Raw genomic sequence first — 72,089 nt, forward strand, 5'->3', positions numbered from 1 at the left:
GCTAATAAAGATCTTGAAACAAAGTAGATGTCTAGTGTTTGGAGAATGGCCAAAATAATTATGGTAAATGAATGCAATGGAATATTATTGTGCTTTAAGAAATAATGACTATGATGAATACAGAGAAACATGGAAAGATTTACATGAATTAATATAGAGTGAAACAAGAAGAGCCCAGAAGGCAATATACACAATGACAACAACAATGAAATTTAAAGAACAACCACAACAGAACTGAAAGTGAATGGTGCAGAATTATAAATAACAAACATGGCTCCCAAGAAGATCTACGAGAAGATATTTTTCCTCTACACTTTTGGAAAAATGGGGGGTCCACAGGCATGAAACATTACACATATTTTCAGACTGTTTTGATCTACTGATATATTTTGTTGATCTCTTTTTTCCAATTTTCTTTAAAATATTATTTGTGATGTGAGATGGATCTGGGAAGGAGAAGAAAAGGATATTGGGAGAAATTTAAGTGATGTAAAAATAAAAGACATCAATAAAACTTATTTTTAAAAATATTCACTGCAAAAATAGCTAACATTATTCTTATCTTTAGTACAAACAAAAGTTTCATAGGAGAACACTACAATTAACTCAAAAGCCTCATATCTTCTAGTAAAAAAATCCTTCTCAACATCTTAAAGTAATATAATTTTTTAAAATTCTTTTGTTGTTCAGACTTTGGTTTTTACTTTTGGGTGGTTTTTTTGGAATTTGGTAGAGAAAACGGAATTTTAGAAATGAACAGGTTAATTTTCACTGAAAGGAGAGATTAAAAGTTATTAATAAAAATAATTCACACTTGTATAGAACTGTTAAGAATTTTAAAGCCCCTTTCTCTCAAGAGCTGTGTGAGGTAGATGGTTTGGTATGCTAGAAAGAGTACTAGATTTGAAGTAAGAGAAACTAGGGCCAAATTTAAGTTCTGCCACATTGTGCCTATGATTACATAGTTAATTTTTTAAGCCTTTTTGCCTCTGCTTCCTCATCTGTCAAATTAGGTTGTTGAATTAGATAGCCATTAAAGTCCCTTTTAAGCCTAGATCAATTGTTCTAGTGCAATTATAATACTCCCCATTATACACATAATAGCTACCATTTATAAGATATTTTGTGGTTTACAAAGAAAGCATTGTCATACTAACTTTAGAAAAACCCTGGAAAATAGTAATCATTTTTATTACATCATGAGGAAATTGAGGCAAACAGAGAATAATTGATTTTCCTAGAGTCACAAGTTAGTAAAACTGTCTGAGGTCACATTTGAACTAAGGTCTTCTTGAATCTAGGTCCAGTGTTTTATCTACTGGGCTACTAGGAAGAGTGAGGTACAGAAAAGTGAAGTGACTTGCTTATGGTCATATGAGCTAGTAAATGGACAACTTGTGTCAAAACCAGGCAAGTGACAAGCCTAGGTCTCCTAAGTCACTGCCAAGCATTATCTCCTTAGGTTGTGCTGCTATTCAGAGAGAATGAGACAATGATCCAAATGTTAAATGTTAATAAAATCGAAGACCAAAGGACCACAGAAAGTTTAACAGCAAAGCACCAGGTTCTATATATCAAATTTTTTATAAATTTTCCAAAATGGAATTTCTATTTATCCCATTATCTTTGTGATAGAGAAGGGGGAAATTTAATTCAAATCTACAAAATGCTTTTAGAAATTAAAGAAACAATGAAGGCATCTGGGAAGTAAACTACATGTAACTGGGTTTCATATAAAAGAAGAAGCCAAGCTGTCATCAAGTATTTCTAACCTCCCCCCCAAAATTTTTTAAATAAGATCTTCAGACTAAATAAACACATTATTTCTTCAAATCTTAATATCTCCTGACACTTAATAAGGAAAGAATTAATGAACCATAAACCAATAAAAATATTTAAAGCCTGAAAATTTGGAGAAACATCTACAAGGAAATCTATATAAACATAATGCTATTAATTATTAATATGAATTCCCATTGACCCCATATATCACTACTAGGCCTATACTCAAAAGAGATCAAAGAAAGAAGAGATCCTATTTATGCAAAAAAAAATATTTATAATAGTTCTTTTTGTAGTAAAAAAAAAAAATCCTGAACTCTAAGATGTCCATAATTTAGGAATGAGTGAATGCAGTTTATGAATGTGGTAGAATGCAATCATTGTACTAAAAGAAATGAGAAAATAGATTATTTCAAAGAGATCTAGAAAAACTTACATGAATTGTTGCAAAGTAAAGTGAGCAGATACAGAAAAACAATTTACATTATAACATCAATGTCATAGAAACAACTGTAAAAGTTTCTATAAACTAATGAATGAAATTGGCAAAGCCAGTAGAACAATTTGTGTCAATAATAACACTATAAAAAACTGTTTAAGATTATAAGTATTCTGATCAATGCACTGACAAATGATTTCACAGGGTTGATGATGAAGTGTTCTCCTGTCAGAAAGGTGATGGATTCAGAAAGTAGGAAAAAATATATTTTGAACATGGCCAATAAAGAAATTTGTTTTATTTGACAATGCTTTTTCGTTACAAGGAATTTCTTTTACTTTTCCTCCCTCTCAAAGATGTAGAAGCTAGTAGAAAGAGAAAATAGATTGCTTTTAGTTAAAAAACTAAAATTTAACTTATAAAAGAAAGGCAGTATTCTGTGATGCAGTGGCTAATCTAAACACTTTCCCTAATATCTGTCGTTATTTTATCTATCCAATAGACAGTTGGTGGTACATTAGTGGAGCTAAGGAGAAAGTATAAATTGGGCTGGAAACATAAACTGGGAAATCATCTACATAGAGATCATTGCTATACCACAATTTCTAAATTGTCATCGATCTAAAATATAGATGTGCAAAGTAATGTGCTGATGAATGTATTTTAACATTTGATATTTATAAAATTGTTTTACTGTATTTAGTAAAATGACACGGGGTTTTGCCTCCAATTCTCACATTAATTCACTGGGAGATATGCCTTTCCTACCCTTAATATTTGAAGGTTGGAAATACCAACAAGGCTTCTTTTGATTATTTTGGAAGTATTTCTCTTGACCTTGAATTTTTCTTTAATATCTTTGCAGTTGTTTGGCCTATGCGATGAATTTTCGTCTGCATGTGTCAATTATTTCCATCCATTTATCTTCCCTGAAGCCACTTAGTACAAATGAGATTAATCAATTTAGACACTTTGTGGTTTAATTTGCTTGATCAGTTTTCCCTTTGGTTAGATTCAGATTCTTCTGAGTTCACCATTTCTGTCTCCCAGACTTCTACTCTATGCAAACTCAAAATTTATGTAAATGCTTCGTTCACTTTCATATAATTTTATCATCATATTGTTTCATTATTGCTGCATGGATGCATATTTTACAAATTCTAGATCTAATATTCTAGAGAACACAGGTTTCCAGAACACAGTCTCTGCCCAAGCCTGCCGAGATGAAAAGAGTTTTAGATACAGGTCTGACCTGTATCTCCCTCCCCCTCTTCTTTCCCCTTTCCCTTCTCCCCCCACCCCATGTACATTCATACATACATATGTATATGTATGTACATATTATATGTAGTCAAACATACATGTGTGTGTCAACATCTGTGACCTCATGAGAGATATATCACCTGAGGTTAGCTCTCCAAGTGATGCTTTTTTGGCCATAACACCTCATGAAACCATGTAGTGAGGAACAAAGGGGTTGTACTTTCAGCGGATGAAGATTAAAAATCCATACAGTTGAAATCATAGAAACAGAATATGAAAGTTGGAATAGAATCTATAGATCATCTGATTTATAAGCCCCATTTTACAGATGAAGAAACTGAGGCCCAGAGAACAATAGCTATAATAATAAATGAATGATAGAGAAAAGAGAGACAGACAGAGACAGAGAAGGAAAAGGGGGAAAAGAGAAGAAAAGAGAGAGACAGACAGACGGACAGAGAGAGAGACAGAGAGAAAGAGAGACATAAACAGAGAGAGAAACAGAGTCAGAGAGACAGAGATGAGAGATGAGAGATTGAGAATTTATATAGTGCTTTAAGGCAATGTTATAAATGGGGCTGGGAAACCTTACATAAAGATCCCTGCAGAGTACTACTTATTGATTTAGAAAATCATATTATCTTCATTTATCTAACATTATTTATACTCTACTGTTTTTTTTTTCACTTTTTGGTTACATATTCCCTAATTATATTTAATCTAGTTTAATCACCTTCTTTATCTATAAAATAATGGCTTTGAAATTACTAAATGTAAAGTCCCTTAGATGAAAAAATTTTCCAAAAAGTTTCCAAATAAACTTTAACAGGAAAAATATCAGGTCCTGCATTAGGTTCGTATGGAGAACAGGAGATGACCTGGTTTTACCCATTAGCATCTGATACCTCTCCTTTAAGGTATTCAAAGCATTTTACTTCCTTTTATTCTCATAACTATTCTGGAAGGTAGATACCATTAGTATCCTCATTTTACAGATGAAGAAACTGAGGCAGATAGCAATTGAGAGATTTGTCCTTTGTTATGTACAGTAAGTGTCTCAGATGGGATGTGAACTCAGAACTTCCTGAATCAAGACCCAGAGCTTTATCTACATGAGAAGGGAAGTGACCAGCTAATAAATGGCAAAACTGAGACTCAAACCTCAATAGTTTGACTCCAAAGCTAATTTTCTTTCTCCTCCATCTGTGGATCCTTCAGGTAGTATTGAAGTAGAATCTGGTTGCTTGAGGAGCATCTTTTTAAAGGCACAGATCTTTAACAGACTGTGTCCTTGGGTAGGGTAAGTGTCCTTAAATAGGGTCATGAAAGAGTTACCTTGTTTCCCCTTATGTGAAATGTTTTATTTCATTACTAGCCACTGCTAGCAGGTCCTTTTTTCTTCTTCTCTCATCAGCCCCAGGGGCAGTGCTACAGTTTCTGATTCAGCAGCTGCAGGGGTCTGTTTTTTGGATGTCTGCTTAAATGTCTGCTCTTCTGGAGTTTCATGTTAGATAGCGAGTATTTCAGGGTCATTTAGCAGGTTTTCTTTCACAGTGGCCTACCTCCAACTGGTGACATGTTGGTACTTTAATCAAATTGTCAACTCAGGGTAGATTGTGATAAATCACTGATACATTTCCTGCTCGTGGCTTGTCATATCACTTTCTAATTGGGAGACTTCAAAAGTATAACATATTATATGAGCCTGTTCATCTCTGCTGTCCATTTTATATGTTTTCTTGACACATTCCGCTATAGTAACTGGCTGGCCCATAGGCCCCCTGATACTAGAAGTCCCACTCTTTTTTCCATCATGATGAACCAGTTTATCTAGTTTATTTGACACTTACCTTTTCTGATAAGATGTATTTGAGTCCATGTATATCTCTAGATTCTTAAGTATGATATCATTTCCTTTATCATTATAATCATCATTATAATGCTTTAACAACCCTTTCTATTCAAATAGAGTGTTATAATCCTTACAAAGCACTTTCTTCAAAATAATCTTATGGAGGAAATGATGTGAATGATAGAGACCCCATTTTGTAGATGAAGAAACTAAGGTTGAATGACTTACAGTTATATAGATAGTAAGTAAAAGAATTAACTCCAGATCTTCTGTCCCAAGGCCATATATAAACTTTCCATTATGCCATGCTATATCTTGATAAATATTTGTATCTTAGTTCAATTAATATCTCTGAAACAATCAAAACTAAAAAGAAGTATGCAATCAAGATAACTTTAAATGCTTTGAGACAAAGTTCTTTGGACTAAAATCAAAGACAAAATCAAATACTTTGAGGAACTGAGTTATTTGGGGGATGGGGTATTTTTGTTTTTAATGTTAATATTTCAACTGCCTGCCATTGACTTTCAGGGTGTTCTCCTCTGGTTTGCTTTTTAGAACTCTCTCCCAGAATAATCAAAGTACTTGGTAGTGTGGCTTGTAATATGAGACCTCATTCAGTCCACTCTATGTTAGCAGCCACAGCAAAGATGCACTCTAAGTACACGCTAAATGGGCATCTTGGCCCAGGAAATAGTAACATCAGCAGCAGAGGCAGCATCTTTGACTATGAAGGGCAATGATATAAATGGGTATTCAAACAAGGGAGTAAAGCAAACTTTACTCATCTTCTCCCAGCATGCTATAGGGGAGAGCTGTTTACTTAATGTCCATTTCATCCTAATTCTATGATTTTTCTTCTAGACGACCTATTTGCATTTGTCTCTTTGGGTACTAACTCCTCATGTATTTGGGCATCCCACCCTGTGACTCTGCTTTGGATAATGATTACTCAGTAATGCCTTGCAAATAAATATTTGTGTGAGTTGATTTGGGAGCCATGTCATTCTTTCAGATAATATATTATATTATATTATATTTATATATTATAACCTGGATATCAGCTTCTTTATCTATAAAATAATGGCATTGGAATCACTAGATTTAAAGTTCCTTAAATGAAAAAAATTCCAAAAGGTTTACAAATAAACTTTAATAGGAAAGAATCTCAGATCCGGCATTTAGTTTCACATGGAAAATAAGGTATGATTTGGTTTTGTAGAGTCCATCTACTTTCCTCAATGTATGCTGTCCTGATAAAACTGTACCTGAAAAGCTTTGTTTCATTCTAAGCCTATATTAAGAGGGAAAGACTGTGAAGGTTTAAAGGTGAGGATCACAAGAAGGAAGACAAAAAGGAAGGAAGGAAGGAAGGAAGGAAGGAAGGAAGGAAGGAAGCAAGGAAGGAAGGAAGGAAGAGAGGAAGGAAAAAAGAGAGGAAGGGAGGGAAGGAAGCAGGGAGGAAGGGAGGGAGGGAGGGAAGGAGGGAGGGAGGGAGGAAGGAGGAAAAGTATGAACAAATTAGAATATATCCACAGAAAGGGATCCCAAATGATAGAGACTATGGAAACTACTAAGCTATATCTGAAGGAACTGGGAATGTTTAGCCTGGAAAAGAGAAGATTTTAGAAACACAATCTTGTTGTATTTAAATATTTGAAGGAGTGTCATGTGAAGTGATAATTAGATTAGCAGCTCCACAGGCCAGAGCATGGATCAATAGCTGTATGTCATAAGCAGATTTCAGTTTAATATCAAGAAGAGCTTAATAACTATTAAAAATGATCATAAATGAAATTGGATGCCTTGAAAAAATGTTACTGTCACTGGAAATGTCCAGACAAAGCTGAGCACCCATTTGCTAGGGATTCCATAAAGGGAATCCCTACTTTGAATTGGCTCTTGAGATTCCTTCAAGTTTAAAGTAACCAGAGAACAGAGAGGAATGAGCCCATGAGACTTGGAATTCAAATCCAGCTTCAGACAGTTCCTAAACTTAATCTTTGTTGGCCTCAGTTTCCGCATCTGTAAAATGGGGATAATAATAACATCTACATCCCAAGGTTGTTATAAGGATCAAATAAGATCATATTTGTAAAATGCTTTACAAATCTTAAAGATCTGTGAAAATGTTATCATTTTAATTATTATCTGGTGATGCAATGTCCCTCTAATTTTCCATTTTGCATTGTCTGATCAGAAATATGGCCATTTTGCCTAAATCTCAACAAGGATAATCATCATGTATAAAGAGCTGACATTTCTTTATGTAGAATAATTCAGAGAGTCCTAAATATTTCCTCCACTGGCCCTGCCATATATGTAAAATTACATCATTGGAAACACATGCCTAGAAAATGAGAATACATTCCTATATTATAGGGTAATGATATTTCCGTCTCCTTATTAAAATGCAAATACCCATAGGAGGGATGGTGTATTAAGCTCTACTAACACCTCAACATGAATCAGTTTATCAGCTTTGACCTTGAAAAGAAGAAAGAACTCTGAGAAAATAGAATAGTGGAAAATAAGTTTTAATGCCTGAAAAAGTGAGAGATAGATGTAGGACATGAGATACTTTTTGGAAAGAACAAGCAAGCACACAGTAAGAAATCTCTCATAGTATACAGGAAGACAGAGAATCTGTTTTTTGTTTTTGTTTTTGGCAATTAGGAAGAGGGGGAACAGTATCAGAAAAGGGAGGTGGAAGGCCATGAACACACTTCATAGTTTTGTCTGGAACTAGTTCTTACTCCAAGCTTGGTTTCTCCTTTTGTTCTATCTTCTAAGGACATTGTATTGGTTCTTCATTTCCATCCTAATTCTCTCCTTTAACTCCTAAGCATTAACAGGTTGCTTTGATAAACTAGAATCCATAGTGATACTGTCATATGGTCCATGAGACACAGCTCTCAAGGCAAAAGAAAACCCAAATTTGCCTTGTTCTAGTCTTCTTCATGTTATCTTTCACTCAGACTTCGTTGTTCTCCAGCACTCTTGGAGGAAGAGAACTGGCCCCTTTAATCATATTAAAATATTGTTATGAGATGTATTTAATAACCGGCAAATGTAATGAGTTCTTAGATCTGAAAATGGAAGGTTTAGTGCCATTTAAATGGGTGCTCATTATCCATCCCTACATTTTAATGATAGATGTGTCTATTACTTAAAAAGTAGAGGTTATGCACAGGAATACTGAGAGAATAAATGACGGGGGCAACATAGAAAGGTTACAGACAATGTTCGATCATTGGAGGTTGAGATTCCATGCAAAAATTTCCTGGGAGAAGGCACTCTCTTGAAACAAAGGGTGGAAACCAGGGGAAGTAGGTAGATAACCTCCTTGCCATTAAGAGAAGGAAACTAAGAAGAGTCCATTCACCAGAACAAATAGATCATTGGGACAATGGGTGTATTATTCACCCATTCCATCAAAATGGCAGTCAATCTCCAAGAATCCAATTTCAGAGCAAGAAGGAATCTTAGAGACAGTTTCTTCTGATCTCTTCATTTAATAGATGGAAAACTGAGTTCCAGAAAGGGAGGATTCAGATTTCCTCAAGATCACATAGCTCATATGTTTCAATATTGTACTTAAAATTCAGTTATCCCATCTACCAGTACAGTGGTCTTTCCAGATTAGAGACATATTATTGGCAAGAGTTGAAGAGGTGGTGTGTGGAATTGGTGGTAACCACAGAGAAGAATATTTTTCATTACATATGAAAAGAATGTAAAAATAAATAAGTACAATGTAATGGGAATAGTAACTTGGTTTCCCAATGTAACAAGATATCAATAATATTTTCACTTGATTCTATTTTAGTCAATCTGAAAAGATATGTGAATGATTCCTGCTTTAAGAAAATCAATTGTAAAAAAATAAATAAACCTGATACTTATATAAAGAATCTTTACAAAAGATTTTCCTGAAAAGTTTCTTTAAATAATAATTCTCCCAGGGACAGTTAAGCAGATGCTAATGGATCAGGAACTGTATGACAAAAAAAAAAAAAAAAAATACAGAGAGGGAAGAAAGAGCAAAGAAAATTTTTAAATAAAAATGTTAAGACTGATGTTGATTAAAGATCAACCAATTATGAAGATATGAAGAAAAAGCAATTTCAGCAATGATAATGGGAATCAACTGGAAAATTATTTTCAAATTATAGATTCATTTTGAGACTCTATAGATTATATAAAGTGAGTCCACCTATAAAATGAACCATTATTCCTCCTTAAGAACAGAAGGCTCTTAAAAGAAGTGTCCAATCTGATTTCTTACGCAGGTTTTTACTTTGCTTTGGTTTTTTCCATACATAGGCAAAAGGCAAGGATAGCTTAGAGCTTAAAATTGCATTTAGGATTTTGGGATTATTTATTATTAAATAATAAGATGTATCATCAGAAAAGAGTCCTGGAAGTAACATTCAATTTTTGATTCTCTTCCTCACAAACTGTGTGATCTTGAACAACTTTTTTTGCTTCTCCTAGTTTCAGTTTCTTCATCTGTAAAATGATTGAGTTAGCACAAAGGATGTCATTCAACCAAGTTATCAAGCAAGGGGATTCCAGTTCCAAATCTAATATTCAGACTCTCTTAGAAATCCCCATCAGCAATATTGGTGATGACTTGCCGTCTTTGTGAATGATCTTTCTTTCAACCTAAGACTGCTATAAAACCAAGTCCAGCCTCTAGAAAGGATGGTTTCAGGAAGAGACCCTCTGACAATTAAGAGAAACCCATGGGATGGCCACCCCAAAGTCAAACTACAGTAAAAGCTCATTTTACCCCTCCTGAAGACCTAGAAAAAAATGGGTAATGCATGTGGATTACTGCCAACAGTGACAAGGGATTGCTCATCTCTTCATGTGTTATTATTTCTTCCTCCTGCCACTTCTCCTTAAAATATCTTAGGGGGGAGCACAGAGAAAACATTTGGACCAATAACAAAACAATAGTATTTAGGGCAGGAATAGAACTTAGAAATCACCTGGGCCAGTGATTCTTCTGTTACTTTATTGTTCTCTGGCTTAGAATACCTGAATTAGATGATTTCTAAGTCTCATTTCATATCTATCTGATATCTACCTACCTACCTAACTCTCAGAATAAATAGATATCTGTTTTTATATTTATTATATATATATATATATGTATATATGCATATGTATATACACATATGTAATTGGTTTAGTGTAGATTTATTTAATGAATTTAAAAACATTATTCTGAGAAGGTTTCCATTGGTTTCAGCATCTTTGCCATATCCTACCACTCACTTGCTCCTTTTTTTTTCTTCCCAGGAATATAATGAGAGATGTTTATCTGGGGGCCAGCCCTAGATGAGACAACTAATCAATCACTGAGCTCTAACTATATGTAAGGTCCTGTGAAAGATAACAGGAAGTATTACTCATGAGCCCTGCCCTTTACAAGTTTACAATCCAGTTAGAGAGGATATAAGCATAAATGAAATAATATGACTCAGTTGTTTTCAGAAATACCTGACTCTTGGTGACCCCATTTGGGATTTTCTTAGCAGAGATACTAGAAGATTTGTCATTTCCTTTTTCAGAATTCTCAGTGTCATACAAAAGGTACATACTTTAAATTCTCCAAGAGTTTGGAAGAAGCGCTAGAGGTATAGGGAGGATGGTGAAGAAATCTACACTTAGCCACCAAGCTCAAGGGGGATTTGAATAGGCAAGAGAGCAATTCTACTGAGCTTAAAAGTAAAGATACTTTAAGGCAAGAAAGGACAAAGCAACAATATTTATGGGACAGGACAATCCAGCAGTGTGTGGAAGATGTTGACTAAGTAATAAATTAGGAGTCAGAAAGAAGATCTAGGTTTGAATTCTGCCCAGAAACTTAGCAAATGAGAGATTTGGAAAGTCATTTAACTGCTCAGAGACTCAGTTTCCTTATCTGTAAAATGAGCATAACAGCAACTACCACAAAAGATTATTTTGAAGATCAGATGGAATGCCTTCAAAGAGCTTTGAAAATCTTAAAGCATTATAAAATGTCAGTGATTATTGGATTTATTTATTATTATCGTTATTATTTACAAAAGTAATAATAATCCTATATCTCACTCCCTTCTTTGGTCTTTTCACTGATTGCTGACAGACAGAAAAGAGAATGGGGAGGAAGTCAAACTCACAGCAGGAGTTTCAAGCTTGAGCAGAATCTTCCAGATCAAAGTTCCATGTTTTAATTCTGTATCTCCACCACCTAGCTCAGGATGCTCACAAATAATGAAATGTCCAAAAGCTGAGCATTCAAAGGAGGCACAGGGTGTCCAAGGACTGGGCATTCTAAAAGCTGAATAGCCAGCTTCAGAATCACAGGATCACAGATACCGAGAGAGAAGGAACCTCAAAAGACCTCTAGACCTAATTGTCTCATTTTATAGATGAAAAAAACCTCAAATCCAGGCTGATGAAAAAGCTAATAACAATAACTAACATTTATATAATGTTTTAAAGCTTGCAAAGTACTTTATGAATACTATCTCATTTGTTTTTCCCAACCCTAGGAGACCAGTGCTAGTATTATCCTTCCCATTTTACAGATGGGGAAACTGAGGCAGAGAAAAGATAAAAATGTCTTTCCTTGAATCACCTATCTAATTAAGAGCCTAAGGCCAGATTAAACTCAAATATTTTTAGTTCTGGGTTCAGGGCTGTACCTACTGTACTGCCTAGCTTATAGGTGATGGGGACAAGATATGACTTTCTCCTGTTTTCTCTCCCAAATATCAATCTCATACAGGTGCATGCTGGGAGATCTCCAGCCCTCACAGCACTATGGGATGACTAGACCAGTAGGGTCAGGTAATCACACAGTCACTTAATTGCATGATTGGGCTGGCCGTTTCTCTCAGGGAGTCCATCCGAAAGAAAAGTGATACAGCCCACCCCGGAAATGTCAGATGGCATCAGGGAAGGGATCCATCATGGGGATTACTTTCAGGCTTCCATTTTTATGTGCTAGCAAGAACCACAAGAGCTACCTTTGAGCACAAGGGAGCTGTCCCAGTTCTCTGGGTCGTCCTAATAGATTCAGCCTGGGTGCGGGTTCCATTCACTGAGCACAAGTTAGAAAAATGTTGTACTTCACTTAAGGTTTGGGATCTCATGCATCATTTTAGATGTCCTCATCCCATCATAATATTAGCTTGGTTTTTCCCAAACAGCAACAGCAAAGAAGACGGATGTGTTTCTGTCATCCCTGACTCTAAAGCAAAGACTGGGTCTGCTGAGGATATAAAGAAGGGAGCGACTGGGAATGGGGGTAACTGAGTATATCCTCATTGTATAAGGCTGCCATTCTTCATGCTTTTAGTGAGAACAATTCTTTTCTTATTTTTTTCAAAAGGAAGGGAGAATATCTTAGGAAACATTAAGCAGCATAAAGCCAACAATTGTCATTTTACTAAAAAAACTTGGTTTAGAGTAGCTGGGCATCTTTTTCAAGATAATTTTTTAAAAACTAATTATTTTGGATATATTTTTAATCTGTAATTATTCATAAATTTGACAAAGAAGTTATAGACTTATGATATAGAATAAGACTTTTTTGGACATGGCAAATGCAAAAATTTGTTTTGTTCTTCAATGCAAGGGTTTTTGTTTTTCTTCTTCCCTTTCCCTCCCACCCCAGCTCCTTTATTTTATTGGGAGGGTGAAGGAAGTAGGAAGGAGAATAGTTATATTTTTTGTTATTTGAAAAATTAGAATTTAAACAATTATTAAGAAATTCTCCAATCTGTTGTCAGTCTGTTTACTTTCAAAACATCTCTAATATATACCTTCTTCTCTCCACTGATCCTGCTTATTGCCCTGGTGTTAAGAACTTTTAGTTCTTCTACCTGTCTTAAATCTAACCTCACCCCAGTCCATCCTCCACTCAGCTATCAAATTAAGCATCTTGAAGGACAACTTTGACTATGTCCTCACTAGCAATACCACCTCTTTCAATAAATCCAGTAGTTGCTTTTAACTTTGGGATCAAAAATAAAATTCTGTTTGACATCCCAAGTCTTTCATAATCTGCCCTCCTCTTATATGTTCAGTCTTACACCTCATTTACCCCCCAGTTACTCTGCCATCTAACCATCACATCAGGATGGTTCCACTTGGGCAAAGATATAAAGCATTTTCTCTAGGTAAGCTCTCAGCTAGGTCAGTTAAAAGATTTTATTTGGCATGGAAACCCATGGAAACAGGGAGCCTCAAGAGGAGCCATTCCAGCAAGACATTCAATTTAGTTTAATTCAGTAAACTTTTATTGAGTGCCTACTATTTGTCAGGCACTGTGTTAAGTGCTGGAAAGATAAAAAGAGGCAAAAGATTGTCTCTACTACCCTCAAGGAGTTTATAATATAATGGAAGACAAAACATGTAAATCAGTATAAAAAATTAGCTGTATGAAAGATGAATAGGAAATAATTAAGAAGGAAGGTACTGGACTTAAGAGCGCTTAGGGAAGGCTTCCTGAAGTAGGTAAAATTTTAGTTGGGACATAAAGGATACTCAAGTTGTCAGTAAAGCACGTACTAGGAATGGTGGACAGCCAAAGAAAATACTTGGAGCCAAAAAATAAAGTATTTTGTTTGTGATCAGCAAGAAGGCCATGTTATTGGTTGAAGAGTATCCAAGAAGACTGGAAAAGTAGGAGTAGGTTAGTCTATAGGTGGCCTTGACAGCCAAGCAGAGGATTTTGTATTTGTGACTAGAATCAAGAGTGGGTAGATTGCCTGGCTTATTGTTAAGAAAACCAGATTTGAATCCTGCTTTTGACACTAGGAAGCTATGTTATAATGGGAAAGCCATTTGCCTTTTTCTGAGCCTCAATTTCCTCCTCTGTAAAATAGGAATATCAATATCAGTATTACCTAACTCAAAGGGTTGTTATTTGGGTCAAAGGAGCACATCATAAACTTTTAAATTGTATATAAATACCAAATATTTGAATATATACCTTGAAAATGATTCTTCTAGTATTGTTTCTTTTTCTTTATATTTCTAGATCCTACAATAAGAGCTAGAGTAGGTAGCTAATATTTACTGAATAAATGAATCCCAACTAACTGTCCCATGCTTCTCCTCCTGTTTTTGGTCTTAATCCCAATATATGAACCACATCCCATCTTGCCCATCCCACCTCCTCAGATCCTCCAGCTTACAGAGCTACCTCAGCCTGTCCTTGAGAGGACCCCTAATAATTATAGCCCACTTGTAATTTCCTGACTTTGAGACAGTGTCCTTTGTCTAACCACACCCTATGGTGTAACCCCTTGTGATTACTCAGATCTAAAAGCCGTCTATGTCTACTACCCACCGGCTATCACTATGTTGGTGACCTCTCAGCTGCTTCCCACCTATGAGTCATGGTCCACTTCTTACTGAACAGAAGCAGGAAATCCTTGCTCCTCATCAGAAACAAAGCAAACAATTGACCTGTCACACATATAAATATTCTCATAGTTGGGGGATAGGGCATGGGGAGAAAGAAAGGAAATTTGGATAGTGCCTTCCATGTGCCAGTACTGGGGGAAACATAGGAAAAAGAAAGGAACTTAGAGACAAGATATATACCAAAAAAAGGAGAGGGAAGCAAAGGGAAAGGGAGAGGCGCTCTGTAATAATATCATATCTAGTCCTTCCTATCCCCTTTTAAGGTGTATAAAGTACTTTCCTTAAAGCAACTCTGTAAAGTATCTAGAATCTTATAGTCTTCATGTTGTCTGTGAGAAGCAAGCTCAACTTATGGCATAGACTAGCTATGAGACTATGAGCAAGTCACCAAGTACACCAGGTCATTCTCTTAGAAAAGTGATACCGAGAACCATAGAGAAAAGAAAGAAATATATTGCTAATTTATGTTTTCAAATCACTGCTTTTTAGGAAGGGCTTTAAAGAAAAGGACTTTCCTCTTTAGACAGCTGAATTTTGTAATAACATTTCAAAAGAAATCATCTAATTTTTTTTAAAAGATCAGCAAAGGAAGTCCCAGATCCTAAATGTTACTTTGACATCATAAAAAAAAAAAAAAGAAAAAGAAAAAAAAAACAATGTGGTATTCAATTTTTAAAGTGTTTTACAGCTTTTAGGAAATTAACTTGGCTTCCTTTTTCCTTCTGATACATATATCATCAATGTAGTTGTCAATGGTATTTTTCCCATCTTACAGATAAGGAAGCTGAGGCCTTACACAGAAATTGATTTTAGACTTCAAATAAAGATCCAGAAGTAATTGGTTTAAAATTGGCAAAAAGGCAATAATACTTCTGTAAATTAATAGATAGGGAAATATCGCTTGGCTTTCGCTCAAATACTAAGACTAATAAGGAGTTCTAAAACATCATATGATCCAGGCACCCCTGAAATTACCTTTTGTAGGTAGCAAGGTTATTCTAAAAGCTAGTAAAGAGCAGCCACTACAAAATATGCTGGGAAAATATCTATGATGCTAAATTTTCAGGGGCTTAAACCACTGATTCTCCCTTTTATGACCAGGAATATATGAAAGGGATAAAGCTTATAGACAGAAGCATGAATAAACCAAAGACATCAAAATTCTTTTAGATCTATAGGTACCTAGAAATCCAGCCTATAAGGAGCAACCATAGCAACTTCAGGACTCAACACAGTGCCAGGAACACAATAGATGGTTGATAAATGGCTAATGATTGACTAATCACAAGCAGATATTTAGATGAAAAATGGGTTTCCCAAAAGAACTATAGAAATACTCAGAAGAAATGATGAAATTTTTTAATAAGATGAAAATTCTTAAGAAATAAATGGAAAGAGAATTAGTATTTTAGAAGAAAAGTAGTTGTCTGACAGAAATCAATGACTCCAGGAGGCAGGAATAAAGAACAATCAAAATATTTAAAAATATATAAGAAAGCAGATACTAAAAACAATTAAACTAGAATACATGTAAAAAGAAATAATCTAAGAATCATCTAATAAGACTCTAAAAGTCACAATAAAAAAATCTGGATACTATATTTATAGTATTGGGGGGAGGGAGTAAGGCAATTAGGGTTAAGTGACTTATTCAGAGTCACACAGTTATTAAGTGTTAAATGTTTGAGGCCAGATTTGAATTCAGATTAAAATCTGACTCCAGAGCCAGTGCTGATTATCTATTGCATTATCTAGCTGTCACATGCATACTATATTTCAAGAAATCTATTAGAGTAAGAAGGCAAAGTACAGATAGAATCCACTGATTATTACTGAAAAAAAAAAAACAAAAGAAACTATCATAGCTAAAAAGTTATGTTTCAATAATTCAGAAAGCATGGAACTACAGTCAGGATCACATAAAATTTGGTAACTTCTACTGTAAACAGGAGGAAATCTTGGAATAAAAGAACCTAAAAGGCTTTAAAAGATAGGGATTTCAAACAAACATAACTTACTCTGCAAAGCTGAGTATAGCTCTATAGGAAAGATGATGTTATGGTTTGTCCTTTGTTCTCAAAGAGGATCATGACATCAGGAAGGTGATGCTATAACTTGAAAGTGAATTGAATTTAAGTGAGGAAGGACTGTGCAAAGTCACCAATCTCACTTTCTCCTACAGAGCCACCTGGGTCCAATGGCAAGACATAGATCAAGATGACTGCAGATGGCCCTAGATGCAGTAAGAAATGTTGACCTTTTTAAGCGAAGGTCTTTAACAGGTCTCAGTTTGACTAAGGCAATGCATAATGTGATCAAGACTAGGTAAGAAATGAGGCAGAGAATGGCCTCTTTTATGTAAGTAAAAAAAAATCAATCTGAACATTTAATGGAATAAGGTACTTCTCTGCATTTCTGATGAAAAGGGCAGAGCTGAACAGGCTTTGATTTACAAAGAGAGTCGAGTGAAAACCAGTAAGGTAAACTTAGGAGCAGATTGGAAGGGGATGTATGATGATGCAATGCTGAATTAGATTCTAATGGGAGAAGAAACAAGTGTCCCTTCAGAACCTTAATTTATTCAAATGATATTGAGAAAGATAAAGAGAAGAAAAAAGAGAGTATTCTGAAAAAGAAAAGCAGATAGAGCACAAAGGAGGAAGAGAATAGAATTTTCTTATTCTTGAGATGTGTACAAAAAATATATAAATATAGAAGAAGAAATAGATGAGAGTGAGCATCAGATTATTCTTTTATTTGAAACAAAGGAGAGTTGAACACACAACCATACATAAGCAGTTTTGTGTAAAAATATATGAAACTCAGCTCTTCTCAGTAATACAATGTATCTAAGACAATTTCAAAGGACATGATGAAAAATCCAGAGAAAAATGAAATCTGAATGCCAATTGAAAAATACTTTTTTTTTAGAAAAAAATACTTATTTTTAACCCTTGGGTTTTATTTTGGGGTGGGGATGGGTGCAACATGACTAATATGGAAATGTTTTGCATGGCTGCACATGTATAATCTATATCAAACTGCTTGAATTCTCAATAAGAGAAGGAGGGGAGTGAGGGAGAAAATATGAAATACAAATTTTTTAAATGAATGCTAAAAAATTTTTGTTTACATATCATTGAGAAAAAAATTTTAAAGTAAATGTAATATACAAATATATACATATATACTTATTTCCTTGTTGAATTATATATACATATATGAGGATTTATATATACATATATGTATACACAAATACATGTATATATATATATATACACATGTATGTATATATTTATACTTGTAACTCAACAGGAAAACAAAGGGGATAAAGATAGAGGAGATTAAGAAGAAATTTTATACTGGGGAGGAAATAGTCCCTAGCAAAACCAACTACCTGATATGAAAAAGGGGATTAAAAGGGGAAAAAAAGAAAAAAAGGGAAACAAAGAGAATTCCTATTAAATGGGCAATTGCTGAACAAATTGTGGTATATTATAATGAAATATTATTGTTCTACAATAAATAATACCATTTCAAAGAATCTTGGGAAGTATGAACTAAAGCAGAGTGAAATGAACAGATCCAGGAAAAGAGTTTGTGCATTAATAACAACATTATAAAGAAAACTATCCTTTAAAGACAAGATTTCTGATCAAAGCAAAAGCTAACCCATGTATTAAAAGAGCCTATGATGAAGGATGTTATTCATCTCTTGATATAGAAGAAATGGAATCAAGGTACAGACATGAAATATGGACAAAACCACTGGGGATTTGTTTTGTTTGATTATTCTTATTAAATTACAAGGTTTTCCCCATGCCCTGCCCCTATTTTTAGTTAGGGGAAAGAAGGTGGAGTCTAGAGGAGAAAGAACTAGCAATAGTGGTGAAAAAAAGAAAACCATTAAAACTTTTTATAGATGCATGGAAGAAATTGAAGTGAATTCAGAAGGAAGCACAGATAAACAAGATAATTTGAAAGTTAGATATGGAATAAATCATATACTTTTTAAAAGCAAGCAAAGATTCATCATGTCATATACATATCTTTTGTGATCTGCTCATATGGAAATATTTTTTGATATTTAAATTCAAAATATTAAAATAAAACTTTAAAAATAATTGAATGTGTGAAATTATAATGATTAAGGTTGATCCCATTTCTTTGGATAAGAAGATATGAGATGGAGGACTACAGATAGGGAACACTATATAAGAATTTTCCAAAGTGTTGGTCAGTTTTACTGATTTTTTTTTCCTTTTTCTCTTTCTCTCTTTATACTTTGTTATGAGGGATGGGAAAAAAAAGACTTTTTCTCCAAGAAGAAAACTAAGGAATAATATGTAGAGAACTGGAAGTGACATGAAAACAGAGGATATCAGCATTTTGTTAAAGCCACTTTATCTTTTGATGGAAGCAGGGAGGTAGGGAAACAAATCCTTGCCCCAGTCCTGTCCAAGAGTATATTTCTTTTTTTTTTTGTTTGTTTTGTTTTTTAGTACATTTTTTATTAAAGCCTTTTATTTTCAAAACATATGCACAGATAATTTTTAAACATTGATCCTTGCATAGCTTTGTGTTCCAAATTTTCCCCTTCTTCTCCCCATCCCCTCCCCTAGATGGCAAGTAATCCAATATATATTATACATATAAAAATATATGTTAAATCCAATATATGTAAACATATTTGTGCAATTATCTTGCTGCACAAGAAAGATCAGATCAAAAAGGAAAGAAAATGAATAAGAAAATAAAATGCAAACCAACAACAACAAAAAGAGTGAGAATGTTATGTTATGATCCACACTCAGTACTCACAATCCTCTCTCTGATATATGGCTCTCTTCATCATGAGATCATTGAAACTGGCCCAAGAGCATAGTTTCTCATTAATATCATTAGGGAATGAAATCAATCCCAGAGTTCTATGTTCTAATTATGATAAAAAGAATGTATGTGATATGAAAACAAAGATGAGGGAGAATGCCATGCTGAGGAGATGGCACAAAGGAAAACTAGGGACGAGCTATTCCATCAGGGAACAAGAACCACAGCATTGGTTACAATGATTTAATATTCTACAGGAGGAAAAAGACAACCATTAGGAGTGAAAGAAAGATAGAGAAAGAATCCAGTTACAAAACTTCAAGTTTAATCCATGGTAGGGTCCAGGGAAATTTTCTCCAGTTCTGTCTAGTGACCCTAGAATCATCCCATGGGCCAAAGAAAGCAAATAACAAAAATAAATAAATAAGATGTAACCCCAAACTAGAAAAGCTGGAAAATGGGCCTTTTAGTTTCCTTGTGATAATATCCCACCTACTCATCCTGACCCTTTGAGGACCACAGAACTTGTCCAAACTAGGTGATCTCAGAGGACAGAGAACAGGAAGTTTAAAAGGGGGCACAGGAACAAAAGAAAAAAAAAAGATTAGAAGTACATTTACAGCAAAGATACTAAAGAAAAGTCAACAGAGTGATTTACGAAAGTATATAAAAATCAGACTTACTTAGAAAGAGAAATTCACTAGGAAAACAAAACCATCTTGATTAACAAGTATTTTATAGCAAAGGAAACTGAATCAAAATCTACTGAGAAAAGCAACTTATTAAAGCCAAACTTTCTCCTGTCTTCATAAATAATAATGCATATATTCCAAGAAAATTCAGAATATTTCAAAAAAAAACAATTGAAGAATAAAGTGAAAATATCAGAGAAATGATGGTGGAAATTAAAATCAATTAAGCAAATCAACAAGCCAAACAAGAGATTAATAATAATTTAGAATAAAAAATAGAATTGATTTTCAAAAAAGAGGATTTTGGGGGGGGAAAGAATGACAGAATTATCATGCAAAATTTTAGAGGCAAAAAGAAAAGTAATAGATCAAAGTTAAAAAGCAAAGCTTGGAAGTATAGATAAGAACTTTATAAGAATACAGGAGAGCTCTATTAAACAAGAATACTGAAGACAGCATGCAAAAAGATATCTAAAGATCAGAGGTCTTTCAGAAAAACATGATGAACAAGAAATACCATATTTCAATAACTTATCTAGGAAAATTGCCCAGAAATATTGGAGGCAAACAAGAAAGTACAAAGTGAAAAAACACACACTTCAACAGAAACAAACTCCAAATTTAACTTACCAACAAACATCATAGCCAAAATTCAGAATTACAACATCAAACAACAATTTTTTTCAAGCAGGAAGGGGATAGAAAACTTTCTCATGTTAACAAGAATCCAACACAATAACACAAGATTACTTAACTGGTTAAAAAAGAAATCCAAGGAAGAACTGAAATATGATATTCTGAAAAACATATCCTGCAAAGCTAAATATAAGCATCAAAGAAAATAATTGAATAATTGGTAAAAGTGTGGATTCAAGTCATTCCTTCAGAAGAACTCAAAGATGAGGAATATGTTCAATATGCAAGCTAATCAAAGAATAAAAAAGCAAACACTTTCATATAATAATGAAAATAATGAAAGTAGTGCTAAATAGTTTGGAAAATCAAGTTTATTGTTTGTTATTTCTTAAAAAGAACTCATATATTATCTAACAGATATTGAGAGGGAGAGGATAGGGGAAAGAAGGAAAAAAATTAGACCACAGGGTTTTGTAAGAGTGACTATTGAAATTTATCCATGTATATATTTTGAAAATAAAAAGCTTTAATTAAAAAAAACACAGATACTGAGAAGGCAATGTGAAAAATTCATTGGAGCAATGAAGCAAATTTGTATTTAAAATCAAAAACAATCTGATCATCCTTAATGACAGGTGGCAGGAAAACAGAAAGAAATTTCAGGAAAGGAGGGGGTAGGATGAGAGACCCCAGAATAAGAAAAGTCAGAGAGTAATAAGAGAAGTGGATAAAAGGCTTCCAGTTTCTCCCTGTTTTACAGTGGAAGGAGAGTAAAATTAGAACATTGGGAGATGGATTACAGAAAAAGTAATGGGACTTGAATCTTGCAAGCAAAATAAAAGGATGGAGATGATTCTAAGAGCATCAAAGGAACCATAACATAAAATCTGAAGGGTAAAGCAGGAGACTTTCTTTTTTAAATTTTTTATTAAAGCTTTTTGTTTACAAAGCATATGCATGGGTAATTTTTCAACACTGACCTTTGCAAAACTTTCTGTTGCAAGTTTTTCTCTCCTCCCCATCCCCTCCCCTAGATGGCAGGTAGTCCAATACATGTTAAGTATTTTAAAATATATGTTAAATCCAATGTATACATATTTATACAGTTATCTTGCTGCACAAGAAAAAACAGATCTAGAAAGAAAAAAACCTGAGAAGGAATACAAAATGCAAGCAAACATCAACAGAAAGTGTGAAAATGCTATGCCACACTCAATTCCCACAGTTTTCTCTCTGAATATAGATGATTCTCTTCATCACTAAACAAGTGGAATTGGTTTGAATCATCTCATTGTTGAAGAGAGCTACATCAATCAGAATTGATCATCACATAATCTTGTTGCTATGTACAGTGTTCTCTTGGTTCTTCTCTTACCATCAATTCATGTCTCTCCAGGCCTCTCTAAAATCATCTTCCTGATTCTTTCTTAATCAACAATAATATTCTACAACATTCATATACCATAATTTATTCAGCCATTCTCTAATTGATGGGCATCCATTCAGTTTCCAGTTTCTTTCCACTACAAAAAGGGCTGCCACAAACATTTTTGCACATGTGGGTCCCTTTCCCTCCTTTAAGATCTCTTTGGCTTACAAGGGTATGCACAGCTTGACAACTTTTTGAGCACAGTTCCAAATTGCTCTCCAGAATGGTTGGATCCTTTCACAGTTCCACCAATAATGTATCAGTGCCACAGTTTTCCCTCATCCCCTCCAACATTCATCATTATCTTTTCCTGTCATCTTAGCCAATCTGACATATCTGTTGTGGTATCTCAGAGTCATCTTAACTTGCATTTCTCTCATAAATAGTGATTTGGAGCACCTTTTCATATGACTAGAAAGAGTTTCAGTTTCTTCATCTGAAAATTGTCTGTTCATATCCTTTGACCATTTATCAATTGGAGAATGGCTTGAATTCTTATAAATTTGAATTAATTATATATTTTAGAAATGAGGTCTTTATCAGAACCTTTGAAAGTAAAAATGGTTTCCCAGTTTATTGCTTCCCTTCTAATCGTGTCTGCATTGGTTTTGTTTGTATAAAAACTTTTTAATTTAATATAATCAAAATTATCTATTTTGTGATCAATAATGATCTCTAGTACTTCTTTGGTCATAAACTCCTTCCTCCTCCACAGATCTGAGCAGTAAACTATCCTATGTTCTTCTACTTTGCTTATAATATCACTCTACGTCTAGATGATGAACCCATGTTGACCTTATCTTGGTATACAGTGTTAGGTATGGGTCAATGCCTAGTTTCTGCCATACTAGTTTCCAATTTTCCCAGAAGTTTTTGTCAAATAGTGAGTTCAAGCAGGAGACTTTCAATAAATTTTGCTGAGCATGGTTGTAGCAAGTCAACTTCTCCAAGATGGCCCTGTACATATAGATATTAATTCACATGAGGTAGTGATAAAGGTAGGTACCCTGGAGGGATATATCTAATAGAGGTTTAAAAGAGAGTATTCATAACAATAAAAGAGACAAGTGACAGAGGTTACAAACCCCTTTCACCTGAATCCTGCTATCTCTTCTAAGAATTAACTCCCCCAGGAATATATTTTAGAGTATTTAGAATAGTAAATGAGGAAGACAAAAGGTGAGATGAAAACAACATTTCTTAGAATGGGATAGTACAAATTCATGACATGCTATAAAATTATGACTAAGATGGCAATGGGAAAGCAAAAACAAGGAGAATGAAGCAGTTGGATTTTATTTATTATTTTTTTTTACTACACTCAGATTTAACAGGAAAAAGGAAAGGTAAGACGAGAAAGAGACAAAGAGTCAAATTGATATAGTGAATAAGAGCCAGCCTTGAAACCAAGATGACTTTAGTTGAAGTCTTGACTCAAACACAGACAGGTTATGTGACTGTGAACAAGTCACTAAACTTCTCAATACTTAAGACAACTCTCAAAAACTACATGTTGCAGTGAATATATCCACCCACATTGTGAGAACAAATTTCCTCATCTGAAAGTTACTTATACCAATGAAATCAAATGTCCAGTCCATATACATATTATATATCTATGGGTAGAAATAAAAATAGATATGATATAATGTAAATTGAAATATTTATGTAAAATATTAAAACATCTAATATGCATATTATTATATTATCATGTCTATTATATATTGCATACATAGTTTGTATATTGCATTGTTTCCCAGTTGTTTCAGTCATGTCCAACTCATTGTGGCCACATCTTGAGTTTTCTGGACAAAGATACTGAAGTGATTTGCCATTTCCTTTTCCAGCTTATTTTACAGATAAGGAAACTGAGGCAAACAGCAAGAAACAACTTGCCCAGGATTCCACAGCTAGTAATCTGAGGCCAGATTTAAACTCAGGAATATGAGTCTTCCTGATTCCAGACCAAAGGATAGAACTCCTGACTGAGCCATCTAGTTGCCCCTATATTGGATATATATATATATATATATATATATATATATATATATATATAATTCACACATCCATATTATTGATTTACTCACAAGTGGATGAGATTATTTTGCCTCTAAAACACTTATTTGCTTCTTGCTTCTATCCTCCTATACTTTTTCTAATTAGATCTTTTACTTCTTAGATTAGTTAGCCCATTGAATACACTCTCTCAAATAATTTGATTTTTAAAAAATGAAACAGTTAAATAAAAGAGCTATCCAAATATGTTGCCTTATGTAGCTCTGTCTCTATGAAAACAAGCATTTCATTTTTAAATATTTGAACTGGGAATATAGAATGCAATGGGAAGAACACTGGCTCTGCAATCAAAGAAGTGGAATTGAATCCTATCCCTTATGCTTACTACTTGTATGATCTTGGATAAGTAATTTAAACTCCTAAGGACTCAATTTAGTCTTTTGTAAAATGAGAACTTTAAACTATGAGGCTTTTGAAGACTCTTCTAACTCTTGTTCTGTGATCCTATTATACAGCAATTAACAAAGGAAAATGAAGAAAGATAAAGACCAAAATGGAGACCAAGTGGTGATGTCATAAATGTCACCAAACAGCTCATTAAAAAAAACAAATAATCATATTCAAAATAAAAATAAGAATTAAACAACATTAAAACTTATGGGATACAGCTAAGGGAATCCTCAAAAGAATTTTTTTCTCTGAAAACATTAATATTATCATAGTAATAAAATATAAAAATAGGGTGAATGACCACAATTTATAAAGAAGAATAAAAATATTAAATTGTTTCCTTAAAATAAGTATAAAAGAAGATATATTTAAAATTAGAGCAAACATAAAACAACCTGAAAAAATAAAGATTATAGAGCTGAGTATTAAAACCAGATTTTTAAAAGATAACCAAATCAAAAGAAAAGAATTAAATTACCAAAATAAAAAATTAATATGAATTCACAACAACAACAACAAAAGATAAAATAACCATCACAACTAAATGGCCACAAAACTGAAAAGTGCAAATTGGTAGGTGAGTAATCTATAAAAATATATACTGAAGTAACAAACTAGAAATCCTAAATGACACAATTTGAGAAAAACAAGTCAAGAAAAGCATAAATGAATTATCAAAATGTGAGGTGGGGAGGGGAGGATAGCAGAGAGAGAGAGATGCTTAGGCCAGATGGATTCAAACATGAATTCTATAAAATATTTAAGGAATACTTAAGCTACAAAATATAATTCTCAAAAATATAGATAGAAGATAACTGTCTCTTTGTGAGTAAAAAATTTTTCCTATCCAAACTAGGAAGAAGCAAAGCAAGTAATGAGAATAACAGAATTATAATTAGACAGGATCTATAGACTATAATAGAATCTATAATTAGAATTATGGAATTGCAAAATGTTATAAATTATAATAGAATTATAAATTCACTAATGAATATTAACAAAAAAAGTTTTAAATAAATCCTTTTAAGATTTCAGCCATATATTCAGAAAATAATTCACTTTGACCAAGATAGGTTTATACGAGGGATTTAGAGATTGTTCAAAATTTTTAAAAAATGAATATTCCTAATCATGTCAACAACAAAAACAAAAACAAAATCCTTGTTGATTTCAACAGATGAAGAAAAAGTCCTTGACAAAATATATGCCTACCAACATTGCTTCTTGAGTTGTCTTTAGGGGCCAGGCTGAACAAAAATACTCGTTCTTTCATGTGACAACCCTTTAAATATTTAAAAAAGAACCACCATGTTCTTTCCAAGTCCATTCTTTTCCAGGCTAAAGCTTCCCGGTTCCTTCTATTAATCCTTGTATAGCATGGTTATCAGTCTCTTGACATCCCAGTCACTTTTTCTTGGATGTGCTCCAGTTTTTCTGTACCTCTCCTAAACTCAAGGATTCCACATGGAGCTCAATATTCCAAATGTAGGCATGTCAGAGTACAATAGGAGCATTACATTCAATGTTCTAGATGCTATTCTTTGCACACAGTAGATATAAACGAAATTTTCACTCCACTAAAATCTCCAGATATTTTTTTTTCTCATTTTCTCTACCCCATACTCCTACAATGTTTTTGAAAGCTATATCAGATTTTATATTTTGTCCTATCATTTAATGAACTAATTGAATTACATTATCAAAGTTCGAAAAACTATGGCCTCTTTTTCACTACTGACTTTATATTTTCTTTCACTTGTGTTTTTTTTTTTTTGCTTTAAAAAAAAACTTGCTTTTTTAAATTTTCTCAATTACATGCAAACAAAATTTTAAACTTTTTTTTTTAATTTTGACTTCCAAATTCTCCCTTTCTACCCTGCTTCCTCTTTGAGAAGGCAAGTAATTTGATATAGATTATACATCTTCAATAATGCAAAACATATTGCAAAATTGGATATTTTTATACCAGTTTTCTAAACAATTTCTATGGGTCATCTAAATTGTGATGTCTTTGTTATTTTAGAGTAAATTTCATTGAGAGGACCAGAATGATCTTGAATTCTTCTTATCTACATAGTTATAGTCAAGTTGGACTATTGCTATTGTTTATTATTATTACTGCACTCATTATTGTAGAATCAATGTGATTCTGCCATGTTGTCACAAATAATATTTACTACTGACAACAACAATAATAGCTAACATCTAAATAAAGCTTTGGGATTTGCAAAGCATTGTATACTTGTCATTTACTTCTATTTTTTAAAAGAAAAAGCCTTGGGAATTAAGTGTTAGTATTATCCTCATTTTATATATTAGGAAACTAAAACAGTTTACAGGTTAAATGACTTGATCAAGGTCACACATCCAAATATATCTGAGACCAGATTTAAACTCAGCTCTTCCCTGGCTACAAATCTATCACATCTACCCACTCTGTCAGTAAAAAGGAATCACAGCAGAGCACTCTTAATTCATAACATTTTCCTTTTGTCCTTGGAACCACTGTCTACCAATGTGCTGAGATATAGCCAAATTCCCTCCTTCCTACTCCTTTAAGGCAACTCCTTTTTATCATGACACATGACTTCACAGAGGGAATTTCCCTGCTTCCAAGGGGATCCCTTTACCACTAAAAGGAATTGTAGGAGGAGTCAGAGCCCTAGCACAAAGCAATTCAGCACTCTTAGGGAAGTTTTAATTCCTAGTGGCTAATTGCCACCTGGCATCCATTCACTAACATGACACCAGGTCATTCTAAACCAAAGCCACTGTATTTTTTTTATAAAAATCTATTAAATTAGAACACACTTCCTAAATGTATTCCAGGAACAATAATTATAATAGCAATCATAAATATACCTGAGGCATGTAGGTCAAAAGCTTTCTCTTCATATACTTCATATAGGAAAGAGAGGTCATATACTATAATCGTTCCTGAAAACCCTTTTTAGACTTTTCAGTTATTCATATGTATGTAAATTTATATATTCATATATCTGTGTGTGGTATGTTTTGAGAAAGAGATGGGGAGAGAGAGAGAGAGAGAGAGAGAGAGAGAGAGAGAGAGAGAGAATCAGTTAAGTGCTTGATCCTGCAACAAAGATCATCCAATTAATTAGTGGTGGAGCAAGAATTAGGAACCCAAGTCTCTTGACTCCTAGTCAAAAGCTATCTCTACTACACTTCTGTTCCCCTAAGAATTAAATAAGTCCAAGGAGGAATAACTGATCAAATTGTGGCATATGAATGAAATATGATTGCATCATAAGAAAAATGAAAATTTCAAAGAAACTCAACAAGATTTGTATGAACTGATGCAGAGAGGAGAAAGTAGAACCAGGATAATTTTCAAAATGATTATAATAATGTAAACAAAATCTCAGGTTAATTGCCATGGCAAATTCTGGTTCTAGAGAACAGATAACAATAGAAAGCATTCTTTTTCTTAAGAGCAAAGGCAAAGAAGAGGGGGTGTGGTGCAAGACTATGGTGACAGAATATGTCATACAATGGAATATGTGGTTGATTTATGTGTAGATGGTGTTTAATTATATTTAAATTATAATGGAGGGTTCAGTATATGTGTGACTATGATGTGCATAACAAATTAATAAAGCCTTTTTAAAAGATAAGCTAGTAGGAAACACAATAAAACATCCTTAATTTTATTTAAAATGCAGAGGGAAAGAGTACCCTGCAATCCACTAATCCAGGCTGACTTTATAGTAATGTAAACAAGTAAACGTTTCTACCCTCTTTCACAAATAGTAAAAAAGATTTTAGAATAAAATGCAAACAACATCAGTTGTAAATGAGGTAACTTACAAACATATTTGTAATAGGGAACTTCCTAAAAAGTTTAACCCTGAATCTCTCAGACTCAGCTAACAGCAATCCTTCCTATGAATTTAATCCAACCTATTTTTACTGGAAAAAACTTCTTTATATCTAATCCTAAGGCAGTGCAGTATGTTAGTTGCAGTGGATAAAAAAGACTCATCTTCCCAGATTCAAATCTGAACTCTGACACTTACTAGCTAAGTGATCCTATTTTTGCCTGTTTTTCCTCATCTGTAAAATGAGCTGAAGAAAGAAATAGCGAATCACTCTAGTATCTTGGCCAAGAAAATCTCAGATGGGGTCAGAAAGAGTCAGATACAAATAAACTGACTGAACAAGAAAGCAAGAACAGCAAATATCTTAGTCATTTGCTAGGCCTTTAGAAAAAATTTTTAAATGATCTTGTGCCTACCTTCAAGGAGATTATAATCTGATGGAGAGTGCCAAACAAACATATCTGAAACAATTAGAGAATCGTATAAGTCAGTGATCACAGTAATCAGGTCCTTAAAAAAGAGATACAGACAACAAATGTTTCTCTGGGTCAAGAAGTATTATTCTAATACTGGCTGGAATTATGTTTTAAAAAATTCAGGGAACATGCTAAAAATGAGTAACAAACATTTCAGCTCTCTGGACCTCAGTTTCTTCATCTGTAAAATGATGACACTAGATGATCTTCAGGCTCTAATATTTCTCTTATAGCTATTAGAGAAAATGGTTTAGCATGTATTGGACAACCTGCCATCTAGGGGAGGGTGTGGGGAAAATTTGGAACACAAGGTTTTGCAAGGGTCAATGTTGAAAAAAATTACCCATGCATCTGTTTTGAGAAACAAAAGGATACAATAATAAAAAAGAAAGTGGTTTAGGAGAAGTCATATTTGAAGTAGATCTTTAAGAATTGGAGAAAGGTGGGAATTTAGACAGTAAGGTCATGAAGACCTTTCTTAAAAGCCCATAATGGAGTTACTTCTGTGCCTCCCTCAGAAGATAAAAACTATTTTTTGATTTTTTTCCTTTAAAAAAACCTAAGTTACAACCAGAAAGACCCCTCTTAGTCTGGGATTGGCAAAAAAAATAGTACCCAAAGGAGAAGGTATCTAAAAGTACAATAGTCTATCTCTGGGGTAAAATGGAGTCCACGTTTGGAGTCAGAAAACCTGTGTTCAAATCCTGAATCTGTGTGACCTTAAACAAAACTCCTTAACTCTCCTAAGTCTTAATTGTCTCTTTTGACCTTTACCAAGAGGAAGACAATGTTTTCCTTCCCATAGAATGCTCCTGGAATACTTTCACACAACAGTTACATATGTTATGTGTGTATGTGTATATATAATATATATATATATATATATACAAAATAAATAATAATCTATCTTCAGTTGTAAGAAGGAAGGTACTAATATATAGATACTTAAGTTGTGTCCAGAGGCAAATAAGGGGATTTTTTTGAGACAGAGATGAGTTGGCAGTGGCTCCCAGAGATGGGGGGAGAAGGAATTAACATTTATTAATTAATGCTTCCTAATCCCTCTACTCCCACACAGTCAGTTTCCATCCTTTTAGCTCACCAGGGAAGGCTGATTCAGACAGCAAATGTTAAAAAAAAACAAAACAAACAAAAAAAAAACTTCCTTTTTAAGAAAACATCTCTTTCTTCAGGACAGATGCACTGCTAAAAGGCAAAGTTCTTGGAAGAGTCAAATCATCAAGTATTATAGACGGTAAAAGTGTGATTGTAAAGGTGACTCCTTATTTCTTAGGGTTGGACTTCCTGAAGAATCATCACAATTGCCTTTGCCAAAGGCCTAAAAAGTCAGCTCTGCTTTCACCTTTGCAGCAATTATTAATCTACTACTGCTCAAGTTTCCTTCCTTTCTAAATTGGCAACTTTTTGACCCAGCCATCTCCCAAATCAAATCAGGATCAATTAGAGTCATTTAGGAAAGCTATACATAACATAGAGTGTGCAGTAGCTGAAATATAATTAAGTATAATTGAGTACAAGTATTATGTAATAAAATATTGCTTGCCTGATAACAGAGGCCTTCCCTTAAATTTTTATTTAAAAATTCATCTAACACAAATCAATAGGAATGTTTAAAATATGAAAAACCTATACGTGGCTAGAACAGAAAGGTAATGATTGTTGCAGGAGATGTGGAGGAAGTACAATGTGACATTGTAGAGAGAGAGTTGACCTCAAAACCAAAAGTTCTGGGTTCAACCCTACCATGGGCACATACCAGCTATATGTCCCTAGAAAAATCACATAATCTTTCGATTCTCTAAATGATTCCTCAAGAATTTTCTAACAATGTGGAGAAAGTACCAAAACTGAACTTGTTAAGAGAATTGGTCTTTTCATCTGGTGACTTCCTATGGCAACTGAATCATAGATCTAGTCCCCATTCCTATAACACAATGCTAGTGCATCTCCTTAAACCAACGGATCCCAGGGTCCCTTTTGAGTAACTGCCGCAGTCCTGTGCTAGGCAATATGGGGATTATAAAGGAAATATTACACCTAGTTTCTGGACTCAGGGAGTTTCCTGGGAAGGCACTAGAAGGCAGATGGGTGGTATAGTGGAGCTATTCTAATTCTAGAGTCAAGAAGAACTGCCTTGAGTACTTACTACCTGGGCCAGCTAGGGCAAGTTGCCATAATCTTCTTCTCTAAAATGAGGGTCTTGGACTTGTTGGTTCCTTTGGTGGTGTCCAACTCTTAAGTTATGACTAGGATTCTACAAACTAGGGAGCGTAGTATAAAATAAATCACAACTATCATTGCTACCCTAATTTAGAGTCAAATTGCTATTAGTTGTCCTTTGTGCTCAAAGAGAAGCAGTGACATCATGGATGATGTCTTGATTAAAGGATGAATTGGATTTAAGTGAGGCAGAATAGCACAAAGTCATCAGCTTCAGCCTCTCTTCAGAGTTATCAAAAGCCAGTATCAGGACAAAGTCAAGATGACGACTGATGGCCTGAGATGCAATGGATGATCTGGGGTCTTCAAAGCCTGACCAAGCTCTAAGCTCTCCACAGCACTGCTTCAGCTACTTTCATGGCTGTTGGAATAAATTGTTCTCATCTATCTATTCTACCAGGAAAATTTTTTACATGCTTAGGACATATCAGTTGCCCTCAACTTGATTTACCATTTCTGCCTGGAAGATTTGCCAGGGCATGCACTGCAACTTCTTGTTCCCACAGTGATAAATGAGAGCCAAAGCTGCACAAAAATCCCTGAAAAGACTCAGGAAGAAATAGGGTAAAGTGGCTTACCCAAGCCACTAACAGGCATATGAAATTGGATTTGAATCCAGATCTTCCTGACTCCAAGCCCAATACTCTGTCCACTGAATCGCCTACCTGAGTGTAATGTATCAAATAATATGAAAGGAATTGATAGAAGGAAGAGGAATGTGGGATCGGGAGGAGGAGAAACTTGAGATAGTCCTTGAAGGTAGAATTAAAATAGGTGAAAAGGGGTAAGGAGAGAAACCTAAAAGGTAGACATATTAATTAGCAAATGCACCTAGAAAGAATTGTACATGAGAGGATACTAGAGGAGAGAGTTCTGGGGAAGCGTGTTGCTGAGCAAACCAATTAGCTAGACTAGAGGGTTCATACTGGGAAGATAATGTTGAGAATGTAGCTTGGGATCCTTTAGTGGGAAAGCCTTGAATGTCAGATTAAGGAAAAGAGACCTCCTCCAAAGTTCAGAGGTGTCATGTCTTTCTTCTTTCTTTCTCCTCCTCCTCCTCCTCCTCCTCCTCCTCCTCCTCCTCCTCCTCCTCCTCCTCCTCCTCCTCCTCCTCCTTCTTCTTCTTCTTCTTCTTCTTCTTCTTCTTCTTCTCCTTCTTCTTTCCCTCTCCCTCCCTTTCTTCTTCTCTTTGTTTCTTTTTCTTCTTCTCTTTCTTTCTCTTTTTCTTCTTCCTCTTCCTACTCCCCTCCTAATTCCTCCTCCTCCTCCTCCTCCTGCTCCTCCTTTTTCTTCTTTCTTCTTTTCCTCTTCCTCCTTCTGCTCCTCTTCCTCCTCCTCCTTCTCCTCCTCCTCTTCCTGCTCTAGACTTAGTGTGGATGCCTGATCAGCTTTAGCTCTACTATAGCTCAGACCTCCCCAAACTCAAGCTCATCCTCTTTGGGAGCAAGGGATGAGGTCAGAGCCTTACAAGTGTGAGCCACTGTGCTTGACCGAGCTTTCTGATTTTAATGAGTCTGGCACTTATTTCCTAAACTTGGAGTCAGGAGAACAATTCAAATGTGTCCCTAGACATTCACTAACTGTGTGACCTTGGGCAAGTCACTTAGCCTCTGCCTCAGTTTCCTCATCTGGAAAATGGGAATAATGAGAGTACTCACATCCCATCATTGTTGAAAATATTCATAAAATGCTTTGCAAAACCTAATGCATCAAATAAATGCTAGTTCTCATTATTGTTTATTCATTGGAAAATTAGCATTTTCCATCTGAGATTCAAGCAAACTAAGGCAAAAATTTTATTTTTTCAATGAACAAAAATTTATTTTCTTTCCAGCAGCTACTTCCTAAACACTACTTCCAACTTTGACAAAAAAGAAAAAAGAAAAAGAAAAACATAACTCTTGTAATAAATATGAATAATGAAGCAAAACAAATTCCTTCCACTGGCCATGTTCAAAAACATACATGTGCATCCTGTACTCTGAGCCCATCACTTCTCTGAAGAGAAGTTAGGAAGTGCATAACATGCCTCATCCTCGGTTCTCTGGACCAAGGAACATACATAATTCTCAAGCTGCTTACCCAAGGTCACCCAATAGCATCTCAGTAATCTGGGAAGCAAAATCCCAGGCTTTTGACTTTCCCCCTGCTGGCACTCATTCTGCCAGGCCATACGTATCTTATAAATAATTAATAATGGGAAATGTACAAGTCCATTTCCTTTCATTTATGATTCCCAGATGGCTTAGAGAGTGAATTTTCTTATCCAGGGAATCTCTGAGAAATGTGTTACCCAAAACGCTCAACCGCTACTGTTTAGCTCCATATGAAAACAAAGCAGTGATTTCACTACTTCAGGAAAAAAAAAATGTTCTTACCTAAGGAAGTGATAAGAAGTGAGATATTGTGCTGGAGCAGGATTTTCTTTGATTAAACTCTGTTCCAGGGCCCTGTGCTTTAATAAAAGGCTCAACTTTTGATGATGAGGATGATGATGAAGAAAGAATGACAAAACCAAGATTCCTGATCCATATATCTTCTTACATACTAGCTACCAATTATCATTCATCTCATTTCTATTTGCCTGATTCCCTAGAAAGAAATCACAATATTTTACCTGAGACAAAAGCTTGCATTCATCTTAACTATACTTATTATAAATATGATAGATTTACGTATTTAAGATGAATACATGGAGGCAGAGCCATGATGATGGGATAAAGGCAGCAAATCACCTGAGCTCTCCTTAAAACCTCTTTGAACACCTTTAAATAATACCAAAAAACAATTCCTGGAGCAGCAGAATCCACTAAAGGACAAGGTGAAATAATTTTCCTGACAAAGACAAGTTAGAAGGTCAGCAGGAAAGGTCTTGCCTAAGAATATAGGACTGTCCAGCATACCACACCATCACAGCCCCAGCCCCAGCAAACCAGGAACAAGCATCAAAAGTCACTGAATCAGCAGCTGCTGGAGTTGCTTCTGAAGTTCTCAATCCACAGAAGATAAGCAGTTCAAACAATTGATTGTAAGGAGATTTTAGGGTTTCTTTCCTAGCACTGAGACAGTACTCTGTTATTTTGCCTGTATTCAGATTTAGGTCATAGTCCTGCATGTCAATCTCACAATGAGAAGGAACACTAGTCTACTAGAGCTTTAACTCTCAGTGGAGGAGGGATTCTCATCACAATTCCAGGAATCTCATAGACCAGACCAGACTACAAGACAGGAAAGTAGCAGACACCTCTCCTTAAATCATACTGTCTTGGAAGAACTGAAAACTTAAAGGTTCCTAAAAGTTTCTTTGAAAACAGCTGCACAAAACCCTAAAGTTTGAAATAGTGCATCCTCCATCTTGAAAGCAGAGCCCCACTGTAACAAAGCATTAAATGTCAGGGGAAAGACTAGTAAAATGAGTGAACAAAGAAAAAAATGTGACTATAGTAACTTCCTATGAGAAGGAAGATCAAACACATACTCAGAAAAGTCAAAGGAACTACATCCAAAGCCTCCACCATCATAAAAAAAATGAATTGATCTCAAGTAAGGAAAGGCTCAAAATAGAGCTTGAAAATTTTTTTATTAAAGCTTCTTATTTACAAAACACATGCATGGGTAATTTTTGAACATTGACCCTTGCAAAACTTTCTGCTTCAATTTTTCCCTCCTTCTCCACACCCTCTCCCCTAGATGGTAGGTAGTCCAATACATGTTAAATATGTTAAAATATGTTAAATCCAATATATGTATACAAATTTATACAGTTATCTTGCTGCACAAAAAAAATCAGACCTAGAAAGAAAAAAAAAAACCTGAGAAGGAAAGCAAAATGCAAGCAAACATCAACTGAAAGCATGAAAATGCTATATTGTGGTCCACATTCAGTTCCCACAGTCCTCTCTCTGGGTGTAGATGGCTCTCTTCATCACTGAACAATTGGAACTGGTTTGAATCATCTCATTGTTGAAGAGAGTCACATCCATCAGAATTGATATTGTATAGTCTTATTATTGCCATATATAATGATCTCCTAGTTCTGCTCATGCCATTTAGCATCAGTTTATTTAAGTCTCTCCAGGTCTCTCTGAAATCATCCTACTGGTCATAGAATATTTCATAACATTCATATTTTTTCAGCCATTCTCCCATTGATGAGCATCCATTCAGTTTCCAGTTTCTAGCTACTACAAAAAGGGTTGCCACAAACATTTTTGCACATGTGGGTTCCTTTCCCATGGAATTTGAAAATTAATGAAGAAAGAAAAAGAAAAAAGAATGATATAAGAAAATCATTAAAAAAAAAAAAGTAAATAGCTTGTTAAAGAACACACAAAAATACTGAAAAATAACACTTTAAAATGTATAAAAGTCACTAAAGGAAAAACATAACTCCTTAAAAAGTGAATTGGTTAAAGGAAAAAGAGTTACAAAAGAATACTGAAGAAAATTAATTCCTTAAAAATTAGAATAGAACAGGTGGGAGCTAATGATTTTATGAGAAATCAAGAAATAACAAAACAAAGCCAAAAAATAAAATATCTCACTGGAAAAATAATTGATTAGAAGATAAATCCAGGATTGACAATCTAAAACTTACTGGACTCATAATAAATAAAGAATATATCTAGGATCTTTTTTAGATTATCTCTCCTGGATCTATTTTCCAAGTCAGTTATTTTTATTTAAAGAATATATTTTTTTAATTAACAAGAAAAACTGTCCTGATATTCTAAAATCAGAAGGTAAAATAGAAATTGAAGGAATACACCAATAATCTCCTGAAAGAAATCCCAAAGTGAAAACTCCCAGGAATACTATAGCCAAATTCAAAGTTCCCAGATCAAGGAGAAAAACATTGCAAGCAGTCAAAAAGAAACAATTCAAGTATTGTGGTGCTACAGCTTAGCATCTACTACACTAAAGGATCTGAGAACTTGGAATATGACATTCTGGAGGGCAAGGAAGCTAGGATTTCAACCAAGAATCATCCATCCAGCAAAAGTGAATATAAATCTTCAAGGAGAAAATGGATATTGAATGAAATAGAGGATTTTTATTCATTCTTGTTGAAGAGGCTACAGCTGAATAGAAAATTTGACCTTTAAGGCTCAAGAGAAACATAAAAAGGTAAACTGGAAAAATAAATCATATGAGACATAATAAAACTTAACTGTTTACATTCTTACATGGGAAGATGATCTTATAACACTTTCTCTTTATTAGGGCAGTTAGACAGAGTATATATAGATAGAGGGCCCAGATGTAAGTTGAATATGAAAGGATAATATCTTTTAAAAATAAAATTAAAGAGTGAGAAAGGAATGGACGGGGTGAAAGGGAAAGAGAAAGGTAGAATGTGGTAAATTATCTCACATAAAAGAGGCAAGAAAAATCTTTTACAATGGAGGGAAAGAAGACGGAGTAAGAGAAAAGGAGTGAATAATCTTACTCTCTTCAAAACTGGCATAAAGAGGGAATGATATGCACACTTAATTAATTCTAGAAATCAATGTGGGAAGTGATTTTAAAAAGAGGCAAGAGTGGAGGAAGCAATAGTCAAAAGCAAAATGCTTTTGAGGAGGGTCAGGGTAAAAGGAAAAAAAGAATACAATATGCAAAGGAGGAAAAATGATGGAGGGAAATACATTCTGAAGCAAGTTTCTCTGATAAAGACCTCATATCTCAAACATATAGAGAGTTAAATCAAATTTATTTTTAAAAAGAGCCACTGATAAAAGATCAAAAAGAAATGAATATTTTTAGATGAAGTAATCAAAGCTACCTATAGTCAAATGAAAAAAATGTTCTAATTCACCATTGATTAGAGAAATACAAATTAAAATTATTATGAGATACTCTCTCATATCTATTAGATTGACTAATTGGACAGAAAAGGTAAATGGCAAATGTTGGCGAGGATAGGGAAAAAAATGAAATATCACTGCACTGCTGGTAGAGTCGTGGCCTGATTTAACTATTCTATAGAGCTTTTTGGAATTATGGTCAAAAGACTATAAAACCATGCATACTCTTTGACTTTACAATATCATTACTAGGTCTGTAAATAGCTAAAAAAGAGATATTTTAAAACAAAAAAGAACCTATATGTCCAAGGAAAAATATTTATGGCAGCTCTTTTCTGGTGGCAAAGAATTGGAAATTAATAAGATGTCCATCAATTGAAAAATGTCTGAACAAATTGTGGCATGGGATTATGATGGAATATAAATTATTATGATATAAAAAATGATGAGTAGAATGCTTTTAGAAAAACCTGGAAAGAGTCACAGAAGCTGATGCAAAGTTACATATTGTGTACAAAGTAACAGCAATATTATAAAATGATCAGCTGTGAATGAGTTAGCTATTCTCAGCAAAACAATGATCTTAGAAAATTCTGAAAAACTTATGATGAAAAATGTTATCTATCCCCAAAGAAATAACTAATAGTATTTGAATACATACTGAAGCATATTTTTACCTTATTTTTTGTTTGACTAATGGGACCAATAGGGAAACATGTTTTGCCTGACTACATCTGTATAATAACCTATGTCAAATTGCTTATCTTCTCAATGAGGGGAGTAAAGAAGGTAGAAGGGAGAGAATTTGGAACTCAAAGTTTTAAAAATTAATGTTAAAATTGTTTTTACATGTAATTGGAAGAAAATAAAATACTAAACAAAATGAATTGGTTACCAAGATTCTAGAGAATCTTTTTAAATCGGTCATATGAATGACACCAAATAAATGACACATTTATGTCACATAAATTTTGTCAATTTGTCACAAAAATTTGTCAATACACATAAATATATTGACACATAATAAAACATTGTAATGTTTTCGTTCATCCATTACAGACAATCCATTAATAATTTAATTATTTAAGTAGTAAGACACCAATACCATGAAATAACCTTTAATGAATTCTTGTATTGTATTGTACTAATGAATGAGGAACATGCAAAACCAGCTTTTTAAAGATGAAATTTATTTAACAACCAAAAATGCTAAGTAGATAAAACCTAGAAGAAACTGAACACAACAACTTTGTGTTCAATAAATCCAAGAACACAAATTACTAGGGGAAGAACTTCCTTCCACCTCCCCAACCCCAAGAATTGCTAAGAAAAAAAAATCATTTTTAAAATTTGGCAAGAAATATGTTCAGCAGACAATTTTCAGATGAAGAAATTGAAACTATTTGTAGCCACATGAAAAAGTGCTCCAAATCATTATTGATCAGAAAAATGCAAATGAAGACAACTCTGAGATACCACTTCACATCTGTCAGATTGGCTTAGATGACAGGAAAAGAAAATAACGAATGTTGGAGGGGATGTGAGAAAACTAGGACACTGGTACATTTTTGGTGGAACTGTGAATGGATCCAACCATTCTGGAGAGGAATTTGGAACTAAGCTCAAAAAGTTATCAAGCTGTGCATACCCTTTGATCCAGCAGTGTTACTACTGGGCTTATATCCCAAAGAGATCTTAAATGGGGAAAGGGACCCTCATGTGCAAAAATGTTTGTGGCAGCCCTTTTTGTAGTGGAAAGAAATTGGAAACTGAGTGGATGCCTATCAATTGGAGAATGCCTGAATAAATTATGATATATGGATGCTATGAAATATTATTGTTCTGTAAGAAACAAACAACAGAATGATTTCAGAGAGGTTTGGAGAGACTTACTGATACTAAGTGAAATGAGTGGAACCAGGAGATCATTATACATGGCAACAAGATTACACAATGATTAATTCTGATGGACATGGTTCTTTCTAACAATGAAATGATTGAGGCCAATTTCAATGATCTTGCAATGAAGAGAGCCATCTACACACAAACAGAGGACTTTGGGAACTGAGTGTGGAACACAACATAGCATTCTCACTCTTTAAAAAAAAAGAAATATGTTCAGAATACTAATTTACACCATATACCATAGTTAATTCCAAATGGAAAGGGTCACTTTGCAAAAATATTAGATAGGAACAAAAATAGAAGAGATTTCTTAACTCAAAAAAGGGATTAAAATGAACAATTTTGGTAATTTATAATCAAAATTAATGTATTTATAAAGGATCTTTCAAGGACCTTTTTGCATCAAAAATTGACAAAAGTCTGATATTCAAGACATGTAGAAAACTGATGCAAAAAATAACAGAGCCATTCCCCAATAGATAAAATGTTCAAACAATATAAAATAAATATTTTTCCTTTTTTCCCATAAGTTAGTTCCTTTATTATTAAAATACAAGCTACAGATATTTGAAGAAGTAAAGGTTGATTGGTATTCAATTCCTTCAATCATCTGAGGAGCTCAACTACTGTTTTCATAGTGTCAGATATTCATTGTTCATTTTTTCAATTTGATCTTGCCAAAGAAAAAGTAGCTATGTTTGCTGTGCTGGCTAATTTCTTCATCTTCACGATTTTTCTGATAGATAAACATAATAAGTTCAATATTTGCCAACAATTTTGATCTTTCTTGATCATTTTAGCTATGTCATCAATTGTAGGATTGAAGCTTGGAAAACTAAAATATTTTCTAAATAAAAACTATAAACAACTCTACAGAAATGTTCCAAATCAATAGCAGTAGAATAAATGTAAATTAAAATAACTCTGAAGTTTCTCCTCAGATCTAACAAATTGACAAATATGATATTGTCTAAGATGACATCATAACAAAGATGATGTAGGATACATGAGAGGAAAGTCACATCAATACACAGTTGATGAAGTTATAACTTGTTCTGATGGTTCTGGAAAACAATTTAGAAATACATGGCAAAAATCTTTAAACTGTTCATATTCATTAATCCAGTTATCTCACTGCTGTGCATATAATCCAAAGAAGTCAAAGATAGAGGGGAATGCTTCATATATATCAAAATATTCATAGTAGCATATTTTTGTGTGGCAGGGGGAAAAAAGCTAAAAAAAAAAAAAAAATAGTAGCTATCCGGGGTTTGCTGCATTTCTAAATAAATTGTGGTGTTTTAATGATATGGGATATTATCAAGTCATAGAAAGAATTCAGAGAAACAAGGAAAGATTAATACAAATTTATATAGAGTAAAATCAGAAGAACAATATATGCAAAAACTATAATAATATAAATAAAAAACGATGTTAAAGAGTACCTGAATTTTGATTACTTGCCGTCTAGGGGAGGGAGTGGGGGAAAGAGTGGGAAAAAATTTAGAACACAAGGTTTTGCAAGGGTGGATGCTGAAAATTATCCATGTATATGTTTTGAAAATAAAAAGCTTTAATAAAAATTAATAATCATCAAGTATAAATGAAAATTTATAAAAACTTAAAATGTCTGCTTTCAGGTCTCCATCATTCTACTCATGGAAATTTCCTTAAGCTTGTAGTAGAATACTGAAAGAACTATATGATATATCCTCCTATGTCTGCCATGAATTAGAAGTATATGAATCTCAGGATTCTTACCTATTTTCTTAAAAATATGAATTTGATCATTTGATCTCCAAGGGCTCTTCCAGCTTTGAAATTTCTTAATGTTAGAATTCTTCCATTTTCCAAGGGTAAAGGAAACACAATCTCAAATTAGGGTCAGCCTTTGTACTAAATCTCCCACAAAGAGGACAAAGTCATGCTTTTCCTTTGGAAAGTCACACAACTGGAAGTCCCTGCCCACTATGGGTTAAGCCAGGAAGAGGATGTACATTGTCAACAGAGTAGCACCCATCCTGCATCAGGCCCAGGGGGAATGATCCAAACCTCCTGAGAAGTAGCCCTTTGTTCAATCTCTTCCTGGCACAATCTAAAAGTCAAAGAAGTAACCACCTCCCCACCTCCCCCCCTCCCCCCTTGTGATTAAAGGATCTAGGAAGATTCATGGATTTAAAAAAAAATTAATAAAATTTAATTACCCATGGATTTCTAAAGACCAACTAGTGTATTTTCAATCTAATCTCCCAATAAGCACCAGCATCTATGCTCTGCACTGGAGTTTTTGACATAAATTATTTGAGGCCGTGTGTATTTCATCTTAGTTGATTCAAGAAATTACAAGTGTCCTAAGCCTTAGTGACAGAAGCTGACATATCAAAGGATCCACAGGAACATAAACAAAAAATAAATCACCATTCCACTGCCCCTCCCCAAAACTAAATTCCTCATTTTACAAAGACCATATAATCCTTTCATTTTCAAACAAATACCACTGCATCATTGTTATTCTAGCGTAAGCTAGCATAAATCTTACAACGAGGAGCATGTTTAATGTGCTTTTTAATAGCCCTGTTTGAAGGGCTCCTAACTGACATCATATCATTGAGGAATCCAAGGGGGATTACGCATGTCAGTCCAATCAGTTGGTGGTAATTGTAGCACAAAAGATATATCTAACTACTCACCACAGTAAACTAGGCACTATATTTTCCTACCTTGTTAAAAAAAAAAAAAAAAAAAAACTCAGAGCTATTATATTAATTGACACTAAAAGCATGTAATCGCTATCCAATCTATTAATTTTCCGTTTAATATTAACTTGAGGGGCCGCCATGGCTTGGTTTTAACCCAAGGAAGGAACCAGCTTCCCTTTGCACTGCCTCAAGGGAGAGAAGTGCTTGGGAGAAGACAGGCCGCCATGGCATTTGTTTGCCCTCTCCTCCTATAGGAAGATTTTGTTTTCATACAAGTATTGACTTTCTGTGTGGCCAGCCTGGCCAAGCCTGATATAGCTTGTTCCTTTGGAAATTTGCAAGGCCCACAGGTTCAAGAAGCAGTTCTTTGCTTCTGGGCTCTTGGAGAAAACAAGGTACAATCTTAGTCTTGAAAAGCAGAAAAAAAAACATAAAAGTAACATAGCATTTAGACCTTTTGGGTTCTCTTTACATGTTCCCACTTCCTATTGCACTAACTATAACACTAGATTTGGAGCTAGAAGACCTGGGTTCAAGCACCAGTTCTGCTACTCACTATTTCTTGGGAACATGGACAAATCACTTGACATCTCTCTGGGACTCAGTTTCCTTAAAATGGAAGAATTAAACTAGATTCTTAACTTTGGGTCTATAATCTTTTTAAAAAATAGACATTTTAGATTTTCAATATAATTGATTTCCTTAATATTCTTTGTATTTTATTTTGTGCATTTAAAAAAACATTCTGAAAAAAAGATTAAAGGTTTCACCAGATCAGTAAAAGGGTCCATGATCACAAAATAGGTGAAGAATTCCTGGACTACAAGATCTCTATGGTCTCTTCTTGGCTAAATCCTAAAAAGAATCCTGGGTAACTATCAGAAAGTTATTCTATATACTAGAAGTAGTGGGTTAATCCAAATACAGGATTTATCTCAAAGATAAGATCTTTTCTAAAGGAAAATAATACAGATTGGGGGGGGGGGGTTAGTTTTTTGTTCAGACTTCTGATTTCACTGATATAGGGAACTAATCCCCTCTACCAAGTTTAGATTGCCACCTTTTATGAAATGTCTAGTCTTGGACAATTCCCCAGGCGGCATCATCAGCATTCATCAGGTCTTCCTGACACTAGCTCTCTATACACTGTTACATTTGCCCCTCTCTGCACATATATAGACACTGGGAAGAAGACCGCCATCAATTTTAGATCATCAGGGTTATACACACAGCACTTCGGATGAGAGGAGTGCAGTCTTTATTGAGGGTAATGCATGAGAGGCCTATATTTGTGGTGGGCAGACAACACTGGAACTGGAAAGACTGCGTTCAGAGCCTGATTTTGGCCCATAACCCTCTTGCCCTTGTAACCTCTAGTAAGTCACTTAAATCTCCAGAGGTCCAGGTCACTCTCCAATACTAAGTATTTCAGAAGTTTGCAGTGTAATTAGTAATATCATGTTTCCATGGGAGGGGAAGGCAGGATGACACTACTAAGAATAATTCAACAACTTAAACTTTTCTAAAACTTTAGCACAGATATTCTTCATTCTACCAATAAGCTTCAGAAGAGACTGGTTAAAATACATAAAATGTCTAGAATATAATTTCCATATTTGATATAGAGCAAGGAAAATGAGAGAGGATAGTATCTCAAGAACATGTTTTTCCTCCTAAAAACAAAACAAGACAAAACCTTTTGGCACAGTACACTTTTTTTTAGTACAATCATGTCTCATGACAGCTGGCAAAATTGATTCTCTAATGTTCCTATAATCTTTGACTGTCTCACTTTGGCATTTTGGGTAACTGAGATGGAGTCCCTAAGTGGCTTCCCTCATTAACCAGTTGTCTTGTTCCCACTCACTTCTCACTCATTACAAACTTTATTTAAGTGATACTCACCTGCTAAGTACATTGTGTACTTTCAAGAACACTTTCAAGAACAAATAAAAAATATTCAAATTAATCAGGTTGATGACATGACACAAACTGCAGGAAAAAAAGAGAAAAGGAGGAAGGGAAAATTGGTACCTCATTTCTTGGAGAGAAGTAATAAGTTGCCTTCTGAAGGCAGAAGCAGGAGATTTGGGTGCCCAATAAGGTTGTTCTCCTTAATTGTTAGGTATTTCTAAAATAGCATCCCAGGGGAGAAGACAAGGGTTGGGGCTGTGTTCCTAGATAAACAATTTGATAAAGGGTGGTTAGTTATAGTTGAATTCTTAATTCACTTAAATAACATTCCAGAAACATTGATTCAATTGATTTTAGTCATCATTGGTTTTATGGACTGGACTGGAAAGTCAACCACCATGTATAACATGGCTTAGGTGAAAAGGTGTGTCCTAAGTTCTGTGTAACTAAACTACAAATGAGCTGTGGGAACATGTACAAATTGGAGCCTGTTTGAATTAATGCAATGAGTTCAGGGCATGTGCTGGTGTATTCAACTAGTGATTCGTCAATGACAAAATGATGATGGCATTTCTCTGAATACTTGAATACACCAGTGATCAGATGCTTCTTGCTCCTTTTGAACACAATACAGAACCATTGTTGGATGGATCCAATGGTGTCTTTGATCTCTCTTTCTACTGGCACCAAATGTATTGTGGGCTTCCCCCTCTAGACCCTGTATTCTCTTTAAACCTACCCTCAGATATCTACTAGCTGTGTGATCCTGCCTCCATTTCCTCAACTATATAAGGGGGATAATAATTACACTTACCTCCCAGGGTTGTCATGAGGAAAAAGATATTTTAAGGAGCTTAGTACAATTCCTGGCACATAATAGGTATTTAATATTGATGCTTGTTTCCTTTCTTCTTTATAGCAAGTTTCTGGTTATGTTGGTTTCTTCCCAAATATTCTTTTACCATTTTTTAAGGATCTTAAAGTCTTTTTAAGGATCTTAGAGCTTCTTTTTTTCTCATAAGTGGTATAAGACCAAATTTGAAAACAGAACCAGGAGGGCAATTTACATAGTAACAACAATTATATAAGTGAAAATAATTCAACAAGGATTTATTAAAATATTTGTCAGGCACTGTTGTAGACACTGGGGATACAAAGACAAAAACAGAAGTCCTTGCTCTCAAGGACTTACATTCTACTGGAACCCACATTGAAAGAAAGGTATCTGAACTATAATTAACTGAAGTAACCAGTCTTAATTTATGGGGTTTTATAGAGCAGCTAGATCTAGAATCAGGAAGACCTAAGTTCAAATCCAGCCTCAGACACTAGCTGAGGAGCCCTAGAAAAATCACTTCATCCTGTTTGCCTCAGTCTCCTCATCTGTAAAATAAACTGGAGAAGAAAATGGCAAACCACTCCAGTGTCTCTGCCAAAAAAAAAAAAAAAAAAAAAGCAAAAACAAAATGGGGTTATACAGAGTAGGACAGGACTGGAATAACTGAACAACAAAACAATAAAAAATCTTGATTCCAAAGGGCAATGAGTGATATGCTTCCCTTTTCTAAATAAAGGACCAGAGAAAGGGGAAACTATGGGTATATTAGAGGTGTCCATGTGTTATTTAATTTTGAACTTAGTTTTTTTTTCTTTAAAAAACCAAACAAGATTCTCTGCAGAAAAGAGCATATTAAGAATTGTCTGTTATATAAAACAAAAAAGGCTTTAATGAAATTTTAGCCCTTGTAGGAAAACTGGGACACTGATGCATTGTTGGTGGAATTGTGAATACATCTAGCCATTCTGGAGAGCAATTTGGAACTATGCTCAAAAAGTTATCAAACTGTGCATACCCTTTGATCCATCAGTGTTATTATTGGGCTTATATCCCAAAGAGATCTTAAAGGAGGGAGAGGGACCTGTATGTGTAAGAATGTTTGTGGCAGCCCTCTTTGTAGTGGCCAGAAACCAGAAACTGAGTAGATGCCCGTCAATTGGAGAATGGTTGGATAAATTGTAGTATATGAATGTTATAGAATATTATTGTTCTATAAGAAATGATCAGCAGGATGATTTCAGAAAGTCCTGGAGAGACATACATGAACTGATGCTGAGTGAAATGAGCAGGACCAAGAGATCATTATAACTTCAACAATAATACTATATGATGATCAATTCCTAATGGACATGGCTCTCTTCAACAATGAGAGTTGTTGAGCAGTAATTAGAGCAGTAATGAATTGAACCAGCTATACCCAGCAAAAGAACTCTAGGAAATGAGTATGAACTACTACATAGTATTCCCAATCCCTCTATTTTTGTCCACCTGCATTTTTGATTTCCTTCACAGGCTAATTGTACATTATTTCAAAGTCCGATTCTTCTTGTGCAGCAAAATAACTGTATGCATATATATATACATATATTGTATTTAACATATACTTTAACATAGTTAACATGTATTGGTCTACCTGCCATCTGGGGAAGGGTGGGAAATGGGGGGAAGGAGGGGAAAAATTGGAACAAAAGGTTTGGCAATTGTCAATGCTGAAAAATTGCCCGTGCATATAACTTATAAATAAAAAGCTATAGTAAAAAAAAGACTCTTACAAGACAATTCCAAAAAAACAGTTTAGATAGTGGGAAAAAAATTTAGCCCTCTGGCTTTCAGCACCTCAAGCTTGGACTCAGATTGATCTCTTCTCCCTCAATGCATCCTCCACTCAGTTGCCAAGGTATTCTTCCTAAAGTGTCACCTCCTTATTCAGTTAACTCCAGTGGTTTCCTATTACATCTAGGACCAACCAGAAAACATTCTATTATTTAAAGACATTCACAATCTAACCCCTTTCCTATCTTTCCATTTTTTTACCCTTTACTTCCCTTCTCCTGTGTTATAATATAGCAATATGGGCCTTCTTGACATTTCTCCAATATGACCTCCTATTGCTTCAGACTATCCAGCGAATGCTCTGTTTTCTTACCTCTTTCTACTGGCTTCCTAAATATCCTTCTAGACTCAGCTCAGATTATATCTTCTGCAAGATACCTTGCCAGGTTCTTCCCAAGAAAATGCATCCATCTACTCTGATTATATATTTGACATGTACATAGTTTGGCATGTATATATTTATATGTTGTTTTTCCTATTAGAATTTAACTCCTTGAAAGCAGAGACTGTGTTTTGGCCTTTTGTATCTCCAATTCTCAACACAGTGCTTGGTACGTGGTAAGTGTTTAATAAAGATTTGTTCATCACTTTACTAAAAATAAAATAGAACCAATTGAATGCAAAAAATAAATCTGACTATAGGTCATGGAGGCTTGCTTAAGGCCCTCAAAGCCAGCATTTGTACCCAATTTCTTTAGCTATAAAACAAGAAACACTTGCCTCCCAAGCCTTCCCAAATACACACACACACACACACACACACACACACACACACACACATTCTTCAGTACATCTAAGTAGCAGTGAATACACTATCATAGCAGTTATTTTTTTTTTTTTTATCTCAGGACCTTTTAACTTTTAACAGTGATTAAGCCCTCTCCCCAAAAAAGAATTTTTGTTCAGGTGGGATATATCTATTGATATTTACTATATTAGATGTTAAAATATCTTGTATTATTATGAAAATAGTTTTGATCTTTTGAACATCTAAAAGGATCTCAGAGCCCACCAGAGGTCCCCAGATCACACTTTGAAAACTTCTGATCTGAAGTCTTCCAAATCTCCAGCTCCTCAATGGCTCTTCATATCTAGGTAGTGTTCCTCTCTCTCTAACACTCCTTCACCTTTCATATAGTCATCTAACTAATATCACACACTCTTACTCTCACAATATCTTCACTTATTCAATAACCACCACATAAAGACACCTGTGGGTTCAGCTATAACTAACTCTAAAAGGAACAACAGCCTTCAAGGAATTTACTGATGCCATGAAAATCAATCAAAAATTATGGCCATTTATGAGTCCTAAAACTTTCCTATACATGTGTATATGCATGTACCTGTGTTTGTCTGTGTCTATGTCTGTCTGTCTGTCTGTCTGCTTCCTGGCTTCCCATTGCACACACAATCCCTGATTTTTAATCTTAATATCAGAGCTGCCAATATAATACCTCCTCCCTCATTAAATTAATCATCTCCTTAAATCTAGGACTCATCTAAAGTTATAAGATGAAGGTTCAGTTCAAATTCTGGGTCTTGAGCTTACTAGTTGTGCAACTCTGTCCATTAGGTAACAATCTTTGTACTATTTATCATATAAAAATAGTGTAGTGAAATGACCTCTGAGTCAGAAAAACTATGATCAACTCCTAACTCTGTCTATGTGAACCCAGGCAAATCACTTAATTTCTTAGTGCTTAAGCAACTATAATTTGCCAAGAAGATGCCAATCCCCATGGATAGAGGGAATTTCCTCTTCTGGGAGTCCCTTCTTCAAATGAAATCATGGGTTCAATTTCACCCCCATCCAACTAGCTCTTGAAGTGGTAAGAAAAACACTTGACAAATTTTAATGTATTATATAAATGTGAGCTGGTAGGTGTCCATGTGCCCTGAACAGCCTCTCCCTTTTTACCCTTTCCCCTCCTTCAATTGCTTTCTCAATCCTTACTTCTGAGAAGTCTGTCCTCGGTAATTTTTTTTAAATTATAAAAAAGAATTCAGCAACTTCTAGGATGTTGTATTCTCAAGCACTTTGTGTATGTGTGTTTCCCTCTTTCTCTCTCCAATTTTTCTCCTGAGTTTACTCTCCTCCCCCCCCCCCCCCCCCCCCCCCCCCCCCCCCCCCCCCCCCCCCCCCCCCCCCCCCCCCCCCCCCCCCCCCCCCCCCCCCCCCCGCATCCACTCCTTGCCAGTAGTACTTCCCTGTGTTTATGTTTTGTCTGGCATTCTACTTTAGATTGTGAAAAATACCTTACACTTCATACACTGGAAATTTGAAATAAAGGATGAGATCAGGACAAACACAGTAAATGTATGTGTGAGAATGAGTCTGAAGACTACCCGCACTTTGGGTGTGCATTTTATGACACTGTCTTCCACATTCAGAGTTGAACCTGCTGAAGATGCTGCTCTCTGTGGATGAGAATCTGTTCAAGCTTCTAACCAATGGACTCACTTAGTATGACCTTGACCCTGGCCGTGGTCAATAAATTTGTCTTGTCCGTGGCCATGGACCTGGATTTCAATCATGTAGACAGTCCTCCAAAAGTGAGCACATAACAATAACTTGCAAAGGGGATGGAACAAGAGAGACTAAATGATTCAGTAGACACCTATCACAGTGTTTGAAACACAAACTCAAAAGTCCAACTCTCCCAGTGGTAGGTCAGAGCATTCTCTCCACTTAAAATATCACAGATGCTTTTATTGCCTGGGCTATCAAGAACAATTATGAAAATTTCTCAAGTGTTTTTCTTACCACTTCAAGAGCTGGTTGGATAGGGGAGGAAATGAACCTATGATTTCATTTGAAGAAGGAACTCCCAGAAGAGGAAACTCCCTCTATCCACGGGGATTGGCATCTTCTTGGCAAATTATAATTATCTAAAGCACTAAGAAATTAAATGATTGGTCAGGGCTCACATGGTCAGGGCCAGGACTTGATCACAGTCTTTCTGTCTCAGCATTATTTAGGTGGTAAGGTATTTTACCACCTTTATAAACTTTGGTTTATGGTTTGTGCATGCTATAGCTATTTTTACCTCCTGAGTTATATGATACCCAATTCTCTCAAAAAGTGTCACTGGCAGCTCTAAGTAGGTGGCTTCCTTAAAAGAGCATTGGGTCTAAAGACTTGAATTCAAATCCAACCTCAGCCACTGACTAGCACTTTGTTTCTAGGCAGATCACTTAAACTTTGTCTGCTTCAGTTTCCTTACTTGTATAATAAAGATAACACCACTTACTTCTCAGAGTTTTTATGAAAATCAAATGAGACATTTGTAAAACACTTAGTTCAGTACCCGACACATAGTAGGTATTTAATAAATGTTTGTTTCCTTCTGAGTTATAATGGCCATCTTGCTACTGCTACTCCCTCAACCACTGTTGATATTATATAATAGATCATGCTCTTCAATGCATGACTTTTTAAATTTCAACTTCCAAATTCTCTTCCTCCTTTCAGCACCTCCCCCATCCATTTAGAGGGCAAGTAATATGATACCCATTATATACATAAAGTCATACAAAATATATTTTCTGTATCATATATTGAATTACTTGCTGTCTAGGGATGAGGTGAGGGAAGGAAAAGAGAAAAAAAATGGAACACCAAGTTTTGCAAGAGCGAATGTTGAGAACTATGCAAGTGTTTAGAAAATAAAAAGCTTTATAATATGTGTGTATATTTTTCATCTTAGCCATGTTTCCAAAAAAAAGAAGGAAGAAAGATAAAGTGAAAAAATATACTTCAATCTACACTCAGAGTTCATGAGTTCTCCCTCTGGAGGTCGATAGTACCTTCAGTGTGCTCTAAAGCAATTCTTCTTATACGGCTTATATGGAACTCATCTCAATTTAGGATCATATAATCCGAAAATCTAGGACCTGAAGAGGCCTTACAAGATCATATGGTTCAATGATTACTTTTGTAGAAAAAGAAACTGAAATTTAAATGTTTAATAGCCTGCCCAAATTCACACAGTTTGCAAATAATAAAACTTTCCATGCAACACCAATCTGGGAAAGAATCTATTCTCCATCTTCCATACATGTTTTGCCAAGCACATCATTTCTACATTGGTAAATGCTGACATATCTTACCAAAAGACTTACCTGCAAAGAAATTATGTCCTCCCCAGATGCAAAGGGGAAATTTTCCAAACATTCAAACTGCCAGAAGCCTGCGAATAAATTTCAGAGAATGACCAAGGTCTAGTATTAGATATTCTGCTGAATGTATCTCAGAAAAGGATGCCTTGTTTTGTTTAATAGTAAACTTGCATTTATATTCATCGATAATATATTTTCACTAGGGTCTTCCTTCAATAATTTGTGTTTTAAGTCAAGTCAAATGCAGTGAGGGGCTGCAGTTTGTGATTATGGGATAAGCAGGAGCAACCTATGACCTATACCTCAGCACATGAAGGTAGCTCTCTGTTTACTAGAGACTCCTTACTAACCAGAACAATAGATCAGGGTTGCTTACAGAATCACTCCAGGTCAGTGCCTCACCTAAAACAAGCGCAGCCCATCCCTACAGAAAATAAACACTGCACTAGTCTGGAAGGGAAAGTAGATTTTCAAAGAATTACCAAGGAAAGTTTTTTTCCATTTGTTCCCTGCTTAGGCAATAGGGAGGGCATCATGAGTCTAAATTTTCCCACCTATAAAATGGGGAAAATAATAATCTTCTATCCACAAAAACTTTTTAAGGATCATATGAGGTACTGTATGTAAAGTGCATTGAAAATCTCAAAGCACTATATAAATATAACCTGTAATGATTTTACCTCAGTTTCTTCATCTGTTAAATGAGAACGATGATAACGATATTTGTAATCCCTATGTAACAAGATTGTTTTGAGGCTTGAATAAGATATATGTATGTGATACATGTTGCAAACTTTTAAGCACTATCTAAATGTCAATTATTATTATTATCATTTTCTTCTTACCTGGTCTTAACAATATTGATCCTACCAGGATATTTCAAGCCATATAACAATATAACAGAGGAAGAGGCATGGGAGAAATTCATTAGGGGAACCTTACAGACATGGCAGCTACTTTATCTATTCCCTAGTTTAGGCTAGAGGTGTCAAACATGTTGCCCGTGTGGCTCACAATAATCCTAAGTGCAGCCTTAAAAGCATAAAATTACATAAAATGTAATTGTGAAATATTTAACAAGATAAGTAAAATTACAATAAAACATAGATTGTACTACCTTTTAAAACTAAGTGAATATAATACTACCTAAACTAATCTATTTATTTACGCTAAACCAATCAGACTCCCAAAAAACTATCTTAATGACCTAAAAAAATAACAACAAAGTTCATATGGAAAAACTAAAGGTCAAGAATTTCAAGGGAATTAATGAAAAAAAATCAAATGAAGGTTGCCTAGCTGTACCAGATCTAAAATTATATTATAAAGCAGTGGTTACCAAAACCATTTGGTATTGGCTAAGAAATAAACTAGTTGATCAGTGGAATAGATTAGGTTCAAAGGACAAAACAGTCAGTAACTTCAATAATCTAATGTTTGACAAACCCAAAGACCCCAGCTTTTGGGATAAGAACTCACTGTTTGACAAAAATTTCTGGGAAAATTGGAAATTAGTATGGCAGAATCTAGGTATTGACCCACACTTAACACCGTACAGCAAGATAAGCTCAAAACAGGTTCATGACCTAGGCATAAAGAATGAGATTATAAATAAATTAGAAGAACATAGAATAGTTTACTTCTCAGACCTGTGGAAGAAGAAGGAATTTATGATCAAAGAAGAACTAGAAATCATTATTGATCACAAAATAGAAAATTTTGATTATATCAAATTGAAAAGTTTTGCAGACAAGATTAGAAGAGAAGCAATAAACTGGGAAAACATTTTTACAGTCAAACATTCTGATAAAGGCCTCATTTCCAAAATATATAGAAAATTGACTCTAATTTATAAGAAATCAAGCCATTCTCCAATTGATAAATGGTCAAAGGATATGAACAGACAATTCTCAGATAAAGAAATTGAAACTATTTCTAGCAATTTGAAAAGATGCTCCAAGTCATTATTAATCAGAGAAATGTAAATTAAGACAACTCTGAGATACCACTACCCACCTGTCAGACTGGCTAGAATGACAGGGAAAGACAATGCGGAATGTTGGAGGGGATGTGGGAAAACAGGGACACCGATGCATTGTTGGTGGAATTGTGAATACATCCAGCCATTCTGGAGAATGATTTGGAACTATGCTCAAAAAGTTATCACACTGTGCATACCCTTTGATCCACCAGTGTTACTACTGGGCTTATATCCCAAAGAGATTTTAAAGGAGGGAAAGGGACCCACACGTGCAAGAATGTTTGTGGCAGCCCTGTTTGTAGTGGCTAGAAGCTGGAAACTGAGTGGATGCCCATCAATTGGAGAATGGCTGAATAAATTGTGGTATATGAATATTATGGAATATTATTGTTCTGTAAGAAATGACCAGCAGGATGATTTCAGAAAAGCCTGGAGAAATGTACATGAACTGATGCTGAGTGAAATGAGCAGGAGCAGGAGATGATTATATACTTTAACAACAGTACTATATGATGTTCAATTCTGATGGACGTGGCTCTCTTCAACAATGAGATGAAACAAATCAGTTCTAATAGAGCAGTAACAAACTGAACAGCTACACCCAGCAAAAGAACTCTGGGACATGACTATGAACCACTACATAGAATTCCCAATCCCTCTATTTTTTGTTTGTCTGCATTTTTTATTTCCTTCACAGGCTAATTGTACACTATTTTCAAAGTCCGATTCTTTTTGTACAGCAAAATCACTGTATGAACATGTATACAAATATTGTATTTAACTTATACTTTAATATATTTAATATGTATTGCTCAATCTGCTATCTGGGGGAAGGGGTGGGGGAAAGGAGGGGAAGAATTGGAAAAAAAAAAAGGTTTTGCAATTGTTGATGCTGAAAAATTATCCATGCATATATCTTGTAAATAAAAAGCTATAATTAAAAAAAAACAAATAATACCACTCCTATAGCATTTAATATATTCTATTCCTTTAAAATAAATTTTGTTTTAAAAACCACAATCTAATTATGACTTCTATAAACTATATTTTAATGATAGCTCTGAATAAAGTTTGCCTTGACATTAAAAAAAAAAAATTAAGTCAATATGCATCCCATAAGAATTCCCCTGTATATTTTTTGTTGTGTCATACCCAACTCTCTGTGGCCCCATTTTGAGGTTTTCTTGGCAAAACACTAGACTAGTTTGCCATTTCCCTCTCCAGCTCATTGTGCAGATGAAGAAACTGAGGCAAACAAGATTAAGTGACTTGCCCAGGATCATATAGCTAGTAAGTATCTGAGGCCAGCTTTGAATTCATGCCATGAGTTTTCCTGATTCCAAACCCAATGCTACCGCTAGACCAAAGACATTTTCAGCTTACGTGCTACCAGACTTTAAGAACATGTAACATTTAATCAGCATACACAAGGGACTGAAATTTAATGTATCTGCTTAATTCATTTTTCTTATTCTGCAGGAAAAATTTTATTTTGCACCTTGCAAATCAAATGAGGCATTCTCCTTCCTTTAAAGTCCTGCCTATATTTTCCACTGAGGCAGCTAGGTAGTACAGAGTTTAGAATGCTTTTCCTGGGGTCAGGAAGTTAAATTTAGACTCAGATACTTCCTAGCTGTGTGACTCTGAGGGAGTCACTTATGTTTGCTTCAGTTTTCTCAATCATTAAATGGGGATAACAGCTCCTACCTCAGAGGGTTATTGTGAGGACCAAATGAGATAATATCTTTAAAGAGCTCAATGGTTCCTGGCACATCGTAGGTGTCACAGAAATGCTTATTCTTTTCCTCCTATGCCCCCCACTTTTGACCAACACTAAAGTGACGCGCATCAGGCCATGGTCTGACTTTCCCACATTCCTGCCTGATAGCCTGTTAGTGCACTTCAGTGATAAGAACCACGAATTTCAGAAAACACAGATTTGAAAATATGTTTGGAATTCAAGAGAACTATAGAAATCCCTGCATGCATTTCATTCCAACCCCAGAACCCTTTACAATGGAATGAAATGCTAAAATGCAGGGCACAAATTGCTCCTTTTTTTTTTCCTTCATGTAGGAGGAAAAAAACATAAAACATTTTTGACAGGTCCTTTAAAGTACATGACCTACCACTACACATGTTGCTTATTCCATTCAATGTGAAAGGTGCTTGGAACTTACAACCAAATGGCAAATTTTTGAATTGTAGGCATTTTAAAAGTAAGGAAGATGACAAAACATTCAGCTTTATTCTCATCCCCTCCCCTTATAGAAAGGACTAGAGTGTCCTTACATTTTCCTAATGTGCATCTTACTCAGAGATGTCTATCCTGTAAGCAGGGTCCCATGTCCCCATCTAAACCGGAATTAGACTAAGATATGAGATGGGGAAAGATAAAACCTGCTATTGTGATGCATCCAAAGAGATGATACTGGGCCTCCAAATAATAGATTTCTGCCTTTGAAGTCAGTGTCATTTCTCTACCACAAAGTACCCAGTCTGTTCCACATGCCTCAGTATTTCTTCTAACCCAATATGGTCCTATGTAAATTTAAAAGCATAGGAGGAGAAAGGAGATCAGGAATTGTGTTATTCATAAGGAAAAACATGGTTGTCTATATTTGTGGATGTGGTTGAACATGAAATGAAAACAACCTTTGGCTTAACAAAAGTGAAGTTACTTAATAAAAGCTCATTAGTTTACTCCAATAATTCAGTGGATCTGTGATCTCATCAATATGAGAAATCCCCAAATGATGTAGATTGCAATCCATCCAATTTTTTTTCATTCTGTACAATTCTCATTCATGTCATTCCTTAGGTTTTCCCAAGATGTTGCAAGACACTTCATCTTCTCTTAAAATTGGAAGAAGACCAACAGAGCATGCAAACTATCCATTGGCCAGCCTTCATTTTCACTACATCTGGTCCATTTTTTAATAATAATACATTTCATTGAGGATATTTTCTTAAGCCACTTTTCCAATATAATGAATTCCTTTTTGTTAATGTGCTTTAGGCAGCCTCTGCCCACCATGTATATCTCCATTGCCTTTGTGATGATTATAATTCTTTGAATGTCATAGCATTACATAATTTCGAATTATATACAACCTCACCAAAAAAATATTGGTAGGCAGTCCAGGAATCATTATCCTCATCTCACAAATGAGGAAATTGAGGCAGTGATTTGCCCAATGCTGCAATTAGTGGATATCAGAGGAAGTATTTAAATATGTCTTTCCTAATTCTAAGTGCATTGATCTTCCAACTTAAAGTTAATTGAATTTCTCTTAATTTCTGGGCTCATGCTCTACCTATATTGTTTGTTCTAAATGAATGAACTGCTGGACCAAACACCAATGTACTGCCATCCAACATCATTCTATATTCTAGAAAACAGATATTTATTCATAGGTTTTTCATGTGTTTATTAATTTCTTTTGAGTGATCATGGATCTCATGGAGAGAAATTCAAGCCTAATAATGAGCTAATGTTACTAATTAAATATGCATATATAAATTAATAATAATTTATTGATGAACTTTTATTATGCATCCAAAAGTAACAAGGAACATTATTTCACGGGATATTGTTTATCTCTTATTGAAATTTAAATATTAAGTATCCTTATGCTTCACTTTCATTCCAGAGAATGAAAAAGGAGAATTCTAGGAAGGATTGCGTAAACCTTTTAGATTATATAAGCATATATTTTGATACTCAAAAATCAAAATTAGAAATAGATGAGGAAAGTGAAAATACATTGAAAAATGTAGTTCAGAAGTAAGTAATAAAATGGTTCAAAGACTTCTAGACTATACATTAAGTTACACATTATGAATATTTTCTTAGAGGAAAATAGTAGGAGAAATACAGGACATGATGAATACTGGATATAATTACAAAAAATGAGATTGATTGATTCTATTTTAATAAACAGAATAGGATTGATTAATGATATGAAAGTCATTCTTGAATCAACTATCTGTGTACACTCAGATCACTGATGTATTAGAATTAAGATCTAAATTAATACAGAACTAGAAAAAATAAAAATAAGAAAAAGATATGCCACGCAATTAAACCAACTCAGTCTGAGCTAATTAGGCAAGTTATTGATGTCAAAAATGGAAAATACATAGAGAAAAGGATATCAATAATAATTAAAATAATTGCCAGAAGGAGACCAAAAATAGTCTAAAAAGCCACCTTAATAAGAAAAGCATTTAATGTACTGGAAGATGTGGCAACTATAACTGTACTTTCCAAATTAACCAATGATTTCTTAATTACTAAGTCCAGTAATATTTTCTCCATCTCCTTTCAATTTGACCTCTGTATAATTTTTAAGTCAACTACCTGAATATTCTCCCTTTCTCTAGTTTCTGAATCACATATTTCTAGGTTTCTTCTTGTATGATCACTCCTTAGTCTCCTTGAATGGATTCATCATTCTGCTTCCCTACTTGGCCTCTAAAGCTCTGCCCTGTACCCTTTCTTCTCTTCTCTCCTCCCCAATTTATTCTTATTCTCCTCCTTCTTCTTTTCTTTTTTCTTCTACTTCTCCTCCTTCTTGTCCTTTTGACTGTGCACAAGCGATTCCATCTGTGAAATGCACTCCTTCCTTACCTCTATCTCATAAAATGCATAGCATCTTTTAAGATACAGATTAGATGCTAAATTCCATATTAGTATTTTCCTGCTCTCTCCTCTCAATTATTAGAGTTCACAAGTCTCCTGAAATGATTTCATATGTCTGTTGTATTTTGGGTTTGCCTCTCTCCCAATTTCCTCATTCTTTTGGTCCATCCTCTGGAGATTATGTGAATCCTATCCATCCTTGAAGATCCAATTCAATACCTTCCTCCTCTATGAAATCTTCCCTGAGTATCCCCACCTTAAATATATATCTTTTCTCTAAATTCCTTTTGGATATATCATCTTTTGCTACCCAGTTGACTTTTTATAACTTACTAGAACATATATGAATATTGCTTATTATCTTTTATGTGTAAATGTGATCCCTAAGCTAAAGCATAAACACCTAGAGAATGGGAAAAGAAATAGTATCAGGATGTGGGAACAGGCTAGAGAGATATCTACCAATAAAAAGAGAGACCAAGGACGGGTAGCAGGAGTGCTCATAGCTTAAGGAAAAGAGATTCTTAATCAAAGGAGGATATTCCAATTTAGATTTTGTCTACTTCAACATTCTGCCAATCCTTCCAATGCCTGGAATATGTTATATACTTAGCAAATGCTTGTTTGTTTACTATCAATTATTGTGTATTAATCGTAATAGCTAATATGCATATTGTGCTTTAAGATTGACAAAGCTCTTACATTATATTATCTAATATGATTCCCACAATAAACCTGGGAAGTAGGTGTTATTGTAATCCCCATTTTTATAGATGAGGAAACTGAGATTTAATTTTAAGTTACTTGCCTAGGGTTCCACTGGTTACTTTCTAAAGCAAAGTCTGAACTCAAGTCTTCTTGACTCTAATTTTTATATTGTGTTCACTACACCATCAACCTTCCTCTATCATGGAAAGAAAGGAGTTTAGCCTGGGACTAGAGAGACATAGATCCCAATATGGACTTATCAGCTTCTGAATGTTAGCAAAGAGGAGGAAAATGTCATTGAACATCTAAGAGGAAATAGATACAATTTCTTTAATGGAAATATCTATTTTGATCATTTTTAATTCTTTCTTTCCTACTATCTTCTGAATATGGAGAAACTACCTATAGACCAGCCTATATAGACAGATGTGCTTTCCCTATATATAAGTAAACTTGATATATCAGCTTCTCAGATTTATACAAAAGACAAATGATCACTTTACAAAAGAATTCACATCACATTTCTTATTTTAAAAATTATGAAGCTTTTTATTTTCAAAATATATGCAAGGATAATTTTTCAACATTAACCCTTGCATAAACTTGTGTTCCAATTTTTCCCCTTCCCTCCACGCCCTCCCATAGATGGCAAATAATCCAATATATGTTGAACATGGTAAAAAAAATCGAATATAGGCATACATATTTACACAATTATCTTGTTGCACAAGAAAAATCAAAAAGGAAGAAAAATAAGAAAAAAAATAAAATTCAAGCAAACAAGAGAAGTAAAAATACCATGTTGTGAACCACACTCAGTTCCCACAGTCTTCTCTCTGGGTGTAGATGGCTCTCATCAATACAAGATTATTGGAACAGGCCTGAATCATCTCATTGTTGAGAAGGTCTATGTTCATCAGAGTTGATCATAGTATAATCTGGCTGTTATCATGTACAATGATCTCCTGGTTCTGCTCATTTCACTCAGCATTAATTCCTGTAAGTCTTTCCAGGCCTCTCTGAAATCATCCTGCTGATCTCTTATACAACAATAATATTCCATAAAATTCATGTACAATAACTTATTAAGCCATTCTCCAACTGATGGGCATCCACTCAGTTTCCAGTTTCTAGCCACTAAAAAAAGGGCTGCCACAAACATTTTTCCACATGTACATTGCATTTCTTTAAATATTATATTTCCCCCATGAATTTCAAGTGGGATGAGAATCATAGAAATACAATCTAGACACAGTTCTCTAAATCTAAACTTGGAGTAAAAATTATTTACAGCAAGAAACTATTGAACATTTTAATAAATCAACTGATTATATAGCTGTCAGGATAATTTTCAAACAATGCCTTACTTTTATGAGTCAACCCAAACTATATGGCTCAGAAATTTATCCAAATCTTGCTAAGTCCCTCCATGACCCATAAGGTTAGTCAGTTACTTGAGGTCAAAGTTGCTAGAAGACCAAGATTTTCCATCTCAAAGTGCCAGGTTTCTCTGTGGATTCAGCCCTATCCCTAAACCCCTACAAGCTCATTATACCAAAGAAGGAATGTACCTATTGAACAAATGGCCAATTTTAGGGGGTGGATATGGATGGTGGGAGTGAGAGGGTAGGTAAGAAGATAACAGATGAACTTCATAAAATATAGGAAGTGTTGAAACCTAGTAAAAGTACTTTTGATCTCAAATTAAGTTAGTTTGGTACTGTTAAAAGAGCCCTATTCATCTTATAAGTATTAAAATCCTACATCTAAAATCTATTACCTGTTTCTCCGTAGGCAAATCACTTAACTTCTCTGAATTTAGCTTCCTCATCAATAAAATGGATATAAATGAAATAAAATATGGATAATGCTTGGTGGACTTGACAGCACCATACTAAATGTCAGCTAGCATTATTTTCAGAACAATAGAAAGATTATTGACTGGAGTCAGAGAAGCTAGGTTCAGATTCCCCTGTGATGAATACTATGGTATTAGACAAGCTTCTTAGGCCTGATTGTTGCTGTTTACCTCCTCATGATCCTGTGCATTAACTAGCCATAGGGTTTTCTTGACAAAGATACTGGTGTTCTTTGTCATTTCCTTCTCCAATTCTATGCAGGCAAAAGGTTAAATGACTTGTTCCAGAATCACATAAGGAGTAAGTATGAAATCAGATTCAAATTTTGGTCTTTTTGACTCCAGGCCAAATACTCTATCCACTTTACTATGGCTGCCCTTCCTAGATCTTAGTTTCCTATAAAAAGCAGGATTTAAGATTAGGTGACTTCTGAGATTCTCTCTAGATTTTGTGGTCGTCATTTCATTCTGACTCTTTGTGCCTCCATTTGAGGTTTTGGCAAAGATATAGGAGTGGTTTGTCATTTCCTTCTTCAGCTCATTTTATAGATGAGAAGACTGAGGGAAAAAGAATTCAATGACTTGCCCATTGTTACACAGCTAACAAGGGTCTGAGGTTAGATTTGAACAAAGGAAGAGAAGCCTCCCCTGACTCCAAGCCTGGCCCTCCATCTACTGTGCTAGCAAGCTGCCCAATTCTTTTAAGTGTCTGAACTTATGATTCCAAATTCAAGCAGTCCCATTTTCCAAACAGTAATTGTCTCATCTTCTCAACATAATCAAATGTTTTAAACTCCTTAGATTCAAAGGAATAATCACTCATCAAAGTTCATTCACATTTAAAGAAAAGGTAGCTTATCTCTGGAAATCTATGTAGCAATCTTCTGGAGAAGAAAACAGTTTCCCTTTAAATATCCAGAAACATGTAGGAGCAAGATAATCAGGCCAAAGTGCCAAAGGATTTTCAGTGGAACAGCCCTCCAGGCTCTGTCCCAAGCGGGTGTGTCCAGACTGCAAACATACCTTCTTGTGGGCTAAACTCAGGGAGGTGTCACTGGGACAATGACTGCAGAAGCCTGACAGAAATTTAATAGTAAAAGAAATGGATGAAGCAGAAAAAAATATTAAGAAACTGGATTGTTTGTTTTTTTCTAATAAAATAAAACTGATCCTTCAGCTCTTAAATAATTGTTTGATACTCTGTACAAGACCTTTTGAATGCAAGTAACTGAGAATGTCAGTCCAGCACTCAATTATTCAGGGCTGGACTATGACTCTCTTTATCAGGGTCCCTCACTCCTTCCCCTGTCTCCCCAGGGATTTCTCACTCTTCTGAGATTCCCCTGCATTTAAGCACCTTGCTCAAATATTAGGCATGAGACATGCAAGGAACTTATATCCCAACAAGCTCAAAGACTCAGGAAAAAGCCCAACATATATCAAAATATTCATACAAGTACTTTCTGTAATAGCAAAAAATAAATAAATAAATAGGAAGAGTAGGGGAGTGGATATGAACTGGGGAATGGCAATAAATTTTGATATATGAATATGATATGATATGATATCATTGCACTATAAGAAATGGTGAAAAAGAAAATCAAAAGATTTGTATAAATTGATATAGAATAAAGTCAGCAAAGTCATATTTTCAAGGTACTGTATAGAAGAACAACCATCATATAAAGGCAAACAAGTTTTGCTTCCAGGGATCTGATCACAATTCATCTCTCCTTCATTAAATTAATCAACAAATATTTATTAAGAATAGAATACATACTACACACCTCTCAGATTGGCTAAGATGATAGGAAAAGACAATGATGAATATTGGAGGAGATGTGGGAAAACTGGGACACTGATACATTGTTGGTGGAACTATGAACAGATCCAACCATTCTGAAGAGCAATTTGGAACTATGCTCAAAATGTTATCAAATTGTGCATACCCTGTGACCCAGCAGTGTTTCTACTGGGTTTATATCCCAAAGAGATATTAAAGAAGGGAAAGGGACCCACATGTACAAAAATGTTTGTGGTAGCCCTGTTTGTAGTGGCAAGAAACTGGAAACTGAATGGATGCCCATCAGTTGGGGAATGGCTGAATAAATTGTGGTATGTGAATGTTGTGGAATATTATTGTTCTGTAAGAAATGACCAGCAGGATGAATACAGAAAGGCCTGGGGAGAGTTATATGAACTGATGCTGAATGAAATGAGCAGAACCAGGAGATCATTATACACGGCAACAACAAGACTATAAGACGATCAATACTGATGGATGTGGCTCTCTTCAACAATGAGATGATTCAGGCTAGTTCCAATTAATTGCTCAGTGATGAAGAAAGCCATCTATACCCAGAGAGAGAACTGTGGGAACAGAATGTGGACCACAACATAGCATACTTACTCTCTCTGTTGTTGTTTGCTTGCATTTTGTTTTCTTTAACTGTTCTTTTTTCTTCCTTCTTGATCTGATTTTTCTTGTGCAGCAAGATAACTGTATAAATATGGATTTGACATATATTTTAACACATTAACACATTTTGGATTAACTCCCCTTCCAGTTAGGGGAGAGGAGGGGGGGAAGGAGAGGAAAATTTGGAACAGAAGGTTTTGCAAGGGTCAATGTTGAAAAATTACCTATGCATATGTTTTATAAATAAAAAGCTTTAATAAAAAAATGTTACTAGTAAAATGCAATTGATATAGCTAAATCTGGATACACTTTTTTGCACCAAGTCAATATATTAATTTGGTTGTCTGACAATGAAATAAATATATATAATCTTTGACCAGAAAAAATAAATAAAAGAATATATGTTCCTTGAGGTCAGGGACTATCTTAGTTTTCTGCCCTTTTTTTGTATCCCCTGTGCGCAATGACTTACACCTAGAAAGCCAGTAATACTTATTGAATCACTGATAGATTAAGCATTCATTATGTTTTAGACACCATACACTTTCTTGCTCCTCTGGTAGTAGGCCATGGAGACAAAATGAGGCATACATTGTCAAACAAGGTAAAAACCTCACAGTGTGTGATTTAACTGAATTTCTTAGTTACAGAAGACAGTGACTAAGGAAGTGACAGTGAGGAAATATTGAATTCAAGGAACTCACCTCAGAGCAGCTTTTTTTTTTTTTTTTTTTTTTTTTTGAGACACTGGTAGACTGGCTGTGTATATTGAGATTTCAACTTGCCTGATCCCTGCCCAGACTGTTTAATTGAATACCTTTTTCTCTCAAACTACTAATAATAACCAACATTTATGTAACATTTACTATGTGTCTGGGCTATGCTAAGTGCTTTACAATTCTTATCTCACTTGGTCTTCCTGAGAATCATGGGAGATAGGTGATATTATTACTCCAGTTTTACAGATTAAGGACCTGAGGTAAACAAAGGTTAATAACTTGCCCAGAACCACACAGGTAGTTAGTGTCTGAGGTCAGAGTAAAACTCAAGGCTTCCTGACTACTGACTCAGTGTTCTATCCACTGGACAATCAGGCTATCTAATTACCTTTTCATTACACTGCTCTCTTAGTATACCTAATCCTCCACCTTTAGCAAGACGTTCACTTTCTGAGTCACTAGCTTTCCATGTGCTTTAAAAACAGACTTCAGGGCTCTTCAGGAGCTGATGTTAGCCTGATTTTTTTTATTTGTTTTTAAAATAAACTATCTCCTTAGTTTCTCTTTCTTCCCCATCCCTTTATTTGACTATTGGGTATTAGACCGTAATAAAATAAAATTAGGGAAAACTAAAAATGATTAAAATAACTAGCTATGCCCAGAGTGCTATGGCCATGACATGTGCATTTGACTATATGAATGAAGATGATGAAATTTACAGGACTCTAGATTAAGACTTGGAAAGGACCTTAGAAGACATTAAATGTAATCCCTTTATTTTATAGAAGAGGACAAAACCATTAAAGTTAAGTGATTGGCTCACAATCACACAGGGAATAAATAGCAAAGCCAAATTCAAGCCAGTTCTTCTTATCTGTTAGCATATTATATTTCCCAAGTAGAATGAGAACTCCTCAGAGGCAGGGACCATGATTTTTTTCAACCTTAACACTGAATACAGCAGCAAAGGAAAATATTTGGTTTTGCCTATTTGTCCATGGTTCTGGTTAGAATTTGGCAATAAGTATTTGTAACTTTGAGTCTGTGCCCAATACTGTAGGTGAGAAAAATATAAAAGATCTTAATCCTACTTTGGAAGACCACAATTTTTATAGAAAGTCATAAAATAAAACTGAGGGGGTTTTATTGTTGTTGTTGTTATTTTTCCAGACCCATTATTTCATCAGTACAGAAAACTTTCAGTGTGGGAACTCCATTTCTACCACCAATGCACAGAGCAACTTATTTGTAATTTATTGTTGTAAAGAGGGCACTGAAAGGATAAGGTACTCCTTCCTGATCACATAGCCAGTATATGTCAGAGACAGAGCTAGAATCCAGGCCTTCCTGACTCCAAGGCCACACCTCTGTTGACTATGTTACACTGGCTCTCAACAAGTGTTCTTAAAAACATCTTTACTCTCCTGTTACCTAGACCTAGAAACACAGTCAGAACTAATGTAGAACAAATAGGACTTTTTTTTTCAGAACATTCAAATCTAGAGGCAGGTAACTTCCTTTCCCAAGATGGGAGACATTTAATTAGCATGGACATAGACAATTCAGTTCTTGGCATCAGATGGTAAAAGAAGCAGACCATCACTTTTTTATCTCTCAAACCATTTGTCCAAAGTAAGAAAAGCTTCTTCCTTTTTGGCCCTCACTACTGTTCAGAATAGCCCTAAATTTTTTCCCTCCTCTGCTCTAAAAAGACATTTCAAAAAACATCATTTCCCCAGGCAGCTCATAGCAAAGCTTTCTGAAGGCAAAAGCTAAAGAAACTTAAATTACAACAAGGTTTGACATCTGCATTTCAAGTCCCCTAAAGATTCCTCCCAAACTTTATAGCTCTACTTCTCATAGGATCATAGATTTAGAGCTGAAAGAGATTTCCAGCTCATCTAAGTCCAATGTTTTCATTTTCCATCTGGGAAAACTGAAGTAATTTAACTAAGATCAAACAGGAAGTAAAGGAGCTAGGATTTGAACCCAGGCCCTCTGCCACCAAATTCTATATTCTTTTCACTGCACCCCACTAAATGGTTTGGGGAGTTGAGAGTAAGCTATACAACATTTATATATTATGTTTACATTATATTTTATATCATTCAATATGAAAAATCATCACTATAACTCAGCAGTTCAGTAAGTCGACATGTCCTTATCCTTATTATTTACCAAGAACTATACTAAGCACTGGGGATGGGGGGAGGATTTCTAGCAATTCTGAGCAAGATACATGTCTGTTGTAGGAAAAAAAAAGCATTCCTTTCGGTCACCTCTAACTTCTAACATCCAAAGTAAGCAGAGGGGAAGATTTTCACAATAGTTATAAAAGCTTCAGTATCAGCAATCTGCCCAAGAAACCTCAGTAACAGGGGAGTTACTATAGCAACCTGAAGGAGGGTCAAAAGAACCTGTAGTACAAGGAGGGGGAACTGGGGACTTGGAATCCAAATAGAGGAACCCCTCCTCCAAGCTGCCAGCCCCATTCCACCCCAGAAAACACTGCCGGTTTCCTTCCCATCCTGCTATTCCCTTCCCTGAGTCAGCCACTACAGAACAAAGATTTAAATCTAGAAGGGTCCTCAAAGACTTTCTAATCCCAATCTCTCCTTCTATAAAATGAGAAAACTGTCCAGAGAGTTTAATTTGCCCCAAAGTCCCATGGGTGATGTTATCATAGGCCAGATTTGAATTCCACAGCTAGTGCTCCTTTCACACTCACTCTACCATCCCTTTTGAACCAGACCCCTCTGGCCAGGGTCAAATGCCCATCCCTGTGTCTGCCATATATTCTCACCTTATCTCAAGGTAAAAAATGAGGAACCTGCCACAACTTTCCCTTCCCTTCCTTCAGGTGAATTAGGAATACCCCTTCAGCAGACTCTTACTCACCAACATTGCCACCATGCTATAGATAGGCTTTCTTAGGAAGAGGACACGCAAGTTGCAGCAGTTGCATCCAGCCACAAGACACACCATGCATAGTCAAAGGATTCCTCCTTGGTCTGCTTCCCACTTGCTGCCTTCCCACAGTTGACCACAAGGTCTCTTCCCAATTCTCTTTCCTGTTCTACTTTGTCCCCAAATTCCTCATTATAGCTCTGATAGTAACAGCTCATTGTCTCTTCAAACCAAGGCCAGAGGATGATGGTATGTCCACAAAACACTGCCACAATCCTAGCCTCTTCCCTGCCTGGAAATCCACTTCTTCTTGACAGTTGAGATGCCAAGGACATTTGAGAAGTGGGGAATAACATCAACAATCAAAGCCCCTGTTCAGAGGATAGACATCTCTCCCTTCTATCTCTCTCAATCCTGTTTTTTGGAGGTGAGACTTTAGGTAAGAAACAGAGCTCCCCTACCTGAATTAAAGACCATCTCTGATCCAGAAAAGTAAAAGGCATTTCTTCATCCATAAAAAAGAAATTTATTAAAATTCATGAGTTATTTCTGTATTTCAAGATTGCTGTTCTAGTCATAGGTAGGTAGGTAGGTAGGTAGGTAAGTAGGTAGGTAGGTAGATAGGTAGGTAGGTAGGTAATTGGGACTCATCTCCATAGAGATGATAATTAACTTCATTTGGAGCTGATGAAATCACCAAGCAAAATACTATAGAGAAGATCTAGCACAGAGCCTTAGAGGACATCCATGTTTAAATGGGCATGAAGGGCTAGCTAAGAATACTGAATAGGGGCAGACAGGTGGTAGGAGAATCAGGAGAGCACAATGTTACAAAATCCTACAGAAGAAAAGAGTACTCATGAAAAAATAGTGGTGAGCAGTGCCAAAGGCTAAAGAAAAGTCAAGAAGGATGAGGACTGAGAAAAAAACCATTAGAACTGGCCATTTAGATATCACTGATCACTTCCAGCTCTAAATCTATGATTCTAAAATCAAAGGCTTAAATTAAATCATTTCTGGGTCTAGAGACCAAGGCAATGATTCTAAATGACTTCATTTTAATTGGGTGGAGAGAATTGCAAGGTTCACTTGTAAAACTTGCTTTTTCACAGTTTGACGGAGAGTATTAAAAAAAAAAAAAAAAAAAGTTGGGAGGGCAGCCTATATTCCTTTCCCAGCTTCTTGAATTGGGGATTTTCCCTTGCCTCAGGGTATCATCACATCTCCTATGCCCTCAGCAAAAATGGCAACAGTGTTGTTTTTTTTCTCTCCATGGTATTAGTTCCAAGAGATCCTACTGAAAGTTAAGATCTAAGAAAAGTTAAGAGAGCAAACTACATGTATTATTAAACTTAACAAGTGCTGTTTGGGTTTGCTATAATGTCCAGATTGCAATGTCAATTCAAGGGACTGGTTGCATTCACAAGAGAAACAATAAAACACAGAGATGTCTAAAATGCTGAGGATTCAACTTTTTTTCAGGCACCTGCAATCTCTTTCCTTCTCTTCTGACCTTGACTTTCTGACTTTTGCAGATTTTCTTTGCAGTTATGCTCACAAAAATCTTCTGTACAGTGTGTCAACCCAATCTTCTTCTCATCATTCTATCATTCTGGAGGGGAGGAAAATGCCCTCATAAAATACTATTGAAAGCAGAAAAAATCTTGTTAATTGGTTCCAATATTTACCTTGGGCACACATGTTTGTGAATTTGATAAGATCTTGTATGCATGTCTGGTAGTAAATGCTTCATATCACGACATCAAAGTTACAAAGAGATGAAAGGGTATCTTTTTTTTATTTGCATCATAAACAAGATTTACATATTATGATATTCCAAGAATCTTTCATTTAAACAGGTGGAAAAACAGGGACCGAGACACATGTGTAAAACACACAGACTTATTTGTGGTTGGTGATTAAATTTTATATGGCTTTGATATAACCACGGCAATTAAGTGCTGTGATGAGAAAGGACTTGTTTAGCTCTTTAGAGGGTACACATTGTTTACTAATCCCCGGTTTATGCGATAAATCCATCATCGTCTGGGCACAGCTGCAAATAAAAATTTAAAAGGACAATTTTCATTCTGTGTAACAAATTTCGAACTTTTCATCTCCTTTTCTGAAGGTTAGCGAACTTGAAAGAGGCAACAGGGTGCGTTCCAACTTGTCCGGTGCCAGGGAGGATGCACAATGCAGGTAACTGATGTTTTAAGTGGGAATTGCCTCATTTGCCAATCTCTGAGACCAGATGCCAACCCCACCTGGCTCAGATTCACACCACAGGTCTCCAGCTGGTCCACGGAGAGCTCAGGTAGTGCTAGAAGGCTATGGAGCAGCTCCATCCATTGTCAAGCCCCTGAACTAAGCCCCTCTGTTAAACATACATCACCACTTGTTCTTCACCCTTGTGAAGGACAAAAAGACAAATGGCTTTAATTAGGAATTAGTTATGAGAGAATTAGGTGCTCTTCTAATTATATCTAGAACCTTTTAAAGAGTCCCACTCAAGCTTATTTGATTTCTTAATCACTGAAATAGAAATGCCAACCTGAAATTGCCTTGGCTTTCAAAATATAAATGCTGTCATTCATCGACTATTATGGACTGCCCTCCAATGAAAAGGGTGAAAGGCGTTAATTGCTCTAAGGCAGTGCGCACTTATACCTCCAAAGGTTTCATTGAAGCAATCTCTCCTACCCGCAGCTCAAATGACACGGCCTGATACTGACGCTGCAGTTGGTTAGTTTCGGAGATATTTCTTGATATAATACCTTAGGTTAAAGATACCATGTCCACAAATGTGCTAGGCTCTGCAATTGAGTAGGGACGTGTTTCACAGCAGCATGTACTGGAAATACATGCTTTTGTTGCTTTAAATGCGTAAGTGAAATGTAATACGTATATGTTTATATATACTGTACTAATTCTCTAGGCCTTGCACAGGTGGGCAAATCTTCCTCCCTGGAAAGCAACAGGAACAAGATGAATGAAGACTTCTCAGCGAGCCAGAATATTCCTCTTCCCTCTGCTTCAAAGTACTTATATAGAAAAATATAAGCTCTCTGAGGTCAGACACTCCTTTGCATTTTATCTTTGGTCTCTACATCCCTGAAAACAAGTATAGTATTTTGTCCTTGAGCAAAATTTATTGGATTGGAATCATATGAACCAAGAAATATTAATTAAGCACCTGTTATATATCTAGTCTTGTGACGGATGTTGTGTGAGATCCAGAAGAAATATATGGCGGGATTCCTTCCCACAAAGGGAAATCCCCTTGGGGAAAGTCAACTAGTATGCATTATTATTACCAATAATAGTAATGATGATGATGACAATAACAATAGTAATATTTTGTATTTACTTAGTGCTAAAGTTTTGCAAAGCATTTCATATACAGTATCTTCTCAGATCCTCAATATTTTGAACTTCAATATGGCTGGCAAAGGTGCTATCACTATCTCCATTTTACAGAAAAGTAAATGGAAATCTAGTTTAACTAGTTTAAATCTTGTCATATAGCTAGTGTCAGAGAGAGGATTTGAATCTAGATCCTCTTGGCGTCATGTCCAATACTCTATCTATTGTCTCATAATATCTCTGATAGCAGACTTTTTTCTAGGTGTTAAGGTTTGTCAAGAATTTTTTATGCATGACATTTTCTATGCACATAAAGATAGATGTCAAGATCTTATACTAACATAATCAAATATTCTGATGATATTGATGGTAGATATGAGTAGGTTGTCACCTGTTATATATCACTGGAACACAAGAAATGGCATAAAAGATAAGATCCAAAAAATGTATCATCAAAAAAAGTACCAATCATATGAAAAAGTCAGGCAGCAGAAACAAAAAAAAAAAAAAAGTGAAAAGACATGGTCAAAGTAGATGCTCTATGGAATTTATAGGAGACAAATAGTACAGGAAATAAAGGGTTTCTTCCCCCTCTTGCCAGTAATAGTGCTTCTTGGTGATGATGATCTCCTTAAAAGACAATGTTGGCTAACAGATAAAGGACAAGGACAAAATTGCACAGAATGAAGAAGCATGGATGAGTTACAATCTGCTCATTAGTCACATCAACATTCAAAGCCCCTCCTCCAGTACCTCTAAGACAAAACACAAACTCCTCATCTGAGCAGATAAGGAGGATCATAATCTGACTCCAAATGGCCTTTCCAACCATCAGTCTTTCAAATAGATCCCATTTATGTTCCCTACACTCAACATTCTATCTTCTGCTACTATGAATTGGCACAGGCTAATTCCCATGTCTCAAATGTACACCTTCCTTATATTTGTCTCTCATAATCCTTGTTTTCTTTCAAGGATTCTTTTCAGATTCTCTGTCCCATTTATATTTGTTATCTTACCTCTCAATTAGGAATAGAGATAGAACTGGATCTATGATTTCATTCATGCTGAGAACTCCCAAAGGAAAGGTGCTCCAATTCAGGTTAGCATCTTCTCTGTGATTTATAATCTTATAGAGTTGTCTAAGGAACTGAAAGATTAAATGAATTAACAGGCACATACCCAATATATATCAGACTGCCTTTTCTATCTTCACATAAACTTATATTATACTTAGTTGCCTAAGTATTGTATTAACTCCTACCAAAATGAGTCACTCAAAAGCAAGTTATGTTTTGTTTCTACCTTGTATCCAGTGCCTAGATAGTGCCATTCCTAAAATCCTGTAAATGCTTAATAACAGTTTATTAAATTAAATTGAATGGAGATAACAGATCCACTGAAATATTAAAGTAGATATCAATCAATCAATCAAGCACATGCTATATTCCAGGAACTCTACTAGGTACTGAAGATACAAATTAAAAGAATGAAATAATCCCTCTTCCCAAGGGCACAAGTGCATACATATACAGAATAAATAAAATTAACAAATACACACATTCTTACAATAAAGCTAAATACAGGTAGTTTAGGAGAAAGAACACTAGCATTTGGGAAAGAGAGATCAACAAAGGCTTCATGTAGAGGATGATGCCTAAATTTCAGCCCAAAGGGATTTTATGAGGAGGTACTAATAATGGTGGGCATTGCAGGGATGGTAATGGAGTGCATATGAGAAGAACAGAAAGAAAGCCAGTTTAGTTGAATCAAAGTGGGAGGGAAGGGGGAGTGTAGAGTAATGTTCAATGTAGCTGGAAAAGTAGGTTGGGGCCAAGATTGCTTAGGAATTTAAAAGTACTCTATAAAATTATACAATTTATTGAAGAATTAGATACTTTGTTCATTGAAGAATTAACAGTATCTAGAGAGGAATGAAACGATTTCAAGATGGGGAAAAGCATAAGCAAAGAAACAAAAAGGGAGAAAAAAAATTTTTAAAAGGGCAAATGTCGAGAAAATAAGCCCTTGACATATAAAATACAACATCTCAGAAATAATCTGGGTTTGCTACATCTGTAGTTCTGGAGCAGAAAACTGATATTCAGATAAACAGAAAATCCAAATGAGTCACAACTCTATTTCCCCATATTTTCAAAACATTATAATTAATTAAGTTTCTATCCCATTGGGTACATTTTGTATAAGGTCAGGGACCTTTGAAAAAAATTTATCATTGATAAAATGACAAGGAAGTACAGTAATAGACTCATATCACACACTCAGAATCTCATGAAATTTTGTTATGTAATACAAACTATCCTGGCTCCCACTGCCTGAAGACTAGGTAGCTTAGATTTTACTTTTCCCCCTAGGATCCACCAATACTCTCAAAAGGATTTGGGGGTATATAAGCCCTCGGCAAATTGTTCAAGTCCCCAGCAATAATGTTTACTCAGTTGCAAGGAGTAGGATTCCCCTGAACCCCAATTCCATTAACCACATCAGATTAATTTTTACACAGAAATATTTACTTCAGAAAGCATAATCATGTATATATAAACTTATACTCCCAACATGTGAAAGAAATAATTCCTCTCCCTCCCCCCTGTACCACCTAAGCCCTTAAGAAGTAGAAGGGGATTAGGTTCATAATTTAACTTAGTTTTTGTAGAACACGGTCCCCATTCTTCCAAGTCAGGCTCATATCCCAGGCAACCTGGGTCCACAAGGCCTCTATGTAGGCTGACTGACTGTATCCCCTGCCTAAAATCTTGACTCCAAGGTTGACATGGCTTGAACTACGTAGTCCCATGTGTGGGTATCACCTCTAGCATTTGAAACTGAAGAAAATAAATAAGACAAAACAGAAACAAATACCCCCAGATCCATTTCTCAGAATTAGGCTAAAAGAGAAAGAACATGGAAAGAATAGTCATTCTTTTTTCACCATTTCAGTTTATGAAGTAGTGAAATGAACTATGACATTTATCC

The sequence above is a fragment of the Sarcophilus harrisii genome, chromosome 5 (assembly GCF_902635505.1).
Source record: "Sarcophilus harrisii chromosome 5, mSarHar1.11, whole genome shotgun sequence".
Lineage (NCBI taxonomy): Eukaryota > Metazoa > Chordata > Mammalia > Dasyuromorphia > Dasyuridae > Sarcophilus > Sarcophilus harrisii.